This window comes from Trichoplax adhaerens, genomic scaffold (assembly GCF_000150275.1).
Source record: "Trichoplax adhaerens TRIADscaffold_6 genomic scaffold, whole genome shotgun sequence".
In the NCBI taxonomy this organism is placed as follows: domain Eukaryota; kingdom Metazoa; phylum Placozoa; class Uniplacotomia; order Trichoplacea; family Trichoplacidae; genus Trichoplax; species Trichoplax adhaerens.
In genome coordinates this window covers 1,184,177-1,256,265 of record NW_002060948.1, presented here as the reverse complement: position 1 = coordinate 1,256,265, position 72,089 = coordinate 1,184,177, and the positions used below count along the sequence as shown (strand labels likewise).

The 72,089-nt window shown below is 33.2% G+C and overlaps 12 protein-coding genes across 12 annotated transcripts in view; 6 read left to right on the top strand and 6 right to left on the bottom strand.

The window, feature by feature from the left end:
• Positions 1-3,716: 3,716 nt before the first annotated feature.
• On the top strand, positions 3,717-5,851 carry TRIADDRAFT_26227 (uncharacterized protein; the record flags this gene model as incomplete). Its single annotated transcript, XM_002113572.1, has 11 exons — positions 3,717-3,852; positions 3,941-4,089; positions 4,202-4,258; positions 4,348-4,416; positions 4,529-4,658; positions 4,741-4,800; positions 4,890-4,945; positions 5,107-5,183; positions 5,270-5,321; positions 5,421-5,488; positions 5,557-5,851. Coding segments are annotated over 11 exons (1,149 nt in total), but the record flags the coding sequence as incomplete, so codon positions are not given.
• Positions 5,852-8,713: 2,862 nt separating this feature from the next.
• On the bottom strand, positions 8,714-10,883 carry TRIADDRAFT_27232 (uncharacterized protein; the record flags this gene model as incomplete). Its single annotated transcript, XM_002113214.1, has 7 exons — positions 8,714-9,079; positions 9,188-9,259; positions 9,340-9,441; positions 9,738-9,887; positions 9,987-10,114; positions 10,327-10,467; positions 10,811-10,883. 7 exons carry the CDS (start codon positions 10,881-10,883, stop codon positions 8,714-8,716), a joined length of 1,032 nt encoding a protein of 343 aa, XP_002113250.1.
• Positions 10,884-20,152: 9,269 nt separating this feature from the next.
• TRIADDRAFT_57205 (uncharacterized protein) lies at positions 20,153-21,709 on the bottom strand (the record flags this gene model as incomplete). Its single annotated transcript, XM_002113213.1, has 2 exons — positions 20,153-20,254; positions 20,942-21,709. 2 exons carry the CDS (start codon positions 21,707-21,709, stop codon positions 20,153-20,155), a joined length of 870 nt encoding a protein of 289 aa, XP_002113249.1.
• A 3,231-nt stretch (positions 21,710-24,940) lies between these two features.
• TRIADDRAFT_57204 (uncharacterized protein) lies at positions 24,941-27,884 on the top strand (the record flags this gene model as incomplete). Its single annotated transcript, XM_002113571.1, has 8 exons — positions 24,941-25,006; positions 25,719-25,841; positions 26,448-26,517; positions 26,622-26,677; positions 26,827-26,935; positions 27,107-27,172; positions 27,342-27,539; positions 27,616-27,884. 8 exons carry the CDS (start codon positions 24,941-24,943, stop codon positions 27,882-27,884), a joined length of 957 nt encoding a protein of 318 aa, XP_002113607.1.
• Positions 27,885-28,612: 728 nt separating this feature from the next.
• TRIADDRAFT_57203 (uncharacterized protein) lies at positions 28,613-32,827 on the bottom strand (the record flags this gene model as incomplete). The annotated part of the gene is made up of 10 exons (XM_002113212.1): positions 28,613-28,696; positions 28,776-28,837; positions 28,916-29,087; positions 29,213-29,562; positions 29,740-29,845; positions 30,125-30,184; positions 30,283-30,378; positions 31,160-31,220; positions 31,449-31,582; positions 32,690-32,827. 10 exons carry the CDS (start codon positions 32,825-32,827, stop codon positions 28,613-28,615), a joined length of 1,263 nt encoding a protein of 420 aa, XP_002113248.1.
• Positions 32,828-33,460: 633 nt separating this feature from the next.
• TRIADDRAFT_27302 (uncharacterized protein) lies at positions 33,461-35,611 on the top strand (the record flags this gene model as incomplete). The annotated part of the gene is made up of 6 exons (XM_002113570.1): positions 33,461-33,597; positions 34,348-34,429; positions 34,606-34,737; positions 34,957-35,120; positions 35,215-35,393; positions 35,487-35,611. 6 exons carry the CDS (start codon positions 33,461-33,463, stop codon positions 35,609-35,611), a joined length of 819 nt encoding a protein of 272 aa, XP_002113606.1.
• A 399-nt stretch (positions 35,612-36,010) lies between these two features.
• On the top strand, positions 36,011-36,601 carry TRIADDRAFT_57201 (uncharacterized protein; the record flags this gene model as incomplete). Its single annotated transcript, XM_002113569.1, has 1 exon — positions 36,011-36,601. The coding sequence occupies one exon, from the start codon at positions 36,011-36,013 to the stop codon at positions 36,599-36,601; it is 591 nt and encodes a 196-aa protein (XP_002113605.1).
• Positions 36,602-39,530: 2,929 nt separating this feature from the next.
• On the bottom strand, positions 39,531-43,930 carry TRIADDRAFT_57200 (uncharacterized protein; the record flags this gene model as incomplete). The annotated part of the gene is made up of 5 exons (XM_002113211.1): positions 39,531-39,644; positions 39,758-39,912; positions 40,063-40,171; positions 40,606-40,694; positions 43,264-43,930. The coding sequence occupies 5 exons, from the start codon at positions 43,928-43,930 to the stop codon at positions 39,531-39,533; spliced, it is 1,134 nt and encodes a 377-aa protein (XP_002113247.1).
• Positions 43,931-55,372: 11,442 nt separating this feature from the next.
• On the top strand, positions 55,373-58,296 carry TRIADDRAFT_26675 (uncharacterized protein; the record flags this gene model as incomplete). The annotated part of the gene is made up of 12 exons (XM_002113568.1): positions 55,373-55,442; positions 55,842-55,913; positions 56,100-56,225; positions 56,349-56,434; positions 56,528-56,668; positions 56,831-56,912; positions 56,989-57,082; positions 57,207-57,348; positions 57,477-57,584; positions 57,675-57,740; positions 57,817-57,903; positions 58,024-58,296. Coding segments are annotated over 12 exons (1,347 nt in total), but the record flags the coding sequence as incomplete, so codon positions are not given.
• Positions 58,297-59,074: 778 nt separating this feature from the next.
• On the bottom strand, positions 59,075-65,603 carry TRIADDRAFT_36098 (uncharacterized protein; the record flags this gene model as incomplete). The annotated part of the gene is made up of 25 exons (XM_002113210.1): positions 59,075-59,401; positions 59,513-59,563; positions 59,681-59,729; positions 59,837-59,918; positions 60,021-60,120; positions 60,267-60,365; positions 60,497-60,567; positions 60,658-60,746; positions 60,853-60,885; positions 60,980-61,049; positions 61,218-61,315; positions 61,403-61,473; positions 61,627-61,735; positions 61,809-61,871; positions 62,106-62,156; positions 62,238-62,270; positions 62,364-62,455; positions 62,529-62,585; positions 62,824-62,890; positions 62,959-63,020; positions 63,149-63,277; positions 63,633-63,692; positions 63,827-63,920; positions 64,151-64,281; positions 65,472-65,603. The coding sequence occupies 25 exons, from the start codon at positions 65,601-65,603 to the stop codon at positions 59,249-59,251; spliced, it is 2,046 nt and encodes a 681-aa protein (XP_002113246.1). The 3' UTR covers positions 59,075-59,248.
• A 1,768-nt stretch (positions 65,604-67,371) lies between these two features.
• On the top strand, positions 67,372-70,706 carry TRIADDRAFT_57197 (uncharacterized protein; the record flags this gene model as incomplete). The annotated part of the gene is made up of 11 exons (XM_002113567.1): positions 67,372-67,474; positions 68,019-68,147; positions 68,847-68,911; positions 69,278-69,423; positions 69,504-69,559; positions 69,667-69,806; positions 69,910-69,958; positions 70,070-70,133; positions 70,206-70,287; positions 70,508-70,543; positions 70,611-70,706. The coding sequence occupies 11 exons, from the start codon at positions 67,372-67,374 to the stop codon at positions 70,704-70,706; spliced, it is 966 nt and encodes a 321-aa protein (XP_002113603.1).
• Positions 70,707-71,070: 364 nt separating this feature from the next.
• TRIADDRAFT_27010 (uncharacterized protein) overlaps positions 71,071-72,089 on the bottom strand; it is a gene marked incomplete at both ends in the record, with an annotated part of 1,260 nt that continues 241 nt past the window's right edge. Inside the window, 5 exons of the mRNA XM_002113209.1 lie at positions 71,071-71,273; positions 71,380-71,453; positions 71,586-71,692; positions 71,774-71,877; positions 72,045-72,089. The exon at positions 72,045-72,089 is cut by the window's right edge and continues 73 nt beyond it. Coding sequence (XP_002113245.1) covers positions 71,071-71,273; positions 71,380-71,453; positions 71,586-71,692; positions 71,774-71,877; positions 72,045-72,089 — 533 coding nt within the window. The remainder of the gene's footprint in view (positions 71,274-71,379; positions 71,454-71,585; positions 71,693-71,773; positions 71,878-72,044) is intronic.

The following is a 72,089-nucleotide window of genomic DNA, read 5'->3' as shown; positions in this document are numbered from 1 at the left end:
CTGAATTTGCAGTGGTTATTGCAAAATTGAAAGTAGTCAAAGGTAAATGACTAATTTAGAACTAGTTACTGTTTTTCTATGCATTCTAGTTGAAGCTATGAATACAAGTATTTTACTTTAGTGTGGTCTTTGAAGAATCGATGCTTACTTGCTTAGTATAAAGTAGAGGTACTGTAGTGAAAACTTGACTCAACAATTGGATTGGACGATAATTAATCGCTGACTAGCTAGCTATACTTTCGAGCCAATATAAGTAGAATAACTGAAAGATGGAATGTATTTTTCCTTTCAAGGCTACATTATCACAAGTGATAGAAATAGTAAACGGATAATAGTACTATAGTGAAAAGGCGATGTCTGACTGCGGCCTCTTTGGCTAAGTTGACTATTGTAGTCTCTTGTAACTTCTTGATCACCTAGGATTGCTATTTTAATGTTATGATTTTTCTCTTTATTTCTTGCTGTTACAGTAGAAAGATTGATCATCTATCTTCCTTGTCAAAGACTGCATGCCATTGATCGATTAGTGTGCAGTAAATACCTTGGTGTTGGTGTCGATCAGTGATGGCATCATCGGAGAATCAACGTAAGTCATCTATCTCTACCCTTGGAAAAGTAAATTGTACGATTGCTCTAGAAAGCTAGAAAGTCGTGTGCCACTTTAGGCGTAGAAATGGACTTATAATTATAATTACGGTATAATTCATTAAGGGTGTGTGTATAGTAGATGGATCTCTATCGATTTTTGCCCTTTTTTATCCTACCAAGAAACTTTCTTTGAGTTTTATCAAGATCGATAGTCATGGTTATTAGTAATCCATTTGCCCTGAAGGCCTTCAAACTTTCTCTTACAGTATTATTGAAACATTGAAATAAAGAATAAAGGTTTATATACGCAATACCCACTTCAAGATTGCTAATAGAATGAGCTATCATACCTTATTAAAGTCATTACTGATTTATGAGCTACATAATCTGCAAGGATATATAGCGTCAATACTATGCCAATTCGTATATCCTGTTGTTTGTAACCGTATTGATCAATTTTATACATCATGTGTATTCTAACAGTTATCATGACTGGAATTGTAATAGGACAAAGTAGTGTTCGGTTACTTAATTTAAAGAATTTCTATCTGTTGATATACGATAGATTGATCCTTTTATGTTGGTTCTGTAGCATCCATAAATTTGCATAATAGATGAGTGTAGTTAGTACATCATCTGCCTTTTGAGTGATGATTTGATAGTATCAGAAGTTTGAAATGCTTTGACTTCTGGATTTTCTTATATCTAGTGCCGTATTAGAAATGCATTGCAATTGTAATTAAGAGATGGGTGAATAGTCCAAAGTGTATATTTATACAAGAACAGTAAAGGAAGCATGATCTGGATGTATAATATACTGTATGTATGTTTATGTTAGTAGATTGATTCACTGGTATGAAACAGATCAGTATAAGTTTGAAATAGCTTATTTGTTTAAAGTAAACGAGCACCTTTTCCAGGGATCAAACGAGGACTCTTAGCATTTTAGGTATACATTCTATTGTTGATTCAGCACTGCAGTGCTTCAAGATCTCCTTTTTACGTATTTGTCAAAACTGTCTTGCAAGTATACCTACTTATGACAAGTATGATATCGCATCACCTATGAAATATGAGAAATGATAACAAGTTTTATCTTACTCACAATGCAAGACGAAAGGAAACATGAAGTAGGGAATCGTCAACATAATTTTACATCCGGTAATAGAAATGTGGAACATTTGACTGCATTGACTAGAAGCAATACTTATCCATGCAAGCTTCTGACATACATACCCACTAGATTGATCAAACTTAGGACTTTACTAGTGCAGTATACAGTACTGTAATTTCGATACTTTAATATTACCGAATCGTTAATTTTTCAATTCTTTCAGCGATTGCAGAAGCTACCAGTTATCACCAGGATGATGCTGAGAGCGTGATTGAAAAGAGTCCAGAGACAACGTCTACAACAGAGACTGAAGGTTATGAAGGAGATCAATCAGCTGAAGATAGTGAGGTATGCTATATGGTATACACATGTCGCGTATAATATTGTTAAAACTGCTGGATTCTCATCCCTTCGATTTAATATCTTAATGACTGATACTTGATATTGTACTGCTATGCCTTTATAAGTCTCATCATAACATATACTATAGTCTATCCGGATTTTTATATAAATTATATTATATTCTCTTGATTTCAGTATAAATTGTTAACTGAAGTAGTGATTATAAATGGACTATATATACTGTAAATCGGTATTGCAAGTAGCTTCAACAAAACCTGTGTTACGCCTACTACTATAATCTACAAATCTACACAAACTATGTAGTAAGACAGACTGATAACGTTAAAGTAGTTATGCTTCCTACAAGTTCAGTATATAATCACTTCTTGTATTTAACCGTTTATCTTAGAAAAAGTAATAACAATAGTGTTAACTGTAAATATCAGGTTTTATTTATCCCTTATCTCTAGACTTTATATAGTTTATCGAATATTCAATTCGTACAAAGATATGTAATAATTGAGGTATAATATCTTTTCAACCGTGTTAAATTACCATAGTATTAGTAATATTTTATTTCCATTTACGAAGTAATGCAAGGAAACAGTAAATATCGATTTTAAACATAATTATCCTACCAATCTACAATTTACTTCTATGATGAAATTAAATCGATCACCCTTATTACATTGCGTCGCAATTACATCAGGCCATATTAGAACCATGCAAGAAAATGCCACGCTTACAAGTAGCATTACAACCGAGATATCAATCAGACACAGAATCAGACTTCGATTCCAATGACGATTATTGTAGTTATTATCCAAAATTGGATTTAGTTTCTGAAAGTTACAGACATTATCACAATCCGACTGGCTCACGTCATAACGCCTTGTTTTATCCAAATCGAACTGCTCCTTATCCTCCATATCATCACCACTATGACAACCGTTATGAAAATTATGAAGACAGCAATCATCATGAAAATGATTTCCGTAATAACTCAGTTTATTCTCCATATCAACGACGAGTTGATGATTTGCCTAATTGGTGTACGGTGTCTGCCTTGCTTCAATATCTTGCAAGCGTAAGTGTTCTTGGCAGGTTTCGACAAGCCATCGAAAAATAGTTTGAACTAACAATATTAGAATAGAGTATAGCAGAAATAGATTTACATGTTTTATTTATTCGTACATCACCTCAGATTTGCATATGTACATTTCGATAGCTGAGTGCTGCTACAGCCATTTATTTATCTATTAAAATAGTTCAATATCATTCATTGTTGATATTTACTTTCACATCACGTTTAATTTCAGATAGAAATTAGTTAGAATTATGTTTATTATGACGAGCACCGGCAGAGCAGTACAGTACTCAACGTTCTGATGCTATCACTACCTTCCATCAATAGCTATCTTGAATAACTAAAGACACACCATTTTATTTTTTATTGCTGACATTATGTCTTATAGGACTACAATGATAAATCTAAAGATCCGGAATTTTCTTCAGAAGGGTGTAAGTAACTTTATAGAAATACACAAGTTAAATATGTCAAAAAATTAGTGATGATTATGATAATATTTATTCGTCCACACTTCAATACTGTACTAATTGTAACTGTTAGAACCACTATCAGGAGATAATATGTGAAAATTTGTAAATAGATTTGGAAAATGTAAGAAGTCTACTGCAACGTTTCAACATTTTTGTTGGTGAGAATGACTCTGAGGCTGAACAACCACAGCAATTGTTGAGTGAAGTTACCTTTGAAGGAATAGTAAAGTATATGCTTTCCGATAAATGTGAGAAAGAATAAATATTAAGTTAAACATATTTACCAAACGGATCTAAAAAATTAATGCGTCATTTACCATTCGTGGTAATTATTAGGTAAAAATATTATTGTCATGGCTGGCGCTGGCATTTCTACGTCAGCGGGCATCCCTGATTTTAGAACTCCCGGAACTGGGTTATATGACAATTTACAAAAGTATGATCTGCCGGATCCAGAAAGCATTTTTAGATTAAGTTATTTCAGAGTAAGAGCAATCATTTGATTTATATTTAATTCTGTCTCGATAATATATATACGGTATGTTTATTAAATAAGAGTGATTATAATAAAGTTTTAATTGTCTTACAACGGTATAGGAGAATCCTTCTCCATTTTATTCCTTAGCGAAAGAATTATATCCCGGCCGTTATAAGGTATCACTGAAATTTTTAATTAAAACGTTGCTGATCGCTATGCTGCTAACGTAAATCTACTATTCGAAATTGATGATAAACTCTTATAGCCCACGTTGAGCCACTATTTTATTAAACTGTTGCATGATAAAGGATTGCTCCTCCGTCACTTTACTCAGGTATAGGAATTTAAGAATAGATTAGTATCATTTCTCAGTAATTGTAATAGTAAACACGGTCTAGAACTGTTCGTAAATCTAGCTAAATTTCTTCTATTTGCTGTCATATCAGAATATCGATACTCTAGAACATTTAGCTAACGTACCTAAAGAAAAACTTATCGAAGCGCATGGCTCTTTCTCGGCTGCCCATTGCATTAATCACGATTGTCAAAAAGAATACTCTTCTGATTGGGTTAAAGGTAATAGCATTTCATATTGTAGATCGATATTAAAACCTTTGATGTCGTTTAAAATAAATCATTTGTGTTATATTTATTCAAGAACGTGTCCTTCAAGATATAATTCCGCTGTGCTCCAATTGCAATTCTCCTGTTAAACCGGGTAACAATCTGTTAATGCATTTCGGTTCGTTGGTGATACAAAACTTAAAATTACGGAATCGTTAATTCAGTTTATGATTATAATTATAGATATAGTGTTTTTTGGTGAATCCCTTCCTACTAAATTTTTCGTTGCTACGCATGAGGTATACGCTAAGTTCACAGTATCCTATACCTTATTTTACTAATTATACGGCAATGCTGTAAATAGGCTAGTTAGACTTTCTTAATTATGACAAGATTGATACGATAATCTTTTGTGAATTATAAGATGATTAACGACCATGTATTCAACAATGTTACTTAGGATTTCCCACAATGTGATTTATTAATCATAATGGGAACTTCTCTAAAGGTGCAACCATTTGCTTCATTAATTGAAAGGTAGTTACGAAATTTATCGAGGTTCTTACTTTATACGATTAAATGGATCTTATTTTACGAACAGGCCTTATTTTACATTCTATTAGAGTACCTGATGCCACCCCTCGTCTTTTAATTAATTTGGAAAAATGTGGAACGGTAAAGCTGATTTACTATTGCAAAACTTTTAGCACATATGCTTACTACGGTGTATATATGACATAATGCTTATATTTTGTAACTTAAAATTATTTGTAGCGACCTAAATTATTTGGAGCGTTAGGCATAAATGAAGGATTAAGCTTTGATTGTGAGAGTAACTACAGGTAATGTATATCGCTTTTACAAATATGAAGTGTCGCATCTACTTAGAAAGCTGGCTATTTCTTTACAGGGACGTTTTTTGGCAAGGAACTTGTGATGATGGGTGTTTTACACTTGCTGAAGCTCTTGGATGGAAAGAGGAATTATTACAATTGAAAGAAAGAGGCCATAAAATTTTGATAGAGAAATATCCTCAAATGGTGACTAAAGAAGCAAAAGTTTCACTGATTTCTAGTGCGCCTGAGCAACATTCTCAAGCTGTAGAAAGCAAATCAAATGCTGATGGAAACAAAGAATCTACAGAAGATGAAGGAAGCCAAAATTTCGATGCAATTGCTGTTACCCAGGAACATCAAATTAATTAAACGGTATTGAATATTTATTGCCTTGTTCATTCAAAATGGATACGAACTACCAAAGTGAATGTTCAGCTAAAGGATTTAGTTACGCATTTACTAATAAATTAATCGTGTAAATGAAAATCGAAATATTCTTACGAATTGCTATAACTTAAACCTGTAACTGAATCCAAGTTGATTAATAACTACTCTTACTGCGTTGAAAGATACTAGTATGAACAGACGTTATTATGAGTAGATAGGAGTACATTTAACCATTGTATACATTTGTAAAAAATTTCATAACCTACTCAAAGACGATCAAGTTTTGATGTAAAGACTAAAAATCGCATCTAAGAAATATAACAGAAGCTGATTTTGCCTTGGCGTGTTAATTGTAGCAGATTACGTTCGGCCATTAAACTTTTATTAACGTCATTTTTTGAAAAATATTTCTTGTTATTTAAAATATACACTTCCAATGAAAAATTTCTTTTTAGTTAGAATGTCTTTTATACGATATGGCCCGTGTACTCTTTATTAAAATGGACAAATATTCTATATGTATTCATATTACAATTATTTGCGTAATTAGATTTGGAAACAAATTTAAAATACATGCATAGAGTGGTAACGAATCTACTTCAATCAATGACTTTTTACCTTAACGTTTCAAACGATTCTATTTGCTCTAAAAGTATCAACACCACTCAGATCTATTTTAAAGATCACCGAATTATTAATGCAAACGCTGACATAAAAATATTGCAATGATTTGTCAGATGACTTCAGAAGTTATTCTCATACTAGAATTTAATGAACAATTAGGTAATACTGTATTGAGGATTTGATAAACATTAGAATTGCAGCTAAACAAATCTTATTGCTATCTCCTTATGCAATTTATAGTGCGCAGTACTTTGCGTATCATGTTCCGTGTAAAAATGTAAATTTATCTTACAATACACCAGGGTTTTCATTCTGTAAGTAAAGCAATTTTGTAAGCACAAACGTCTGTCCATTCCTGTAGCAGTTCATACGTCCCGATAGCACTGCTTAGTACCATCAATGGCATGTCTGATTCCTATCTTTTGAGTTAAATTAGAAAAATCTCTTTTTGCTTGATATTGCCCTGGTCCAGAGTTATCCTCCCAATTATTTGCCTAGATAATTCATACTCTCGTTTACTGTACTTGCATTCGTACAGTCTAGTTACTATACTTTTTTCCTTCGATATTAGTATTATTTACTGTCGGTGAATAATTTGTTATCAAAAGTACATTTTATCATTTAGTTTTATGGTCTTCAAATTAAGACTTTTAATCTATATTGTTTAAGGCCTACATACTGTACTGTACATGATAACAATTTTATGTTACCTTTAACAAATAAAAAGTTCTTTTCTACTATCGCATGATCAAGTTAGCTTTCATACTCCAACTCCACTTAAAAACACTCAACAGACGTATTCAACCTGAGAAAGAATCAACTGAAAATTTTTTATTTGCAATGTTAACAACTCATTAATACTGTAAAATAGTACCTTTGGTTTTGAATCTTTATCCAGTGTAGATATATTACATTATGTGTTTCATCAATCCTGTAGTATGTTGCTACATCACGTCACAACTAATGTTATTTTAACGAGTACTTAATTGCTTGTTAAGGTTATTTCCTTTCGTAGATAACAAAGTTAGTAAAATAATCAATTTTTGATGCTGGAATCACTACTTTAACTTGCACATTTAAATATCTAAAAAACTACAGCGTTCGAATTTAACCATATGTAAGGTAGTACACTTGGTTCGTGAGAAAGTCTACCATTAGTAATCGCATGTGTATCATAAAATACTGTAATATGATTCTATATATATTTTCTACAAACGTGTACTAATGTTGCTCAATGACTAGTAATCCAACAGAAAAACGGAAATGCAAGTAACCTTTGAAAAGGTATTAAGGTTATGCAAACAAATTTGTCATATTGATTGTTTGCAATTTTGATTGGCATACGTATAAATAATCGTTTGTACTACCGTCTTAAATTTAACCAAATATTGTCGTAAACAATGATTATCTTTAACATACACATATAATAGAATTGTTATATACAGAACATCATTATCTATCTATCTATTCAGAATGTTCCCGTAATTATACCTTCGAGAGTTATTCAATTTTGATCCGCAAACTGTCCAGCTAAATAATCAGGAGTAACGTTGAAAAATCGTAATAATTGTTAGCAACTCGGCTAACCCATACAGCTGTTATCATGCGCTTTATCAAGTATCATTTGTGTAGTAAACCACTAAGACATATTGTATAAGTATTGATATTTAAACGATAACACCATGGAGTTAGACAAACACAATTAATTTCATAGACAAATTACATATATGGTGATATATGTAAGTGCAGCAGCAGATTAAATTACTACCGCATGAAATTGAATACTTTAACCAAGTGTTGTACTCCTTTCATTATCCATCATTACGGAATCATCGTAAGTAATTACATGCATTAAGAAAAATTAGTCTATTTAAGTTGGTGATCACAAAAGTAAACTTATTCGAAGATGATCGATCGTTACATTCATTAGGTGACGAAATAAGTGCTTTCATATTGATCAATCTCTTGTGCCTGTAATTTACATACAACATCACAGAATATCAGAGTGATCCTTTAAGTTGTCTTCAAATAAGTTCTATGGTGGCGGAGTGCGACCGTGTTGTTAAATGCAATTGAGGGGTCAAATCTGGTGCGGATAATAATCAAACTGGCAAGATTTAAATTTAACTTGTAGTTTCCGCCAAATGGCTCAATCCAATATAATAATTCGATAATGGAATGGCCTCATTCATTTGAAATAGATAAAAAGCTTTTAGGGTACTACCTCTCTTCATGACTTGTAAGGTTAATCTCCTTCTGAGTGAAATCGTCACTTAATTCGGATTTACCATTTGGTACATCCTTCGTACTAGCCGGTACATCCGTCGAATCATTACTACCGACGCCGTTGCCATCCTTACAGTCCTCAGATATGTTCTCGATTTGTCCATTGTAAATATCTGACCAAATATCAATTAGATTATCAAGACCCCATAAATAGCCATCTTCTTGATTGCCTTCAATCCAAGGTATTCGATGATCTAGGTACTTTCCATCGGATAAACGTGTTGTTTTACCAAAGTCGATCATCCAAACGCTTGCGTTATCATTTTTGTCATGTACGAATAATAAAGAGCTACCAATCAGCTACAATAAATCAAGATAAATATATATATATATATCCTTAATAACCTCATTTCTCATTTAACAATCAGACATCATTATTATTTTCGAAATAATTATTAAAAAACTAACTTCGTGGCATTTGAAGAAAGGTGACATTTCCAAAGTAGCTCGTATGGCTTTCAAGCGACGTATATATTTACCCTACATCATTTAACATTACAACACAGCTATAATCTCTTTAATTATGACGTCCATTTAACTTCAATCAATCTATGACTTACTACTACAATTTTGTTATTGTTCACAAATTTATCAAATGTTACGGCAACTTCTGGTTTATAGCGAGTTGTCTTAAAATCTTTATCCGGAGCACCTTCCCCGATCTACTCACGTAATTAAAAAATCAAGCCATTTTTAGATTTAAATCTGAATTTATAAGATTATTTAAGAATAATTTAAGAAAAATTAGTAAAGATAAACTAGTATTGATGTACAATAAATTGATAATCTCACCGAATACATATAAAACATATGTACAATAGTACAGTCGATAAAATTAAAAAAGGATTGTAAATCACATTGCTAACTTGTATACAAATTTTTATTGTAGTGTAATAAGTAAAATAATTTGATCGGAAGTGAAAAGAGTAAAACGATAGTACCAATATACTGTACACACCTTAATGCCTTCAATCCTAAAGCCTAACGATGCAGTGGAACTAGCATTTTCTCGCCACTGCATGTATCGTGGTTTAGTGATAGCTTTTAATTTGCTTTCCTCAGGTGTTGGTTCATTTGGATCAACTTCAATCATTTTTTGATACATATCCTAATTAGAATAAACGAAAAAATAGAGTCATTACTTAATAGAAGCATAACTGAAGTAATTACTAAACAATTCTAAAACAGTGACAAATATTAGAATTACTCGTCTCAGTTTCGGTTTTGTCCTAGCTTTTTGTAACTCCTCTTCTAAATACGTCCGAACTCCCATTTTTAAATCCATAACGCTTGGAGTGTCAAAATCTCCTAATAAATCTTGCATTTGAATAAAACCTTTATTTGTAAATCGATTTATTAAGGAAATTATTAAAAAATGTTCTCAATAAAGATATTCACATCAATAGCTATTAACGGTAATTTCAATAACTAAGTAGGCCAATAAGTTGCCAACATATCTCGTAAACATATACTGCATTGGAATAATATTGTTTATAGGGATTTGATCATTCCTAGAAATAAAGTTAATTAATATATGACAAAGATACGTTCATCATTACGAATAACTTCTTTTTGAAATTCAGGCACGTAGGGACGCAAAATATCTCTCATCAAGAGTGATAAAGCTTCCTTTTCTTTGGGGGCGTATTTCTTCAAGATTGTACCCGCTTCACCAGCCTTAAAATTCCCTATTCAATAACATTACGTAAAACAATAGTAGTAATTAATTAATATTAGCGCACCCACGAACGTAAATTAATTTTATTTGATCGTTTATCAACGAAAGATTCTACGGTAGTAATTGATCTATTAACCATTACCACTGTGATAGATTAAGAAAGTATCGCAGCAAGACAAGTAATTATCTATTATTAAATCTTCTTGAATTACAGCTATATGTATTGTAGTAGTATCGATAATCTAAAGATTGTTGCACGATGAGATACTGATGGTTTTATTATTCTGTTGACAAAAGTTTTGATGCTATGATTGCAGGTCCTGCAGATCTTACACAGGATATTCTAAACTGACCTTGATGACCAGCAAGTTGAACCCATGGATATTTCCTTTTAAATGCTTGTACAAATGGCGACCAGTGAATCATATTTCGTATTTTTGTCCAAGAACTAGGCTATTGTAAAAATATCACCAAAAAACAACAAATCATTCAAAATTAGAATTTTATTACTCTTTTACACTGATAACGCCTTAATAAAGAATTATTTATGAGCTGTTCTTGCTATAGATTGATAAGTCGTTTTAACCGATAAAAGTGCACCAAGACGATTCTAGGCAAAGCTATAGTTCAAATAAGATACTGTAGTTGGGCCCGGATTCTTACAGAATATTACAGTATTTTATGAATTTGATATTAAGGTACAAAAGAAAAAATTTATACTTTCACAAGTCAAGACATCTGTAAGGGAATCTTAAAGTAATAGCCAGTAAGCAGTAAGAGATAATGACAGCAACTGATTACGCTCTTAAACAATGGTTGACAGTAAAAAAGGTACAGACTATTTGTTTTTCGTAATTTTAATGTAAATTAATTTAATCAAAGGCATAAAATTGACAGGTTCCAATAACGCTATAAAACATTGTCAGCATTAAATACAGTAAATACAGTTGAAAAACTAGTACTTATATCGGAGGATAAATCGTACAATTTACAGTCTAATAATCAATGATTCATCGATGATGCAGTATTGACGAAGATAATTTACCAATTGACGTTACCACTTGTGATACATTAATTAATTGACATGGTGAAGAGACTCTAGCAAAGCCGTAATTACAGTGATAACTCAATTAATTAGCCAAGCCATATGATATAAAAAACTGACGTAGTAGATTATGTCTAGAAATGCTAACAGTTATCATTATCATCAACTAGAATAGACTGTAATGTCGTGACTAGTAAGTTCAGGCTTTTAATTAAAAACAAAATACAGCGTCTCAGAAATCGTTCATCATAGCCTCCTACGGCGCCGATGCCCCCCCCTCCTCCCCTCCTCCCATACAGAGATACTGTGGTTAAACGTCTGATTTATCTTCTATGTTTATGATCGAATTGGTCGATCACTCGAGCTAAACTTAACTTGCAAGTAAAATAATCGAAATTTTCCGCGATAAACGATACAAGAACAATGCATTCAATAGTGTGACTTACTTACGTCTAAATGAACGATTTTATACAAGATTGTGTTCTATTCCTTTTGTGTCAATTTGCTTATTTATTATATAGTCAACTCGTTAGCGCGTCAATACAGCACCATATGATATCATTTTTTTCATGGGTTTCATCATGTCAGTTTACGAATATTGGTAGCTAGGACAAATATCAACCAATACAATCGATAGGAAGCGCTGAATAGTGAATAATTTAACGTAGCATTTTTTTCTCTATATTGATACAAAATGATAACTTGAAACTAATTTCATTTGGTCATTAAATACCTCTTCTGAAGAAAAAGAATCAGACGTAACACAGTATTTGTAAATAACGTGCTGCTATATTCTGCTTCCAATCTTCTTGTAAACGTCGAGTAGTATAGTACAGTACTATCAAAATAATAATAGGGGTCTACCAATAAGTTAATACAAGACAATATTTGAGCGACTACAAAATAACCAATCTACAAAAAGCACACGATTGAACATAATTATAACCCAAAATCAGTGATCGCTACAGGTGATCTAATCGCTGTTGCAAGGCTTCTGATTTAAAATCAAGAGTACAATGCTACATGAAACTATTGTAGCTTAAATACTGTACTGTACATATACCGAAGCAAATCAATAATATATCATGGAACGATCCCCCATGCCGCTCGCAGTACAGTCCAGTATAATCTCGGTGATCTATATAGTAAAAGCAGACAAAACGGTACCTATTGTAGTATAATTCACAGGGCTGGCTTCAAAAATACTAGAAGTCAGTACGTTATGATATACAGTATATCCCTTACTACAGTACAGTTAAAAAATAAAACGTAGCCGTTTGGATAGGGAAATTCTAATAGTTAAAAATGTTGGCAATATCCATTATCATCCACTATTACGTAATAGTAAGTATCAGAAAGGTAACGTTTATAATACAGTCATTGTCGCAGATCTTGATGTCGATGATATGATAGTATCGTCCTAGACCGGCAAAATAATTACTAATTATACAGTATAGACTCGAATATCTTAATCATCACGTCTACGTTATGACGCCATCGCATTCCTTTCTAGACAGCACTCAAGGCGTTCAGTATTTATTTTTAGCGTTTTTAACCTTCATGTTATAAACATCGTCGTCTTTCCAGACAATGGCCGCTCATCATACAGCAACATGGCACCGACTGATAGAATAGTAGGCTATTGGCATTTCGTTAAGCTTTCCATATTTTTTTCGCTAGGTTCAATAATGATTATTATTATGAATACAGGACAACAGCATGAAACTGTCCCACCGTATGATGGGAGTCGAAATAAATCTAAAGAAACTTGTTTCTATATGCACAGCATGGGTGCCACCGGACAGACAATGTAGTATATGCATTATTATGAAACAGTATTCCGCCTACTGTAGTATCATTCTACACAACAGTTGTATCCAGAATGTCAAGGCTGCGCTGTCAAATACGGCACAGCTGGCGTTTACATAGTCATCCATGGATAAAAATGGATACAGGTATACACATCGTACATGATATCTATAGGTTCGATAGCTTAAATTACAGTATAGGAATATCTCACATGTATTTTTGTCACATCCAAACTAAATCAAAGATAAAGGGTCATCTCTGTGGTATATTATGTGTTATGCTAAGCTTGTAAATTTAACCTTTACTCTAATGATACGCGTATTCGAGAACTCAAATAGGTGCAGTTCTATTTTGCTTCGGTCTAACAAATCAACAAATAAACGTTTACTATGTAACATGTCATAATAATCGTCTGACTAATGATGTATAATTAGAACTATAGTCAATTTTAAAAATGAAAATTTTTATATAAAAATTAAGCCTTCGAGAATATGACAGACTAAGTGCAGTATATTAATCAATCTAGGCCAATTAGCACTGCAATTTGCTGTCAGCAATACAGTATTTAACAATTGCATCCACTATAGAATGCAATAATTACTGATACATTGTTTGAACTAAAGGCTCTCTAGTGTGAACCAATAACGGGTCTCTCTCTGCTGCTGGTATTAAAATTAGTGAGTTAAATGCCTTGACCTAAATTTTAATTCAATATACCGTAGAAATTATATAGACATTGAAGTCTCATAGGGGTAATCATGGCCTACCAGTCTCTAGTGTAATTTGTGTTACACATTGTTCAAATAAGTCAATTGTAAATTTAGTTAACTCACTATTCGTTCATAATTCAACTACCCCATGCTCACCCTGCGCGGCACGAAATGCAGCACAATTTCAATACAACAAATAGCACCGTATATGTATTAGAAAGCCGCAGACAATCGTCATATTGATTAAGTACGAGTCTAAAACAACACAAAAACTCAGCAGCGAAATAATGACCTAAATTTAACGACGTGCTATTAGTAATAATATCACTTTATAGCATTGTATCGATTGAACTAACATGCCGAGTAGATATGCACATACTGTATGAGATGATCAAAAAGTAACTGCTGTTCAATTTAACAATTTCCGATCAGATAGATAACAGGATCATCTATATCTGCTCTATCTAATAGGGAGTGTCCATTTGGATTCTAATAAAGTCGCCGGCAGTACTCGTGCATAACAGGCCAAAGCAATTCAATTACTGTGTGATTTGTAGTTCGTAAGTCATGATAGAACAATAAGACTTTAAAGCTCGATGAATCATACAAATCATAAAAATATTACTGTTAATTGCTAAACGTTGCAAGAAGTCGAATGATAAACCCTTAAAACCACTACTAGAACATGGCCCACACTCAATCTAGCAAAACAGATGCGATAACTAAAGTACTTGTAAATTGAAAACGTAAACGCTAATAGCAGTTTCACAATATTTATACATTTACCAAATTAGGAACTTGCAAAAGAAAAATTACAGTGCTATCGTGTGATTCAAATTGACAGACTATAAAACCTCTTACAGATTCTGAATGAGTACCATAGAAGTAGAAGTAGAATAATTGTAACCCATAGTTTGATAAAAGATCCCTTAACGAGATAGTGAGTATGTAAATACAAACTATCCGCATCTACGAAGTAGGGTATAATTTGGTCGATATTATACAAGCATGAACCTTGTTGACTATAGGCTAGTCAAGCCTTCTCGCTCAACACGTTCACACATGTGTAAAATACATACGAATAAAATAATTTTATGAAAATTACTGATAGATAGACCATATAAGGAGATAATTAGAATAGAGTAGTACTGTACAATATTAATGGTATAATTCTGGGTTTAAAGAAAAAAGTAACGTTGTACTGTATAACCATTCCTAAAGAGCTAATGTAAAAACCGATCGAAAATCATAAGCACTTGCCTTTACTGTATAACCATTCACAAAGGGCTAATGTAAAAACCGATCGAAAATCATAGGCACTTGCCCGTACTGCATAACCAACCATTCACAAAGGGCTAATGTAAAAACCGACCGAAAATTATAGGCACTTGCATGTTTAGAAGAGGCGTACAATATCAACTGCACTACAAAAAAATTAAGCGGTCAGATAATAATAGGTCCTTTGGAGAATACATAGAGTCAATTATAAGATTTTTTTCCGCAAGCATGTTGGTATTTGCAGCACGAATAAAAATATAGATGAAATGTACAGTACCCTTATATTACATATTCTTCAATACTTAATTTCAATATTGACGTAGTTGAACATATACCTACATGTATATGTATATAATGTATTATAGTAGAATAATTTATCGATTCAACCGATGACCTTTTGGCACTCAAGAAAGAAGAATGTTCAGGACTTTTAGCATTCTACTGTTCTGTACGCTTTGATCTACTGTACCAATATTGTATTAGCAAAAGCTCAACTTTCTGGAAACTGTGATGTCAATGGAATGGCGACAACAGTTGAGGATAAATGAAATCTACTCCTGTAAGTCGATATAATATCGAGACTGAAGAGTAGTAGACAAGTCGCTAACTCTTTTTTGATCTTGCATATAAAAATTAATTAAAACCTCAATTCTAACTTCATTCTAATCAAAAGGAAGGGTAATGCCCACTCGTCTACGGTTAGAATTTAACCGTTACTAATTAATCAAACAAGCTACTTAAATATATTCTCACAGATGAATTTTGTGAAAGATTTCTTTCTACTTGTAGATAATTACACACAAATAGCGTCTTCAAAAAAAAAATAAAACCACTTAAAAGACATTGTAATGATATAGTGTAAAACAGTAAGTCATTAAAGAAGTATTGTTCTTGGAAAAATTACAAGTCATGATAACAACATGGGTCGTCTAGTATAGTGTTTCTACAGCAAATTCAAAGAAAAAAGATGGCTTGTAAAGCGAAAAATAGATCATGAATATAATTTGATCGCGACGGCTTTCATTCAAAGTCTTGTAAATGAGACGTTTTATCGAAGAGTTGACAAACAACACCATTTACTACAATCGACGTTGTCATTGGGCAAATTCGAACTCTTCAAGTATTACCAAAGAAGCCATCTTAAGACCTTGAAAGTTAGCAATCTATTGGTAAAAGCATATACGTACTGCTAACTTTAAGCAATATAAAATAATGTATGTCTTCTAGAGGTAGTGTCAGCTAGTAATCAATACTACCATGCTAAAAATGCATCAGGATACGTATCGTTTCCCTCTTATGTTGAGACTGTTGGTTAGAACAGTAAGACTCTTTACGAATACTACCGATTGGTAGGCAAAGCTTCAATGATGGTCAATGATAGTTGCCGATTACAGTGATTACTATCATGATCATGGATAACCTTAATAAGTGCTAAGTTGACGATGAACTAGTTTGGTGATTACCAAACTAACGTAACTTTGAGGCATCAACTTGGATCAGCTGATAGAAATTCGTAATAAATGGAAACTTTTTATTTTATGCGGGGGGGGGGGGGGGGAGCGATCATACTGAATCAAAATCCCATTGGAAATGATATAGAGTACTTACGATTTGTCAACGTTTACGATTTCTTACGTGATTGATTGATAAATGTGGAAAGAATTGAATGGAATTGGCGTTTCCAGTCAGTTTTGAAGTGAATGATGCTATCAATATTTCTACAGTGCACTAAGAATAGCTAGCAGTAAGGTAGTATAGTGTTGTAAAATGCATCCTACTACCACGATATCTCCATCGATGATGATCGATGTTTTTGTCTTTGTACTAAACGTACAACAGAGTCGAAGGTGGACGACACAACTGGATGTTATGGGCTAGTAGGGTAAATAAGTGTGAGAAATCTTGTAGCATAGAGAATTGGAGATGGTGTAGTAAGCCATAGGTAGGCAGCCTAGTCTGTATACTCGTCTCGATTCTATTCTATACACCTCAATTCATTTCCATATTGACAGTTATACTAGAGTCTTGCAGCGATATTGTTAACAGTATCACTATGTTGATTGTCAAAATAGATAGTACAATATCACCCATAGTACTGTATTGTTCGAAGCAATCTCCTTCATCAATTATCTAATGCGACCAGTTAGTACAAGTTGGTGAATTAATGTCATGTACGATGGTAAAGTACTTTTGAAGTCAATACTGGTTGGTTGCAAACCCTCAACTTCATCAAGTTGAATGGCGTCAACATTCTATTCTGTATGGTATAATAGTAATACACAGAAAAATTGGGGCAAGCCAAATGAAATTAGCATTAACTTCCCAACTTGGAGACAAGTTGCAAGTTGAAAAAGAAGTACAATACTAAGTACAGTAGGTTACAGTACTGTCCTCTGTTGTACTGTACGCATGTCACTGTAAGCCTATTGTGCAAGACAGTACCACGTGATCTATTCCATTCGATAGTTTGCTTTGTACAATACCGTACCATGTGATCCCTTCCATTCGGCAGTACAATACTAAGTACAGTACTGTCTGCACGTCACTGTAAGCCTATTGTATACTACTGTACCACGTGATCCATTCCATTCGATAGTTTGACCGAAAATACAGTACATTGTTCTACGTACAGTACAGTACACTAATATTATACAGTACTGTAGACTGTACACTGTACAGGATGTACTGTCGGGAGTACCGCCATTTCAAAACATCTACTTTTTAACACCATGATTCTATTTTACTCTACGTTTCAGTTGCAAATTTAGCGCTATTACCTGCTCAACTCAATTCTAATGAGACTTTCATGTATAGCAAGATCCGTAACTGTTATGATTGATTGATTGGTATTTTGGAGACGTTTTACCCATCGTTTTTCACTATTCATAGCGAATGTCAGTTTGTATCAGGTTACTTACACTACTGTGCAGTACAGAACAGTAGTGTCTTGTGTACTATACCAAACCTTCTCCGGTCTACAGTACAGTACATTACAGTACAGAACCCCTTTCTACAGTACTGTACACAGTAAAGTCTTCGCTAATTAGCAGCCATTCTCTTCTCTTATTCAATGGATAGGATATAGAGTATGGCCAGAGACTCCTAGTCCCTGCTATGTTATTATGAATTATTATCTATATATAACAGTAAAATATAATTTTTAAAATGGATGGCTTCGACACGAAAAATTGGGGTCCATTTAAAACCGTAGTTGCTCCTACTAAAACATTCAATTGCCATCAACATAGCATAGCGGCATACCTACTGTACTGTACTGTAGAAGTGATCTAGTCATCCATCAGTCAATACTAATAAAAATAAATATTGCGATGTGCAAATCACAATTTCAGAGATATATGGGTAGGACCTTACTATCGTGCCCAGTACGATAAACAAGGTTTGTTTGTAAGAGTTGGAAACGTGGAGAGCACTGATTACTGTACAGTTGGGTAAGAACATGCTTGAAAATCGCGTTCTGAGTAGAATAATACATATTGTCAAGCGCTGCTCATGTACTAAATTCTCGTAGTCCAACATTAGGTAGACTTTACATCATTTTAAAAGTATGCAAGAGCATAGAATGATAAATACATAAACATGGATATGTGCAATTTTTGCCTACAAAACTAAATTGGAAGTGTACAGGATTGTGCAATACAACTACAGTATTTTAGACTAGACGGTCTATCGTACCAGTAAGCAATTTTGAATGTATCGTACGCTACTGTACAAAGCTAAATACAAAAACATCAACTCCAAACACTACTGGGAGTGTTGAAGCAATTAATAATTCATAATTACATCATAATATTCTACCAGTGCTAACAAAAACGATCAAAAATGTCAAGCAAATATAGCGGATAGGTCGATTAATAAAAACGGAATTAATAATAACAGTAAAACATGCTATAGTCTAAGATAACACCATGTCATTAAAAAGCGATGACCATTGTAAAGCCTAATTGCGAGTCAAAGAAAGACCTGTAAGCGCGTAGGAATCGTAAATACAGTAGCACTTTTATACTACCTTTACAGTATGCGTATCAATAAATCAGTCGGTCAATGGTATCGTTCTTTCAAGCCAGAAATCGACCGTAATTGATGGTATTGACAGTACTGCTAAGGAACGATACTTAGGCTTATCGCCATGTAATAGCAATCGCTGTACAACCGTTGTATAGGAAAGCAATAAAAACCTTTGGATTGATAGACACCGATCATACTGCGATAATTCTAATTACGCTATTGCTTCATTACCATATTATTTTATGTACCATTGGACTGCATCGTAAATTGTATATATTCAATTCAATGACCTAGAGACGCGCTCTGTATGAACATTTGTACTTTATCACTCAGCAATTATCGATAATGAAATAATACTGTTACAGCAATTGGATTGACATTGAAATATCAATTATTGTTGTACTCATTTCCCATAGACTACTGTAAGAAGGGCTTCTTCCTACAGTAGTACAGCAGTTCATGGTCACAGTAAATACATTTACGTTTGCCTTGACTTTATGGTACTAATTATAATTCGCTATACTGTCGAGTAGCTGCTAATGTTGCAATAGATCAAATTCCAAGGAGTAAAGTGTTATCAGATTATACACTGTTTTGTGCCTTTGCAAAGTACAAGCCACAAATCGTGATCGGCATTGCTTTATAAATTAGTGCTGACTGCAGGTCATTTTCAATTTGTACAAGACTGAGCTTTATAGTACATATCCAGCAAACACTTCTTAGATTTATTTTTTACCTTGGAAAATTTGGTATCATTGTTAAGCGATAAATCGACATTTTCCAGTCGATTGTTATCGAAGTAGACATCGTAGTGGCGCACTACAAATCTACATGCATACTCTACGTAGTTTGTTATACCCAAAAACCCTATAGGATTCTTTAATTTTAAATGGTGAATTAAACGCCTTGATTGCTGCATACCGCTTGGACTGGATAGAATAGTAAATAAAATAAAATAAATATAATAAAATAAAAAAATTGATCTTATCGCTGGTGATGGTCTTTCCAATTTATCCCAAACAGAGTACCTAAGTTGTGGCAAACAACTGCGCGATCGACCGACGTCGCATTCGTCGTTTACTTGGACAATGTGCAACATCGTGACGTACAATTCTACAAGATATTGTATATGCAATATGGCCAGTAGATAATAGTATCTTGTCGAAAAATAATTAACGCCAAAAAATTCTCTGCTAAATTATTTGAAAAAGTTCTGCTTGGATTGATGCCTCTCTTGTTAGCAATACTGGCTGATTAAACCATTGGGGAAGATCGTCGTGTAGCATTTTGATTGATCGACATCAAAATCACTGTATATTTTTGTATTAGAACTCCAAATTTAAAAACTATTTACAAAGCTCGCTTGTTAAATGCACAGTACTAATTATATAATGAAATAATAATTTGCAAGTGTACTGAAAATGAGAGACTCCGTTGGGGTACGTTCTATACAATCTAGTGCAACGGCCTGCATTATTACCCGCATCAATACTGTCGTCAATTTTTACTGTGGTCTTTTATACAGTCATACACCAAAAGATAATTTGTAATGTAATTATGAGGCTAAAGAATTTGTTTTTGATTGAATCTCGAGCTGTTCAAGAATTTGAACATACCTTTTTTGGCTTACGTTGTTCTTCATAATCGTCCGATAAATCGTCATCTGAAGTTTCACTATGAGGCGTGCTTAAATGCCGCGGAGGAGTTAGAGAATCGACACTGATACTACGTGGTTTTCTAGACTGCCTAGACGACTTGCTGGTCTTTTTTAGGATATTCTCGAGCGAAACGGATGACCGGTTATCGCTTGAATCACCATTAGTGATGTGAGAAGCATTTGTTAGCGACGGCAAGGAAGTAGCGCCAGCTCTCATCGAATGATGATCTTCACGAACCATTTTCATGGTCTGATTGTCGCTAAGACTGTCTTCCTGTATTCTGTCGATATTCTGTTTATTTAATGCAACGTTTGCAGTAGCTAATTCGTCGGAATGACTATCTGAGTTACTACAGCTATTTGGTGTCGAGTTATTTGTTATATCGTTGGAAATAGTTTTGTTCGCAGTTTTGTTATCGTCGTAAGAGCTGTATAAAATTTGCGGGCAGCTAATAATTTTCTTTAAATTTCTTTCTTCTGACAACGGAGTTCTTCTTTGATTGACGGAGTCATCCGTTGACTCTGTAGCGTTGTCTCCAGATTGTGATTTGTGATCAGTTGAAGTATTCAAGTTTTCTTGAGAAATTGTATTTAACTGCGCTAGCTGTTCGCTGTTCTTGGTTGCCACTGTTGGATCAATAATAGCGTCATGCACGCTATTATCATCATCAATCAACTTGTCCATATGTTGTTGATTGAGGTTGCCAGTAATTATAGTCCTACTCATACTTAACTGTTTGTACACGAGTGACCAACCAAAAAGGGTTCCACCCTCCAACAAAGTCAATTATTGGAGCCAGCACGTCTTCGTCAATCACACTAGGGGACTATAAGACTAGTACCGTACTTCCAGTTTCTGTCTTTCTTGGCGCTTGGTGTAGACTTGTACAACAACAGGTCTTCTAGGGAGGGATTAAGTTATTAATGCAAGCAAAGACTTACTGCCTTGAGTTTTATGATGGAAAATTCTGAAAGTAGTTAATTTAGCAACAAATTAGTCGTCTTTCTACGTCTAGCAATGCTAATGAATGGCCGATGACCGACGCCAACCAATGCGTTCGACATTCACAGTGTTGTCAAGCTTGACGACTTTTACAATGTCGGTACGTACTCAGTAGCGTACACTCCACGCCGACAGTGCGTATTCTCCACACTACAGTATACAGTCTTGTAAGCGAGACAGTAGGCAAGATACACCACAGCCTAGTATAATACAGTATGTAGCAAGTGTGTTATGAGAACGACCAAGGTTGAGCCACCACGATACGGTACAACCACAACAATTTCCAGTTGATATTCCGTAGATTCAGTGGCAAAGAATAGAAAGATAAACCCAATGCTGTAAAATAAACCTTTCTAATTCCCAGAATGTGAACAATCGAGCTATAAGCTAACAATAATTAAGGCATTAATTGAGATCACCGTGTACCATATGGAAATGAATAAATCAAATCATTTGCCATCAGGGCTTGTTGAAAGTAGGCATCACACAAAATCAGTAACCAACTCGCGTCTTAGGCGTAGCGTTGTGTACTTGTACTTAATTAGTATTGTACTATTTTTACGTCATGATTTGCAAAAGCGCAGTGGCCAAAAAAATGAGATCTTAATCGTATTCTACGAGTCAATAGTTTCTGCAGTTGTTCTTTCGGTCGAATTTCGGCGATGTGCGGCGAAAGGCAAGAAAATTTGCAACGAATGGAAACGCACTTCCAGTAACTTAGGCTATAATAATGTGGCTGTCAGCGGGGAACACTGTACATAAAGTACAGTACTACAACACTCGTATGAAAACGTTCCAATTTAGGCTTGGTTGTTTTACAGAGCAGCAAGTACAGTGCGTTGTTCTATTCTAATAAGCGTACAGTGTTTATTATTTTATATACAGTATACAGTACTGTACTGTACTGTATATTTTATAGATTTTATTTTTTTTTTCTTATTTATTTATTTCCCCCCCCCCCCCTCTCTGTACAGTACAATTCGAGACGGTTTAGGAAAAGCGTACAGTACTTTTTCTTCTACCGAGCGTGTAGTGTACTGTACAGTACAGTACTGTACTGTACCAGGGACTTGGAAGACTTTAATAGTACTGTACAGTACTGTATTAGTCTTTAGATAGTCCCTAACACCACTGTACAGTGTACAGTACAGTAATACAGTACTACAGTATACTGTACAGTGTACACTGGACTTGTATCTTGCCCCCAAAATCTATTTTACGCGTCGATCTCATCTGACCCTCAGCCATGCCAATTTCGATGGACGTAACAGTACTGTACAATAATGTACTTTTACATACTTATAAATGCTTCATTGCAATTGCTACTTACATGCAAAGCTGTTGTACAGTAAATCAATTTCGATAGAAATACTATATCAAAAAATGAGGACCTGCAAGCATTTACAACCCGTCTACATTGGCGTGAGCTTTCAATATTACAAACGCGATATTCAATGGCGTCTTAAGTACTGTGACAATACGATATCCAAGCGTCATAGTGACGACAGTTTGTAGTAAAAGACTAGCAGTGTTTGAAGCGATTGGTACACTGTACAGTACCGTACTGAACTTCATTGTCCTACCCCGTTTATTCTATAGTTTTCAACTGATTACGCATCAAAAAATCGTGACACAATACATAATAGGGCTCTGATAAACAAATATCAATGCACAAAGGTTGAGTTTTTCTTAATTAATCCTATTGTTGGCTTTTATTATCACATTATTAGAGATTCGATAGGACAGTACGTGGGCGCAGAATAATGCAATGCTATGTGGTACAGTACCTCTTCACGCACCTTGGCGGTCAAGTGAACCTTTTTTGCAGAACTGTGACGTAACTCAGTGTACACGTACAAATAAGTACAATACAATATTGTTACTATTGTAGCTGACTGTACTGTACTGTACTGTACAATACAATGTTGCTATCAAGAATCAATTTCTCACTTCATAGTACATACAGTGCATTGTAGCAGACTATACACTGTAGACTGTAGACTGTACTGTACGTACACTCTACGAGTCGTGTACACTGTACAGTAAAGTACTACTGTATACTGTACAATGTTCCTATCAGTATTGAGCTGACTATACTGTATACAGTACCATGTTGTTGTCAAGAATCAATTTCTCACTTCACAGTACAGTACAGTACTGAATGTACAATGTACAGTGCATTATATCAGGCTATACTGTACTGTACACTGTACACTCTACAAGTCGTCTACAATACGATACTGTACACTGTACAATGTTCCTATCAGTATTGAGATGACTATACTGTAGTAGCATGTTGCTATCAAGAATCAATTTCTCAATTCACAGTGCAGTACAGTCTACAGTGTATAGTGCATTGTAGCAGGTTATATTGTACACTGTACACTCTACAAGTCGTGTACAGTACTGTACTCTACACCGTACAGTACAATGTTCCTATCAGTATTGAGCTGACTATACTGTAGTAGCATGTTGCTATCAAGAATCAATTTCTCACTTCATAGTACAGTACAGTGTACAGTTTACAGTGCATTATAGCTGGTTGTACTGTACACTGTACACTCTACAAGTCGTGTACAGTACGACACTGTACACTGTACAAGGGTCCTATCAGTATTGAGCTGACTATACTGTAGTAGCATGTTGCTATCAAGAATCAATTTCTCACTTCACAGTACAGTACAGTACTGTGTGTACAGTGTACAGTGCATTGTAACACGCTATACTGTACACTGTACACTCTACAAGTCGTGTACAGTATAGTACTGGACACTGTACCATGTTCCTATTAAGACTCAATTTCTCATAGTACAGTACTGAGTGTACACTGTTTCCAAATTTTACAAGACACAGTATCGGTTGCGCTACCGAAAAGCGAGTAGTAACCTGGATGGATTGCTTGGCCATCACCAAGCTTCAATGTCATTCATTTGGTTCAAATTAATGGATGAAAACATGGCTGAAATAGAATTATTACGGCAAGACTGCAAAAAAATAATAAGTCAACAACTCGATCGTTGGGTTAGTAGGATACTATGAGGCTATGGATACATGGAGCTATAGGGTGTATTAAATCAAGTTAGGTTGCATTTTCCTTCCCTCTGCGCGACGATGATTACATTTTGCTTTGACAACGTTCAAATTGCTTCATCATTTTGCAAGCAGGATCAAACTAAAATAGCATTCGTACATTATAGACTGTACACATTATCACAACTTTAACACAATACCCATAAAATGGATGATTGCAGGCATTTTTAGACATCATACCAAACAAAGTAGGAGTTGGTCATTGTGGTAAATTGTACAGCAGTTTCCTCTTTTCTAATGACGCCACTAAGCAACTTAGTCAGAAATCAATAGTACAAGGTAGTTCAACAAAATCATAATACTTTATTATTTAGACATACCTACAAACAGTCTAATCAATACGGCCCTTAGAACTCATACATGATAATAATATTTAAAATGATTACCTGTGCTCATTCATGGTTAGTTATTGCCTATGGAACATCAAGATTTGTCCTCAAATTTAGTAGATACGGGATTACGTTTCCTATTTTCTTTCTATCATAGCCTAGTTAAAATGACTTCTTTCTTATGCCTATAAATATTTGTGTATTCATGTATCCGTATAATAAACTGATTGTAAATGCTTTAGCAATGTGTATATAAATTTATGATTGCATTTATTAATTTATGCATCGTAATTATTCTTTACACTTTACCTTAGACTGCAAATCAATTCAGCGATACCTCTACCTGTCCTGACACCAGTGCCTCTACAAGCTGCAGTCCGCAAACTGAGAAGCGAAATTTAGCTAAAGAAATAAAGAATTTAATACTATCTCTACAGGTTAGTTCGTTAGTTATAGAGCAAATTATTCATAGTTTATGCATTTACATGCCGTAATCCAGATATGGAAACGACTTGTAAGTAATGATCTAAAGATTCCATTGCAGTTTGAAAGATTGAAATAATAATTCGTTCAATAATTTTAACTATTCTAGTTCTAGAACTACTGTACTCATACAATGCCGTGCATACAACTAAATAGCTATTACTAGTGTAAGTTGTAGCTGGGACTACTCGAAAAAAGTCCCTAGTTGTAATTACTTAAAAATATTGAATGCACGTATTGACAAACTCCTGCAACAGAGGATGATGAACTGGGTGCCACTAACTGCTTGCTATAAATCTACTACTGTGCAATGCTGTAAGAGTACATCTACGCAAAATGTGTGTCACAAGTAGCACTTTGCTAGTACTAAAGTAATAAGCACGTTTCCAATGCTTGGAATACTACCAGTAGCAGACCAGATTGATGATAAAGTCTCTATTTTGAAGATTTAAGCAATGTTGATTTTAAATCGTATCTGATACAGTAGTAAAAAGGCACCTTCAACGACATAATTTTCGAAATAAAATTTAATACTTATACCTATGCATTTATGTAATCAGGAAGTCCATCAAAAATTGACTGATAATCATAATCAAGACCAAGGCGAAAGTTCAATTAAAAAATCAGCAAGTAAATATCCTTTCACATACATGTATAACACTCATTATAATATTATGCTCCTTAAACTGCCTAAAAGTAATCACAATGATATTTGTCCTACAATGTAATTGAAGGTAAAACGCCAAAACTCGATCCCTCCATTGTACAGATTATCGCCGACAAAAGTGAGGTACTGAAAAAATTACTAGAATACGTAGAACATTGATATAGAACCGAAGAATTACTGCTTGTCCATTTTACTATTCTTACAATTATCGAGGGTGTACATTAGAATCAAATTATAATATAAATGAATTGTTTATTGTTTATTACATTCAGATCGGTCGCCGTATAAATGCTTTTATTGAAAGAAAGAAGCTTGATGCTAATATTACCAACAAAAGAGAGTTTTATCCCATCAGTGATAATAGTAATGTCCTTATTGAAGGTAAAGCTTTCGCTTTTAGAAATTGGACTAGTTTAAATGTGTGACTTTTTACTAACAATTCCCATCTAAAAGGATGACAACTCACCGTATAGAATACGAGTATTTAAACTGTACGTAATTATTCATATTACATGCGTGCCTTGTTAACATCAATAAGCACTCTTTCTTTAGAAGGAAAATCTGCTCGAACTCATGCAATGTTTGTTAAAAGGAACCAACAAAGTAGTCATGTGAAAGGTAAGGATAAGATCCTCTAAGCTTGATTCGGTAATTCGATAATAACTAAATACTTTGGCATGGATGATAACTCCTGATAATATTCGTGCTGTGAAATAAGTATAAAAATTAAAAGAATTCACCTCTAATATACCCTCAAATATTCCATCAAATCATGTTACGATGCAAGTAACAAGAGTTTCCTATGATGATACGGATACCATGCGAAAAAGAAAATCTACAGACCCTCATGTGGACCAGTGTAGTAAAGAAAATAATGCAGATTCCAGAGCTGAGAATCCAGCCCACCCTATAACACGTTCTAATCTACCAGTTGGGATAGAAGAGAGACTTATGAATATGGAAAACTACCTTGGCATTAAACCAGGTTTTAAATTCATGGTTCAAACATCACACCCAAATTTTAGGAAATCTCATTCATGCTCTTAATGTACTCTCAATAGATTATCCGGTACCTGGTGATATTTACAAACGCTTAAAGCACCTTGAAGATAGAATTTTATTCTTAGAATCAGTATCACCTGAATACTTGGCTGAAGATAATTTCTTAACTGTAAATAAAGTTAAGAAGCAGGAAGAATCTAATATCTCTACTAACTTATACGACGCGGGTATATCAAACCTTTCAGCTGATTTAGTTATAGATCATACAACTCTTGTTAATATCGAAGAAAACATCTCTTCGTTAAAGAAATTCTTAACAAAGTCATGAAAATTCAATTACAAAGGTAGACCTCAATAATGACAAATACAATTGCCCCTAAAAGTCTTGCTATTCTTGCATCATAATAGTATCTAATATGGCTGATCCCATCAATCCCATGTATAGCATCGAAATGCTTTGTAGCATTATATTCAATTACTTCGATTTGGAATGGCTACAATTACTAATGAATGTACTGTACGACTTGCAATATAAATGCTGCAAAGTATTAAAATTTTATTTGCAGAATGGCGTATTTTCCATTACGTAATATTATTTTTTAAATAGTAGTGCATTAATGTATACATACAGTCTCAATAAACTTATTTATTACGTGCTAATAATTTTTTTAATGCGCTAAAATTCGCAATCATTACCTGATCAAGCAATCAATGAATTATTATTACAGTGGGGTGAATAGTAGCTGATGCATACATTACTTCAAGCTATACAAACTGTTACACATTGCCTCTGTTATAATAAAATAGTTCGTAATTAATTAATTAATTCATTACTGATAAGATTAGATCTTTAATATATAAATTTATTATTCTCTGAATAATTACGCTACGTTGCCGTAGTCTAATGCGCAATTTTGATATATGTAAATTCCTTCTAAACATTGACGTCCTCACTCATGCATACTATGCTCTTTTAAATATTGATTTTCCTCGACAAAAGATGATGCTCGTGTAATATCGATAAAGGTTAATCACACCACAAAAAGTCTATCACAATCATCTAAGAAGGGTCGTTCGCAATTTTTTTCGTTTTTCTTCCTGCATGTTGAAAAAATCCTGAATATCACCTGGTTCAACAACCTACAACAGTCAAACCAGGATATTAATATCACTTTAACCAGGAATACATTAGATACCAAGCACTATCATAAAAGTCTACCTTATTCTTCGATGCGAGATCTTTCAAAAATTCTGTTAAGTTATTCTTAAAATCGTTGATTCCTAGTGTGCAGACAAAGAGTACATCAGTCGTTATAAACATAAACCTTACAGACACTGATCAAATCCAAAGCGTCTCACCGTAAGCCAGGTGACATTTCTGATCATATGACAAATTGTCTATTCGAGTATCCAGTTCATTTATACCAGCATGTCGCTGACATTCGTATTTAGCTTTGCTGCGCTCTTCGTACACATGGATACTATCTTCAGGATCCAGTAGAAATTCTACAGCATGTGACTTATATAGACACTAATTCAACAAAATGGAAGCAAAGGTAAATACGAATTGCTGTGTATGAACAATGTCATTAAGCAGCTACTGCTATATTATAAAATAAAAATTACAGTAAGTAAATATTTGATCACTTATCTAACCTTACAATCTCCACATGTGCACAACTCTGATCGCCAGTTATCGCGGAAGTACATCACTGAAATGTCACATTTAATATCTTTATATTTTTCTTGCAATCGTTTCAGCTTGCAAGTATCTATGGCATCTTTCTTTACGTTTGAATCAGTACAAAGATCATCACTTGCTTTTCTTTTCCTTGCAATTGCGCCATCATTATTAATTAAATCAATGGTCGCACCTTCTTTTTCCTCAGCACAGGAAATTGAAGTATTACTAACGCTAAGCTTAGGTTCATCCTTATCAACTGACTTATTTGACGTAACCAAATCAGTCGGCAAACTTTCCACATCTACCTTACTATCATAAGTAACTATTGAAGAAGAAGAAACGAAAAAGGCGGACAATGTAGTAATGGCATACCATAGAAGATAGCATTATTACCGAATACGTGCAACGACATCATCCTAACCAAACAACCATTACTCACAAATATACAACTTTTTCTGGAATAGGTCATAATTACAGTACATCCTTAATCAATATTTACCGTCTACTATTGGGGAATAAATGGATAAAAATGAATGCTTGCGGACACATGAGTCGCAGGTCATCTCTGTGAATCGGTCATTGTCTGGTAGACATTTTCCTAAATGCTTTATTATTAAAAATTATAATTTAGTATTCTGAAATTAAATTCAATGTACACGTTCAATTTTAAAGAGGCAAGCGTTATTAATAATTACTACAGCCTAATCAAGCTTCATTTCACGTCCAAGAAATAAACACGAGATATTTCACAGTAAGAGATATAGAATTACTGACTATCAGGCTAATGTAAGCATACTCAAGTATGAAATGACACGCACATGTTACTCGGATCTATGATTTAACCATCATTTATAGTGCTATTATTGGTTATGAACGTAATTTACCGTCGCATGGAACCAATCCTCACAAATATTGCACTGTATCATTTGATCCTGATTTTCTTCCTAAATAAGAAATAAGTTCAGTGAGAACATTAACACTTACTGATAAATACATTTCTACGCAATGAATGATAAATTTCATTAAGACTGCTGAATCTTACCGGACATTCCTCATCTGGGTAAGGTCTGTTGCAAACGCAATATAAGCCTTTATAGTTCTGATTGTAAGTATTTTTAAGGTTCAATTTATCTTTTTTCTATAAAGAAACGTTAAGTATAGCATTGCTCAGTCCAAAACTAATTATAATTGAGCAAATAAGTGCAATGTTATATTAGATTGCACGCTTGACAGCGAGTTTACGGTCAAAGATTCTCACAAGAACTCAATATTGCTGATAAAACTTATTAATAATCTCGGTGCTCTGTATTCTTTGTCAAGGAAACATAGTGTAGATATTTCCTATTTCTATCAGTAGCTTTCAGTACGATGGTTTTAAAATGGCAAACAAAGTAAAATATTGTATTTTGATTCAGCTAGGTCTCAGCTACTTTTCGATAAACTAAGCAAGTACTGTATAAAGGCCTCAATCTTATCGTATATTCTAAAAGGATACTTTACTATCCTTTACAATATAGCAATACTTTAACGAGCTTGATAGAATTCTCTTTACCACATGACAATAACTTTCTCCAGCAAGATTGTTACAGGGTAATAAAGCTTACAGTGATACAATTAATAATAAAATACGGCATTTACATCATTACCAACAGTCAATTAGTGTAGCGAACCCATTCAATATGTGAGGCTGGTAAGACCATACATTTTCATGTAAGATTACAACATAAAGGATACTAATTGTTGATTGTATTTTAAAATGCGCTATAAGGTGACTGTATGCATGGTGTATACTCATCGAGATATGGATTTTGCTGTATGATTAATTATACAAATACGAACCAGCTATACACATCAAGGGAGAGAAATATTTTTCGGGCTGTTAATTATAATCGCTATCGATACAGTAGTATCTTGCTTACTTGATCTAGTGTGCACTGAGTACTTGAAAAGAGATCGTTTCCACAGTCACATCGAAAATTTCTATATACAATTACAAATAGGTTAAGAGATCGAATTAATCAACCATTTAAATTTCTCTTTCACTATGACAAGAACAACAGTTAACAGGTAGTTGACAGTAGTCTATACGCATGCATGGCTAACAGGTGCTGTATAATTTAGCTCGTTTCTAACATAAAGAGTAAAGTATTGATTCCTATGGTACACTTGCATAAATATTGTAAATTAAATACAAGTTGTATTACTGACCTTTTGGTATACAATTCGTAAAGGATATGACCATCATGGCAATGAATGCTGCAAGCATAGCAAACTCCTGCCAGAATACCTTTATTCGCAGTACAGGTATAGCAAGCATATAGTGGCTGACGTTTCACATAGCCCTACGTTGATAGAATAGTTGAAAAAATTGCAGGTGTTGGAAGTACGTTAGTAAAATGAATTTATAAGCCACGTCAAAATATGGCTGATCTGTAATTAGCTAACACTATAGATATAACATAAATAATAATATTCAACTCGATGGTTGCATTACCATTTACTACAGTGCAGTACAGTACAGTACTTACTCGTATGCACAGTATTTCGGAGATACAGTAAAGTAAAATGATATAACGTCGAATGCTGTACGCTGTATAAAAAGGACTGATCAAGAACGTATACCATGTATAGAGTTTGTAGTGTATAACATATCTATGTGTAATCGAAATATGATAAATCCAATAAGCTACAAGATGGAAAGAATAGTTTGTAGTGTATAACATATCTATGTGTAATCGAAATATGATAAAATCCAATCTGCTACAAAATGGAAAGAATAGTTAGTTTGTCATGTATAACATATCTACAGTGTGTCTAATCGAAAGATGATCAAATCCAATAAGCTACAACATGGAAAGAATAGTTTGTAGTGTATAACATATCTATGTGTAATCGAAATATGATCATATCCAATAAGCTATAACATGGAAAGAATAGTTAGTTTGTAGTATATAACAACATATCTATGTCTAATCGAAATATGATAAAATCCAATAAGCTACAAAATGGAAAAGAATAGTTAGTTTGTAGTGTATAACATATCTACAGTATATCTAATGGAAAGATGATAAAATCCAATAGAATCTATGAAAATTCTCCATGTATAATTCATAATAGGTCGACTGGCTAAAAGACTAACTAAACAGTAGACAACGGCTATCCAAAACTGCTACAAATGGAAAGAATAGTTTGTTGTGTATAACATATCTATATGTCTAATCGAAAGATGATAAAATCCAACATGCTACAAAATGGAAAAAATAGTTTGTAGTGTATAACATATCTATATGTCTAATCGAAAGATGATAAAATCCAATAGAATTCATAAAAATTCTCCAGGTTTAATTCATAATAGGTCGACTGGCTAAAAGAATACTGTAGACTACAGCTATGCAAACGAATACCATACAATCTGTCTCTACGTATTCTATGCAATAACGTACATTTACCTTGGAATATGTGCAGTTATTGTCGTCAACATCACCTAATACGGCTGCAGTCTCTTCCTCTAAAATTTCTTCCGCTTGGATAGCTTCACGGATTGAAATAACCCCTTCATCGTCGCTCATTTCAGCCTTTGCCGCCATTTTTAGATCAACACAGAAAGAATATGGAAACGAAGGATACTTGGGTTGTTTTGATCGAAAGGTATCATGCACCACTATGCAAGCCATACACAGCCAAGTAGAGAAGTCACATGCCAATGAGTTGCATAGTGGTATTATAGAATCCAGCGAGAGACAGTCACTAGACTTGTTTTTCAGGTATAGTTATCGACAGTCAATACTTACGACATACTGTATCTGTATAGATAGTATACTATATGGTACAGTATACTGAGTACAGTATGGCATTTTTTTTACACTGACTTTGTACTATACAGTAAACGATTGACACAATCCTGAAGAGTATTTATACAAGGCACCAAGGCATACTTGGGACACTCTATAGTACATACTACAACACTGTAGCATGTCATGCGTAGAGAGATCTTCTGGCTGGTCTGGACCTTTACAGTACATACATACAGTACGGAGACTGTAGCTCGTAGTACAATGTACTGTGGCGATCTGGCGGAACGGTACTAACTGCAACAGGATTAGCGTCCTGGGTTCAGTCTGTCGTACTGCGTTGAAAGAAAAGAAATGGCTTTACCTTCTACTTTTTTTAGCAAGTCGTCAAGAGTTAGAATGTAAAAGAAACAAATTGAAATAATCGTCATGTCGTCTTGGTACTTTTGTAGCAATGAAATTGTTAATAGCCCATCAAGGAGTGATGGTATCGAAATAACTGCTGAATGTCGCTACAGACGTGAAGGTGCCCGATTCATCATGGATGTTGGCAACAGGATGAACTTGTATCCTTGACAATGACAGCCTAAATTATCCACTTGTCCATGAGAAGAGATTCTAATAAGTTTTCTATTCTAGCCTTAGTATTACAAAACAATCTAAACTGGATAACTGCATGTTATACATTAACCACAAAATAGATCTTATCGCGATTATATGACGTAGTCTACAAGTCTATAATGTACACTGTGTTCCTACTACTGTATTGGCAATCATTTTGTATCAACGTGAAGAAAAATACTGGATCATGCATCCAGCATATTTGGATACTTTCTGTCAACATCAAAATCCAAAAGCATCCAGTAGAGTACAATACAGTCAGTGATCGTAATCGCTGGAGAGAAATTATTTGTAGTTATAGATAGTATTAGACTTGAGAAAAATACCCAAGTACTTCTCTATTTATAGTATGCGAGTATGGCTGATAGTTGGAACGGCTAGAAGAATTATGCTAAAGTGGCCAATAGATACCGGCAACCTATTGCCTTGCTATTATATTATCATTCCGAGGATTGACCGTAACAATCAAGCAATAGCGTAATAAATCGTGTCTTCTGCGTACTGTAGAATCGTCATAGCTTAATGTTAATAGATGGAATTCATCTAATATCAAATAGGATTCTAGGCCCTGTCGAGTCTGTGATAATTGATAGTGGTGAACGCATATGTGCTTCATTCAGTACCTAATGTCATGTAATTTCAAATGAAGATTGAAAAATATAGCTTCCTTAATTCCTCACTAACTCAAATTGTAGGCGATACGAAACAGTAGCTACTGGAATCGTATTTTATCATCGATTTTATATGATGCATTCTTTCAAGACAATCAATAGATTAGTAAGTCTCTAATGCTTTCATGCAACCAAAGTTTTATCTTGCACAGTAATAAGAAGAAACTATTACTGCTGCTAACTCAATCATGCCATTATTAAATCAATGCTGAAATATTTCTCGCTGTTTGAATTCAACAAAATTATTTTTATTTCTAATCTTTTCTTATAATTGATTTACAGATTGGCGCTGCGGCATGCCTATATTTAGCAGGTAAAGCGGAGGAAACTCCTAAGAAATGCAGGGACTTAGTCAAAGCTGTACGGACTATATTATCTGAACGCCAAATGGAAGCATTTGGTGATGATCCAAAGGTTGTAATTTTCTTCATTAAACCTCGTCAATCACCAACAATTAATCAATAAGAGAATTATAGTCAGCAATTAAACTAACTGAATCATTTATTAAAATTTAACCAAGAAAAAATACCTTATACTCATATACTGTACGTTGTAAAATATTGCCACGATGATGACGATGACGCCTGATCAAATAAGATTGTTCTATTTTACTTAATTTTTTTATTTATTTAGGAGGAGATTATCAGCCATGAAAGATTACTTTTACAAACCATTAAATTTGACTTATGTGTTCAACACCCCTATAAATATATTGTTAAATTTGCCAAAAATTTAAAAGATGATCGAGCACAAATTGAAAAGGTAGTCCAAATGGCATGGAATTTTGTAAATGACAGGTAAAAATATCTATTGTGGTATGTTTCGCTTGGAATAAATGCGATCAATGGCTAACCACCAATATTTCATCATTATCTGTCTACAATTCATCAGTCTCAGTACCACGTTATGCTTGCAATGGAAACCTCAGGTAGTTGCGGTGTCGTTGTTACATTTAGCAGCAAAATTATCCAAATATAACCTTAGTGCCGCCCCGGACGGCCCACATTACGATCATTCAAAATCGTGGTGGCAACATTTTCTACCAGAAATTAACAGTGACGTTTTGGAAGGTAATTCTAAACCCTTAATTGCGATAGCTTTATTGTATTGCATTTGATTGTGCTCAAGGTATGATCTTTATATATCTTTTCTATTACTGCAAGATATCTGTCTGCAAATGCTGGATTTTTACGATAAAACCGACGTCGGTGCATCCAACTATAATATGATTTCTCCTCCTAAAATAACAATGAAGGTACCTCAATCCATTCCGTACAGAACTTTATAAATTTTTCTATTCAATACTATATTATCTCTAACTACCAATTCATTTTAGGACTGGGAAAATGCACGAAGACTAAAATGTACGACATCACTAATTGCATGATTGTCATTAGCGGATAAAGTCATTTCTAGGTTAATCTATTTAACGTAAATAAAAAGTTACTAACTATATCTACCTTTATGATAACATCAGCATCATATAATAGCACTGCTCCAAAAATACAAGAACCTTCTAAGCCGCCAATACAGAATAACTCTTCAATAATAAATAACCCATCAATAGGTATACAGCAGACAAACTGTATTGTACTGACATATATAGTACAGTAGTATAATATCAGAACATTAATACTAATAAATGCTATTTTATAATTGATAACGTTGATTATTAGGATCAACTGTGATGCATACGCCAACACGCCAGCCCATAGTTACGACAGGATCATCCGGCCAAGTCCGTCAAGTACCAACTTCAACATCAGTATCATCACTTCAATCAAATCAAACTGCAGCATCGATGGCACCAATCCTATTTGACAATACTCAAAGTATTCGAGCTCCCCCACCTGCTGGAGTTGTTTCTGCTGTACCGCCGCCACTTCCTATGATGATACCGTCAAGTAATCCTCCCCTGCCTAGCGTGATGCCAAACACTGCTTCGACTGTTGGTCCAATACCTGTTATGCCTCCTGATGCTGCAGCTAGATTAGGAATGTTAAATCAATCTGTCATTCAGCCCCCCCTGCCACTTCCTATGACAATGTTAGTCCCTCCAATCAATAATCTTACTGAGGTACAACCAGGTATTGGAGTAATGAGCGCCAATCCCACTAACTCAATGCAAAATTGGGGCAACATCGCCGCAATACCGCAATTTCCACAACAGCCAGGCACTGGAACTAATTTACCTGTTAATCATTCATTTCAGCCACCACCGATGAACTCTAACATGAGACCTAGTAATTCTGGTTCTTTTCAAAACTGGATGGGTTAATTAATACGTTTTAGGATTTTTTTTTTAAATTTGGTAACCGATTAGTATTCGTTGATGAGTATTTATGTATACGAAATTCTATCGTGATCTATCAAAGTTGGAATACTAAAATATTGACGGAGAATTTAATGTACGGTCTGTTTAAAAGTCCCTTGTCAAGAAATACTACGATATAAGACAAAGATGCACAACAGTACTATTGGCTAGTAAAAGTATATCATTTATTTAAGATAAAGTTTGTTGCATAATTGAAATTTCATTTGTTACATGTTGTACAGATTGCAATAAAAGATTATCTAAATAAATCTAATTCGAACCAAAATGTTTAAATATATTGATATTAAGTCTACAATGAGAACTATGCATTGACACAGCTATATTAGACTACTTTAATGTTGGAAATGTGATGAAAAATGTATAGTTGATTCACGTTTTCATTATATCACTCTTTCTATATTTTTAATCATTAAATTCCCTTACGCAATAGTACATCAATGTTTTTGACCCGCCCAATTTCAAACTGAGACATGGTCTACCAAAATATACATTTTACTCTACGAAATTGCAATCTAGATATAATCATAGATAATAAGAGAAGGTACTTCAGCAGAAATAACGTTGTAGCATGGAAATCGTAAGCTATCATTATAAAAAATATCGGAAATATAAAAACTGAATTACGTGAAGCACCCAAAATGTCGATCACGAGCATAAAATAAAATATAATATAATTAGCGACACAGTAGAATCATACTAGAACTCTATGATCACTAGACATACCCACATATACCGTCGATAAAATGAAATCCAATGGAAAAAATTGACTCTTGTTTTAATGATTGACGTAGTATGCATAACGATAGTTAACAATGAAATTTCATATTTAACAAGTATAGTACATGTATTAGTTAAATGTGTTTCAATATCATTAGATACATTAATACTATACTGTACAGTAATCACTATGTAATCAAATGAAGCTAAGAGTGGCTTAATGCAATCGAAGTAAACTAAATTGTAATATATAAATACAGTATGAATCTAGTAATGAAATTTCTCATAAGAAATTCATTATATATAGTTCGACTTTTACCACAATCAAGATGAAAGCAAGCGAAAGTAAATAAGATTCAATATAGTACAACGAAATTAAGAACAAATTCCTTGCCCGTGAATATGCTATGAAATTGTCAGACTAATTTACAAAGCTGTTATGTAGCACCAAGTTGTTAAACATACTTTAAAACAATTGCACCAACATAATAAGAATTTTCCTCAAATGGAATCGTCCAAACTGAAACTAACCACTGTACTTCATGCTTTAACAGACAGAATCTCTATTATTATGTAATATTGTCAATAGTAGTTAATAAATGCGGTATTAGTTTCACGAGATAATATTCAAAGGAACAATTTGTATAATTGTACATAGTACTAAATACGCGTATATATATGCTTATATGCTTGTTAATACATAAGAATGCAATACATCCAAATACCAGATTCAGCAAGCATTCATATGCAAGGCAAAACAATTCAGCTCTATCAGTTGACAATATGGGCGATTACTCAGCATATCTTCATATGCGTAGAACCTTCCTCTACTCGTGATACTACGCATATTTGTTGACTTTACTGAGTATACTATTTCAGAATACTCATTGCTGTGCTACCAATTTAATAGAGTTTACCAACTTTACTTGCGGATATCTGAGCATCAGTGTACTATAGCTATATGTACGATAGTCCTACAGTGAGATATTATGTTCCTAATTTTTGTATTTTTTAAATTCTACCTTGGCAAGCTTGGTTCAGTCAGTAAAACGTATTAACACATTGAAAGTAATATTGTTAGACAACTTGAGTAAATAAGTATGCGGATAGTATTATGATTTACTTGATTAGTTAAGAATAGCAACAATAATATAAAAAAGATTTGCACTTCTACGGTGATAAAGTTAAGTAGAGAATGAATCATGAATAAGCCGGTTCCTTCGATGGTGAACCAGACTGTTATATGAACAGTTTTAATAATAAAAAATGACTTTTAGTTCTTTAGTAGTATAGATTAATTCTATGCTGTACGTACATACATACATACATGCATACACATATACATACATACATATATACAAACATACATATGCACATATATAGCGTATAAATAATAAGAAACAGTCTAGGCAAGTACGAAATATATTACAGGTGGTATACCACTAATCTTAGAAAACAACACTGATTCTAATCATGGATATGAGAATGGTATCAAATTTAATATTACTTTCCATATCTGTAATGATTACTGGTATGATACAATAGAGCTTATTCAAAACATGGCGAGATTTTTTTACCATACCAATAAAAGAATAAATCACCTACTATTATTACATATTATTGGTTTAAGATGAATAAAATAGCAGATTTATAAGTTATAGTTAACAAATACCTATGCTAATCATAAAATATTAAGCAAGATACTAGATAAGGAAACTGAACATTATTTATTTAAGTCAGCCACCGTAATGCGGTCTATCACAATTATTTTTTTATTTCCTATAAACGAATTATAATTTATTTATCCTTGAATAAAAATATGGACGACGCTTGACACGGGTTACAGCCTTGAAATTATTTTTTGATTGTTCTATAATTAATCGATCTATTCATAGTAAATAGAGAAGCAAATCAATTAAATACGTAGTTTTTCTATTCATCAGGTTGTTTCTTGTGATGTGATTGGAAATACTTTAACTGAAATAATTTATGTTAGTGAAACTGAGTTCTTGTAGTAGTCATCATACCGTATTGTATAGTAAAAATCTCATTAATGCTAAGATCTATTCCTTAATTAATCTGAATTTAATATAAAACCTAAATAGCCCACCTTGTTAAGCGTTTGCTAGAAAATCTAATTCAATTCGATTAAGTCCTACAGATCAGTACCATAGTTACCATTATTATTGGCATAGTAAGAGCTAGCTTGAGTATTTATACTGGTTCCATTTACAATTGTCGGCTTAGGCAGCATTCTAGGTATAACATTCTGCAATAAAATATACCATAGAAGTTATAATACTTTAATTTATGATTTATAATTAGAATGATAAAGCATCACTTATATGAATTTATACAGAGTTTCATTTTAATATCATTTACCATTCTTGCCACCACCGGTGTAGGAATATTCTCGATACTTGAATTATTCGAAGCCAAATTGGGTGACGGTGTCAAGCTTCGACTGTTTAAATATCCTTCATTCGAGCCTAGGGACGTTGACTTTCTTAAAATTCCTGATCTAGGTGCACTTTCAACTGCGTAAGTGGAATCGATAAGTTAATATCCTTTCGAGTTTAATTTATAGTGCAGAAGGACGATCTAATGATAATTGAGTTGAGCTTATTGCATCAACTGCAGATTTAAGTAAAATTTTACGCCGTATCTGATAAAAATAACGTTACTACCATTGCTAAAAGATTTTCGTAACCGCGGTGGTGGTAGCGGGTTAGCGAATACATCATCGGCTCCATTTTTAACATTACTTGTTCTAATTCTTGGCAATTCATCATCCTTCTTAATGAGATTAAAAAATAACAGCAATGATAGAATAATATCAATAAAATTTCATATACGTGAATATGGTTACCGAAATATTCAATGATCATTAAAATAATCACAGCCGTAACTACGTTGCTTTAGGCGTTGTGAATGATAGACTTACTGTCAACTTGAAAGAAACTTTTTTCCTTCTTCGGCTATTGGTAGACTGCTTTTAAGGTAAAATTTAGCCAAAGAGAAAATAAAGATATAAAAATAAGCTAATTAGTACAATTCATTAAATTGCAAGATAAAGTTTTGAATACAAATGTCTGTAATATATAGTAAAACTAATAAGCTTACTATGTTACGAATCAATTGAAAGTATTTATATAAACTTAATGACAGACTACATCTGTTTTACCTTTACATAATAATGAAAATATCTATTATTAGAAATAAAAGATTACCTCGGTTCTTACTGATTCTGCATCATCATCGTCGTGTTTCAAGCTAGATATCCGATGTTTCAGTTCGTTCATGAAATCTGGACTATAACCTATCAACAGTTATAAAATTATTTATCACTTATGGTGCTTTATAAAACCATATTATACAACAATTTTATAAATCCTCGGAAAAATAATGTAATTTAAACTAATTCAGAGTTTAAGTTGCATCTAAAACTTGCAGTCGACGATCTATAGTATTATTTTATTCTACGACCTATTTTTACATTATTGTGATATAATCTATTAACGAAGCAAATGTTTTTAAGCTAAATTGTATTATTTGTAGTTCGCTATTTGGAGGTATAAGATTTAAATTATTGCTCACTAAGGCAGTTAAAAGTATTATAATATAATTCTTTTATACACCTTAATAAGAGGGCAATGATTGCACTATTGGACTTAATTTTAACACCCTATTAGTAATTTATTATTCTAATTTTACGATGCAAATATAATTATGGGGCGCTCGTGAATAAATGTTGATCCAGAAAGCTTACTTTTATCATATGTCGAAATGCGGTATGTAGAATATGTATAGTAATTGTTAATTCCAATAACATGGTATACAATAATACAACCATGTTTCCACTATGTAGTATTTCAGTAATATCGGACTGAATTTATCACTCCACTCACTTTTGATTATCCCAACTACGAAATATAGATATAATTCCTATTTCAAAGGAATAGTCATGACTAGGTACCGGCTCTTTAGATGATTTTTACTATCAGCAGAAATTTACAAAATACAAACTCTACAATTTTATTCGATTGCTTCATTTCGCATCTCCAAAATTTGAATATGATTTATATGAAGTATTAAAAATTAAATGATTAAGTATTAGATCCTTTACGTATCTCAATAATGTTAGTAAATTGTAAATTGCCTATCGAATGGTCGAAGTTAAGGATCTTCATTACAATCAGGCTTAGAATATCTAGAGAATATTCTTAGATAAAAATCTACGATATATCGATGCGTTTTTTTAAATATAAAGCTACTCTTATCAATCACATGAATAATTTTAAACGGTTTGAAGTTTCTTAAAGATGAAAAAATACAGGACAAATAGATTTCGATAACAAATAGCTGGCTAAAATAGGAATAAATTGCATGCACTAGTGCAACAAGTTTTTTTACTAGAAAAGCAACTAGTATTCTCTCTCCATCTATTGTCAACTATCTCACTAGTTATAATACTAATGGAGGTTGATTTTGATTAAGAAAATTTTAAAGTTCATTTTATAGATTGTATGACTCTAAGGCTTACGACTCTTGTAGTGTTCATTATTATATACGATCGTCTATGCTGAATGCTGTAATTAATGAAAAGGAACCAGAAACATTAATCTTTATGAATCCGCTATTAGCGTCGCCTACCAGCATTTAGTATATTCTTGAATAATTTAAACACTAACCCATTATGACATAGTCCCATGAAATTAAGATTTTTCCTTAAGATCATTGTTAAATAATAGCGTAAAGTTGAATATTTTTTATGATATTGCTTAACTACGACAAACGACTGAACGAAAACTGAAGTAAGTGCTAAACAAGGTTTTTAGAACAATCCTTTCTGGCATCGATCCAAGGCAACCTAGTTCGCTGCCATGTGGCTATTGATGTTTTGTTAAATTAACTATTGATCTTGCAATATTGATGAATTCAATATCAATATCGCTAGCCATTCTTCGGTTTAGATCAAAGCTATTAACTTAAAATTAAACAATATATGTTCATGACGATTAACAAGCCTTTTCGTCGGTACTCGGACATCAATAAGGCAAAGCGGTACGCCGGTAGCGGGTTATATGGACAGTAGACTTTCTGCCTTTAATCGCATATATAAAAACCTCCTGTTTAACCTAATTCTATTGCTATAATTTTGATCTTATATCTAATTTATTATAGTAGCAGTGGGAGTAAGTGAAAACTATGCTAATTTTTTTAATAATGACCATGTGATTAACAGTGATGATTTTTCTTTCATTCTATCCTATTTCGCATGTGAACAGCGTTAATAATGATCATCGTATCAATCAGTATATCAAATCAATCATACCACATGATCATCTCTTCTATGAATGCGAATAGTTTGAAATAAGTAGTCTAAGGACTAATTTTCCTATACTATTATTGTCAAAAGCACCCTAATATAATAATTTAGTAAAATTTGAGTCAAGAGGAATATATTTTTATGATTATTAAATTTTACTGTGTTATCGAAATGATGGAAAGATTTATGTTTTAATAACAGCTGCAAAGTTAGGGCAGAAATCGTGGAATTATAGTTTAGCCTCTACAGAATTATATAGTGGTAAATCTATACTATAAAAATGGATTGATTTGTTCTAGACTAGCAGACGAGTAGTTATTAATAGAACCGTTCATTCCTATTTAATGTCAATATAAATTGCATACAGTAGTGGGAATATTTACAAGAACTGGATAGTGCCGAAATAGCAGGTTTCTTTTGTTACATGATTTCGGCTTGTCATCAAATAAGATATACTTACAGAATTGGCTCAATTTTATTGAATATAATGGTATAAATATTGATCAAAAATGGCTAAAAATCTGATTGAAAGATTAAAATAGTAAAGGAATAAACTTACCGGCATGATTTGTTGTTGGTACACTAGCGGTTTGATCATATGAATCATTTGATTCTTGTGACGAAGATGATGAAGAAGATGAGGGAGGAGGAGGATCAAGATGGGACACTTGGATTGAGCTCGATGGCGTCGGCAATGGATAATTGATATGAGATGGACTATGGTTGTCTTGACTAGGATGGCGCTTAGGAATTGATGTTAAATCTAATGAATTAGCTAAATCAAGACTTGCTTGAGATAAAGGAGGATAGCTGGATAAGTTAGATTGATGACGATTATCTAAGTAGGTACATATTTCTTTTAGTATTCGATTTTCATTGATGAGCTCGTCAATCTTATCTTCCTGGCTAGCCAAGCGGTTGGCATATTGCTCACTATCTTGCTGATTGGATTGTGAATTAGAATGATGATTTTGTTGATGGCCATTTTCTTCCGGTTGGGCATTCAATAAACTTAACAATTCCTCATTTTCATCCTGTAATCTTTCATTGGTTTGTCGCAATCGTTGAATTTCTTGTAATTGCTGAGAACATTTAAGATCCATATCTTGCATTAAATTTGAATGATCCATCATGAGACCCATCTTCTCCGATTCGCTACGTCGAAGACGTTCTTTAACACGTAGATATTCACTACGTGGTATAACATCTTCTCTTTCTCCAGGCATGATGGCGCCGCTACACTAATGACAATCATGCAATAGTTTTATTTAGAATCTCAAATTAATCAAACGGCGATAGTTAAAATTTTTTAAATTCATCGACAAGAGTTGAAAATAATCTCCTTTTCATAGCATAGAACTCTATTAATAAATGGTAAACTAATTATTCCAAGATAGAGCTTGTTATTAAGGGGGGATAAAAAAATCACAGCTAAATTATTCTTTTATCCTACGTTTTGTCTATTAATATACACCTGAAATAATTAATATAGAATTTTAAATGCTACCAGTAACTGGTGATGATTTAAATGGACTTGATGATTGGATCAATGAGCGTTATAATATGATAAATCAATAAAGGTTATTGGATAAATATTTAAATTAACTGGTGGTAGTAATTTAAATTTATCTTTTGATGAAATACAATAGGGTTTGAATATTATCGATTAAGACAAAAACTAATTTAAATTGGGTAGTAGAGTTTTAAATATAATGTAACCTGGTAGTTACTCTATCGATTGAGTAACTCGGAAAGTATCAATAGTCTTGAAAGCCTTGGTTGGATCAAATTATCAGACATAAGTCTGGAAAGAAAAAGCTTTGACCTGACTGATGATAGCAAGATATCGAAACCAATGTAGTTTTGACCAGATGGGTGATATTAACATTGGACATTATCCGATCCTAGTAAGGTATCAATAACCTTGAAAGATTTGACGGGATGGATATAGCTGATGATAGCAAAGGTATTCAATGATCTAAGAAGATCTGACTAGTAAGATAATGGATGTCTGTATATTTAATCATCAAGAAGATCTGACTGGATAAGATGGTGGATGTGTGGGTAGAAAACTGCAAATGCAGAACACTAGTGTCTGATATTGATTATTAATAGCGTTCTATAGAAATAGACCTGACAGGATAAAATAGTGTCAAAATAGAAAGAGTTTGGTCAGAATTGGTAGGTAGCAATCGCTTTAGAAAATTTAATGGTTAGAATGTTTTCAAGAAATAAATAGACCTAAATGGACAAAGATGATGTCAAAATAGAAAGTGATTAACTGACAATAGCAAATATTAATCGCATGAAAGTTTTAATCGTTAGAACGGTATCGGGATGGAAAGGGAATTTGACGTTAACTGATGATTTCAAGGTACTAAAAACCAAATAGATTTAATTGGATAAATTATATCAAGACAGAAAGAGAATTTGCAATGACTGATGCTTTAAAGGTGTCAAAAACCCAAATAGATTTCATTGGAAAAATGATGTCAAATAGAAAAGGGATTCGATATTATCAGATAAAAATAAGGTAGCAATCGCAATAGGAAATTTAATAATTAGAATGCTATTAGAATGGAAAGAAAATTTGCACATTGACTCGTGATAGGAATGTATTGAAAACCTAAATAGATTGAACTAAATAGAAAATAATGTCAAAATAGGATAGAATAGAGCAATGACTGGTAATAGAAAGTTATGACCCAAGTAGACTTAATTAAATAAAATGATATCAGGATAGGAAAGGATTTGATATTAAACCGATGGGGAAAAGACTTTGTCCACTTCAGTAGGTCGGATTGGATGAAATAATGACAGCAAGAGAAAGGGATTTAATGTTAATTGATGAAAGTAAGGTACTGATTTCTTCTGCGATCAATTCTTCTTAACCACTAGAATAATTGACAGAAAAATTTTATATTGTGGCTGTCCTATATCCGTGCATTGAGGGTTGCTAATCGATTTAATTACTAAGACGTTACTATATATAAAATTAATGTCAACTTATTAGTAAGTTAATTATTCATCCCCTTCCATTGTATAGATTATGAGACGAAATGGAAAACCTAATGGAATCCATCACACAACTCGATACTAATGGAGACTGTCTGATAAGTTATTCCTTATAGAATAAAATCATTATAGTATTAATTACTTGCTCAGATTGTTCCTTATTAATATATTTTGCTAGAAAATATCTTAGCAATGCAAAACACTTCTCATTTAGCCAATTCCTTATTAACTATTTGTATTGATTAAGCTTATAACGTGAATTCTCTTAAATTCGCTTGGTAAGATTGATCAGCATAATCTCAATAAAGCAAAGGATAAATACAATGTTAGTAAAGTAAATCGTTTTTCATTAGCTAATTTTAGCGACGCCATTACGTACATTGGACTCTCTACGAAATGAACAAAGTCTTTTCTTAACTTAACATAAAATGCCTAGCTTGGTACTCGAATCTTTATTTTTACTGGCCATCACAGCTGATTGAATAGAAAGAACTAACAGCAATGCGACCCTTATAACTTGCTCTTAATAATCACTTCATTATCAACCGTATGAAAATTAATCTAATCTTATTACTAACGCCACGGAGTGTGAAATAATTTCTACAGAAAAGATGTTATGGACTAGATGGAAAAAACAATTGCATAATCGTTATGGGCACTAGACTTTTAAGTTAATTATTGAAGCTCTTCTAGAAATAGAAAGAATGGTAACGACTAATGAAATTATCACATTTGATAAAACCCCGAAGATTACACAGGAAGAGAAAAGAGAACCATAATACATAAATTGACAATGATTCTTCTAGAAAGTAAACGACTGACCGGTTACAATATTGGATTATAAATAAAATTCAAAAATTCAATAGCAATGAATGGCTTAAGAAGAGAAGGAATAAAGTTTACAAGTAAATATCCAATGCTTTACTACGGCCTGTAAGTGGAAATAACTGATAAAGACAAAGTCCTATCATTTACTACTCTATTGAATGAATAGAATGGCCATACTTATATATTGTAAAAAATAAATCAAGATATTTCTGTGATAAATGTAACGAAGATTAGGAAAATCAAAAATGAATCAAAACAAGATTACACCGCATGCAATCTTTTGTAAGACAGTAAACCTAATAATAGTGTTCGAAAATGATTGAAGCTGCTTAAATAATAAAGTATCCACAATATCCATTAGATTTATTGCAAGATGATTATATTCACGGTATGAATAAATGGTTAACAACGACATTGTTGAAGGTAGAATGAATGATACTTGTAGCAACAATGATGAGTTAAAATTAAGAGTTAAAGCGAGAACGATAGAAGATTATAGCAAATAGTAGAGTGTCCATGCAAATTAGGATACTCGAACTCTGGAAATATGTCATTATAACTAGGCTATATATCCATTATTAGAATAGAAAGGAATTTAAATTAAGGTAGGCACGAAATCTTCTATGAACATTTACTCTTGCTATTACAATCTTCTTTAGATTTATGCTGTAAATCATATACGAAATGTAATCAAAAAGGTAAAATGAGACTGGTAAAAGAGATCGAACATGGATTATCAGAAATTGATCTTCACTTGAATTTTATACTTACTACGAAGTATTATAGCATAAACTGCAATGGTTAAGAGTAGTAAAGTGAATTTGAACAGAGATACTACTAATAGAAAGATGCTAGTTACTGAAAGAGATGACAAAAGATAGCCATAATTGATCATTATCCTCTAGTTTATCATCATTAAAAGGTATTAGCACCTTCTCTCAATCAAGAAATGAAAAGAGAAGATCACGATAAGATACTCCTAAAAATAATAAAAGATAAAATCTAAAAAGAGAATCAGGTAATTAAGCGCTATCAGTATACTATTTATCGGTTCTGAAACTTTCACAACTAATTTAAGACTTTTTGATTAAAGAAAGACTTTGATTGTCAGTAAAAAATTGATGTTGATGAAGTCGTTATGAACTATAAACATTTTTGTCATAAGGTCCATGAACGATATATCGATAGTAAAAATTGATCTAGACACTTGAAAAGAAATTATATTTTAATGATCGGAAATGAATCTAATTAATACTTGCAATTTTTCTATGGTGTAATTAGATAGAGTTCTTAAGTAAAGATAGAAAAAATCTCTACTGTAGAGATTATCATAAAAATGCTTTAAGCACAGTCTTTGTTGTCGTCAGTTATAATTGATGAGCTCGAACTTGATAAAAGTAAAAAAGTATTTGAAATCCAGGCAAATGAACATTAAGGTCTAAGGATAGATGGAAAATTCTGAAATATGGCCTGGAAATAGAATGAATAGCTGCTAAAAAAGGTCTAAAGAAACGATCTTCCCAGGGATAGTTTCCTTTTTCTATATGTATTATACGCATATATATTAACAGTACTATAGTCGACTTTAAAGAGTAGAATAGAAAAATCACAACATTGGCAGATCTAGGTGATAATGAGCATACGAATAATAAAGTTATAATGATTAGCGATAGAAAATGGAAGGAACTGCTAAGAAATAATGGCGGAAAGAATGAAAAAAATTGAGTAAAGCGAAGAAGAGATGAAATAACTTTATTAGAGACTAAAAAACGGTGATGATCAGAGATTATGTAATAGGATATGGCAAAGGCGACTTGAATCGTGATATTATTTCAATATATTGAACAAGTTGCATGAAGATCATCGACTTACTAGTAATTCTGCACTAGAATTTTTACTTTCTAGAAAGAGTTAGTCAGAATTATTCGTTTTGACAGTATAGTGAAAACTAAATCTATCAACAGATTTCAAGTGACTAGCAATTTAGTAGGATCATACATGTCCGTCAATTCTCATCTGAAAATAAAAAGTTAATGGTGAATAAATAATACCCGGATATAGAAACTTTGAGATATGATTTATGCACAGTAGAGCATCGATGATCGATGAAAAAGTCAATGCAAATAAAAGAAATGCCGGTCACAATTTGAGAAATGATTGATAGACAGTTAAACAACAAGAATATTTTATAAATAAAGGATTTTTCAATTTTACTAGCCGGTTATGATTTAATTTACCATAGAAGGAATAGAAACACAAAGTAAAATTAATCATGCTCATAGAAGAAAGTCATTAATTGGATATAACTGCAGTTAATGTTCATTTTTCGAATTTATTCGTTCCTGACATGATTAATCATGGGAAATGGCAGGAAAATAAAAATAAATCGCTACCATTTTGTAGAAAAATTTACAAATCAGGTAGCAATAGAGCTTATAAAAATAGATTAAGAAGGAAATGTAGCGGCTAGTGTTCGATCGTGAATATACTTAATAGGACAGGGACAAAGAAATCGTATTAGTGCTTGATGATATATAGAAAAGCTTGATACGAAAGGTCTAAGGGGGCAATATAAACTTGCTTGATTTCATGGAAAATAGAGCTTAAATAGGATTGAAGATTTTAGATTAATGTAGGAAAATTGTTGTAAAATTATCCTCTATTTTATGAGTATGATTCATTTATACAAAAGATTTCTTGTGATCATCATATCTTTAGGCCTGTCGATCGAAATCAATTTTGGGTATGTAAGTCAAGCATTGGCGTGAGGAGCCATCACAATTGGTAGAAAGAAATTGATTTACAAAGCTATAGGACAGTAAGTAAAATGGATAACTATTAAGGCACCATGTTGCAGTTAGAAATTGGCGAAGAAAGTGCTGCCGATAATGAATATCTTGATTTGTATGTAAGTCAGAGCAATCATGAATAAAATCCATAATACAGGTAAAACTAATGTCATGAAGAAGAAGCCTTAGACGAAAGACGATGTAAAGAAAATGAATCTCTTTGGAATGGGGTTCTATATAAAAGTTGCTATCAATCTTTTACGAATGCCTTGTAATTAATGATATCATGAAGAATTTTATATTGCTAAGGAGGAAAAGCGCTTATATCGATGATGGTATTTATATGCTGTATTGCAATGAAATTAAATTGAGAGTAGATATCCGTCACGACTTATTTTGATTAAGAGTTATATTAACGAGGAAAGCTTTCTATTTGAAATTAGTCAATCATCATCTTGATGATATTGTGATGGACTTTAATTTCCGCAATCCATTCGTGTTAAAGATACTTCGCATAAAAGCGTAATGGTCAATTTTTTTGTAAGCGTCTTTCCACAAGAAACAGTTACAAGTAAATTTTTATGGTCGATTAAAGTACAACAATGTTGAAAGAAAGAAGTTGTCATTCATGATTTTAATTCTGTTACTAACGATTACTTGTGTATGTCTATGTCGCTTTCTTATTCGATAACCAATCGTATCTAAAGCACGTTAGCATTTTTTGCGATCCTTTTACCGATTTCAACATTATTAATCCTTTGATATTGAAATGTATACAGCAGTAACATACCCGAATATAGTATAGGCAATTAGCAATTAATCGATCTAGTTAATGATGTTGATAAGATTGGTTACCTTGATTGAGTGTCGATTCTGTTAATAAAACATTGCAATGAGATACTTCTCAGGTAGAGAAAATTATTTATTAATGTAGTATGGAGATGGATAGCCTATAGAAGCAATTAAATTCACAGTCAGTGCCATTTTATCTTTGATTGGACTCATTAAGTTGAATAATAACAATTATTACTGTTCAATCGTTATCACTAAGTTCGATTAATTGCTGGATAACATTAAAATAATCGAAATTCAATACAAATAAAGAAGAAATTGTTCAAACTAGATCCAGTAAAGTTTGATAGATATTGATCTACTGTACGTGTAAAAGAGAGAGAAAATTTAAAAGAAAAACAGTAACAGGAAGTTAAGTTGATAGTGGAAATAATCATCTTCCTGCTGAATTAATCAATCATTATAGAGAGAAAAAAGACGAAGGTTTCCACACATTATCAACAATATCGACAATAAAATTGAAAATAGTTGATGTCATTTACCAACAATTTTGGATCTTGATTGGATAATTTGGATTGAATGTCTGTAATTTTATCCACAAGTTATCACGATTGCCTCTACATTGGCCAATTGAGCATCATCATCATAGGAGAAGAAGTGCAAAAAAATATTATAGTGAAGATAGGAGAAAAAGTTCAACTACAGTCTATGAGTTTAATTTGATAGTGTGGCGCTTATTGTCTTCTTTTTACACATTCTATAAAAGTATGGACTACATTGATGCCTTAATGACAAATAAAACGTCATGGTCATGATAATATCATATTGTCATTCTCATTAGCTATAGTAAGACATTTAAAGTAGATAGTTATCGAGTTCCAATCTTGCAAATTAATTCCTTATTGTCTGTATTCTAATCATGGCTTCTATTTCAATGGTCACGTCATCGATTGTTGATGATCCTGGTTATTATCCATTAGAATAATTTATAATACGCGTATACTTGCTTACGCCATACTGTTTACACTGCATGATATCAAAATTGCATTTCAATGCTATTTTCGAGCGTTTATTAACCTCTGTCTTTGATGAAATATTGATCCAGCTTAATGTTCATATCTAATTACCATAACTGATCCAGTTATTTCTATTCTAGGTATATGCAATAAAATGGCTACCACACAATTTGCCAACAAGATGACTCCAATTTTTATGCTCCCTAAATAGAAGAGAATTAAAATTGTATTCTGTTGTTGTTATTGAGCATGCGGTCATTTTTATATTCCACTGTTGGAAAGAATGCGGGAGGTTAAGCAGAACTTTATCAAAAATAATCCATTGATTGCCTATTAATTACACCACGCCGGAAGACAATAACTCATGCAAATATCCTCAAGGTGACAACGAAGAAAATACATTCATCCGATGGAGTTTCAATTAATTTGATCACTGATTGTTTTGATGATAGAAGAAGAATGGCTAGCCTATAGTTGATCTACCTAGTCAACAATTGAGGATAAAGTCAATCCATACATTTTACTTTACTTTCCGACTATGATTAATTTCAATCGTGTTGACGATGAGAAGAATGAATATGTAAACCCATAGCTATTTTGAATATCATCAACACTTTAAGAGATAGCTATTGTACTGGATCCTACAAGATGTTAATTTTACGGATCGCTAGGATAGATCAGATTGTATTCTAATAATAACTACCATTCCTATTATTTCTTTATACTATGCAAAACAAATGGAATCGATATAGAAAACTATTTTTATTGCTTATGAAAGAGGATCAACTAGTTATAAATAAGTAGAATGTTTGAATCGACCATAGCCAATCGATTGTTGCTATACACGTACACCATTAGCAATTCTAATTTTGACCTGTCTTATTTCTACCGTTATTAAAAGTAATTGTTCCTTAGGCTCTATATTTTAATCAATTCAATAGCTATCTCATGATATGCAAAAATTCGTCGTGGCAACGTATTGCGTTATATCAACATTTGCCTGCTTCAAGCACTCATGAAGAATAGATTGCATAGTCAATGTGTTTACACCACTTCAGATCCCAATATCCTCCTATCGCGTTGGTAATTACCCTACTGTACTATATATGCGGTGTATGCTGTAGTGCGTTCTTATTTGCAGTTTTGATATATTGTAGATCATAATGTAGTTTAGAAGGTTAATTTAGTATCGTAGTTATCCACTGCTATCGTTTTCTTTCCATTTTAATATACTGTACAGATACACAGTTATACTCATAAGTAGGCTTGTAGTTATGGATAGACAAGTGGTTGAATTTTTGAACTGTCTACTGTCGATTCGATATTCATAGCAAGTATGGATACCCTTTCTCCCTCATAGCGAGTATTCTGTCCGTCGGAGACTGGCTTAGAGTCAATAATTCTGTAGTAAGATTGTTGTTGTAATATACTGGTAAAGAGAGAGAGGAGAAAGTTGGCAAGGTGACAAGAAAGCCTTGCAATACATAGCTAGCTAATATTATAAAGCACTCTAGAGTGACAAAAAAGCCTTGCCATATTCGTAGATGGTGAGTAAAGCAACCCATTTTAGCAGAGCTAACTCTCGCTGTGATTTACTGTGTGCAATTGGATACTTTCTAATCTATTAATAGTGATTAAATGAATAAAATTGTGACGAGCGATGGAGCAGTGATTGGGCAGTGAGTAGTTGTGTCATGAAATTATACTAACTGTTGTTAACTGTAGAGAGAAATTGGTAAAGAGGATGACGAAAAAGCCTTGCAATAGATTGCTACCTTACTACTGTCCTGTATTAGCTTAGTAAAGCTCTCCCACTTTGGCAGTGCCTCTGGTGAATAATCTACATTGTAATCTATTTGTCTCGTAGTAATCTACTCTTTAGCTGAAAAAATTGAGTAGTCTTCATCCTTCACAGCTGCAACGTTACAGTCCCTTAATTGTGAATTACAGCATTTGTATATTCCTGAATTCATTGGTGAGTCCGTGATAAGGGATAGAAGAGAAGCTTTTCTTCTTCTATCTTTGCTTGAGGATGTGTAAAACAGATGTCGTGGCAAAAATCTCCCACCATCTCAATGACAACCTGTTCGATGCGCAGCGCACGCAGAGATGAGATCATTTTGTTGTTACTGTATTGTACTGTACTCACTATACGATACAGTACAGTACCAAGGACGGCTCGAGTTTCCCTGTTCAAATATTGCGTCACAAACTTTTGAACGTTGCATCATGGAGTACAGTACTAAGTACTGTCCCATGTGGAAAATTAGAGGCTGTAGCGTACTGTACTGTGCAGGTAAGAAGATTTTTTTCCACTGTGCATTGTGCAGTACAGTACTGTACCGTAATACTGTACGCACGTACCGTACAGTAATGTAGGGTAACTTAAGTGACATGACATTCAGTATCGTACTGCACCGTACATTAGTGTAGTGCAAATTAAGTGACATGACATTCAGTACCGTACTGTACAATACTGTACAGTATGTCGTACCGTACAGTACAGTACGATGTCATCATCCACTGCTCTTACTGTACACTGTACACTGTGCTGTAGATACTGTATAAACAGTGCATACGCTTCCAGTTCGACTATCATACATTCAGCATATCGCAAGAGCACGTTGCCCGGTACAACGATTGGAATATTCATTCTTTAAGGTAGAGTAATCTTGCTAATATTCATCTTAATGATTAAATAGTAAATTGTTCAGCTCTTTCTGCGTAAGTTTTACGTAGTACTTTTATGGTATCTATTCCACCCTTGACCTGGAGTAGTGATGAATATCTTAATATCTATAATAGTTCTCTTCATTGTATTGGAAAGCGCCGCCTTTGAAAACTCGGTTACAGCACTCGTAACATGACAAACAACGACAGGCATCACTAATGCGATCGAGGACACTCGATCGCATCTCTCTCTCTCTCTTCAGCAATCCTTGCTATACATCAAATCGCATAGAAAACTAGTTGCGCCCTATTCTTTAATTGATCCACATTTTCTTACAGTTGCAGTGGTAGTTATACACTGTACGCTATTGAAGTAGATTGCATTGCTAATTTTATCCTACTCTGTATGTAATCACTGTTACATTGGTGTCTTATTAGGATATCACCAGCCTTGGACGGCTTTCCCTCCCAGGAAATGCTATAAAAGTTGATAATATTAAAAGGAGAAAAAAGAATTCAATGATATCATAAAACGTCTATTTGCAATCATTTTTCCGTATGCAGTGACCTGAAATTCGAAGCCTAAGCAGACATCACTACATTGAGTTTTTCATATCTTTTGAATTAGACCATTAATTCCACATGATACTCGTTTTATATTAGAAAAGGAGACATTATTCGCTACATTATTTATTGAATCAATTGGATATACGACGTACGTAAAATGTCGCGATTATCGGAAATTAGTGGCTTACTACAAGGTTTCCGTGTGATAGCCAAATCGGCTCAACAAGAATCTGCCCAACGTTTCATGCAAGAATGGGAGTTTTCTAGTCTTCGTTCTTCCATAAGTCAGCTATATCATGGCCTTAAAGGCTCGAAATTATCACCCAAATATGGATATTCTGATAGAGGAGGCGATCAGCTTTCACCGGATTTAAATTCGACAAATACTTCATCAAGCGATAATCTAACTGCATCTGGACATGCCAAAGGCGAAATGCTAAAGTCCAGCAAGACTTCTGATCAAGTCGTATCGGATCATTTAACTATGCCATCCACTGCTTCTACACCAATAACTAATAACATCAATTTAGATCATTCTAATCAAAGTAATAGTAATGTTCAGCGGATGGCCTCACCATTGAATACTAACCCAACCAATGATACGTTTACATCGATGTCATCAATAACGCAAGATCGGCCAAGTACAACAGCAGATGCTTCTAGTGTTACATCACAGAGCAAAAGTTCAGGCTTTGCAATCAATTTTGAAAATACAGACAAAATATTAGAAAATACTATGAATAAAACTCAGGAATTTTCTAAAATAGACGACGAAAATCAAATCAATAAATCAGTACCGGAACAAATGGTAATCATACAAAATGATATAAAACAGATTAACCTGCGATAATGAACTATAATATAGGAGTAGTAGAATTTTCTACGCTTTAGATCATTTAAAAATGTACTGTATATTATTGCCTCTCTTAGTACATTTGGATTCTGTCAATCTATCTCTGCCTGCAGTTTCTTAATAGTATTTACTATTATACAGCTATCGGAAAGTGCAAAAGAAAAAGCCGTGCCTTCGACAAAAATTGGCCGTTTGTGGAAGTATAGCGGTAATATCAAATTAACATTGACTTAATAGCTTTTAAACTTATGCTACTCAACTTAGATCATAAGGTTTTAACTGACTGCATTCTTTGTGTATGGGAGATTAGCAGTTTTATAACTGTTGTGACTCTCTCGTAAAGGGCTGAATGCAATATTAATTTTGCCACTAAACACTGATGTATAGAATATCGTGCTAAGACACGATGATATTCCATGCGTATATCAAATATTGGCATACATTATAGTTACTAGCTTACTGAAACGTAATATATATTAGATACTAAATTAGTTAATTACAGACCATAGATTGAGACGTTACACAATTATACTGTAAGCCTCATTTTATGCCATGGTTTCATAATAGCAACTGATGAATATTGCTACCATTTTATCTGTTACTTCAGGCTTAGCCGCCAGTTTAGGTATCGGCGCTATAACTGAAGCAACAAAGAAAGCCTTAGGTGTCAAAAGGACACGTAAGTGATTGATATTTTACAATTTTATACTATATTGAACTCTACTTTATTTTTATTAAAGCTACACAGCAAGTATGTCTTACAACTTTACATTATAGTGTACTAGTAACTCATATTATCCGTTCATGGATACTTCAATTATAATTATTTATGTAATATATTTGCTGTAAATTTCACCTTTAGCAGAATCAGATGCGAATGGTCTTGGCGGTAGTGTATTTTTAAGCGAAGCCAATGTTGAGAAAATTATCAATACTCTATGCAATTTACGTGGAGCTGCTCTTAAACTTGGTCAAATGCTAAGTATTCAAGGTTGGCTGTGCTTATAAAAATTGCAGCTGTAATTTCTTTAAATGTTATTATTTACTGCTCTACGCTTTTCCAAACAATTATCCCGAACTTTAAGGATTTAAATGTTTTTATTTTGTTGTTTAGATAACTCTCTAATTTCTCCGGAATTGCAACGTATTTTTGAGCGTGTCAGACAAAGTGCCGATTTTATGCCTCGATACCAAATGGAAGTAAGACATCACAGTAATTGAAAAATTGAGATAGATAGCAATTGCGATTTCTTATCTAACATTGAAAATTTTTTTTTGCTGCCGTACGTGAAGGCTGTGTTACGGGAAGAGCTTGGGAATGACTGGAAAAGTAATCTTGCGGAATTTAATCCTAAACCTGTTGCAGCTGCATCAATTGGCCAAGTACATCGTGCTGTTCTAAAGGATGGTCGTGTCGTTGCTATTAAAATTCAGGTAAATTACTGTTCAAAGGTAGAATTAATATAAGTGAATATTCATATGATACCCATCGTGATATACAATCGTTACCGATGTCATCAACATTAGTATTAGGAAATTTTTAAAAGAGCTACTGACTCTAATTTATCATGTATAATATTATGTGATTGACACTAGTATCCTGGCGTTGCGAATAGTATCAATAGCGACCTTGATACACTAATGACCATTCTTAATATGTGGAAATTGCTGCCTGAAGGTATACTAATAATTGTGGATTATGGTAAAAAATATTAGTACCCTCTTCCAACATCTATTTTGTGAAAATTTTATAGGTATGTATGCGGAGAATGCTGTCACAGTTGCTAAAAGAGAATTGGCATGGGAAGTCGATTACGAAAGAGAGGCCGAATGCCAACAAAAAATGAAGTAAAGTTTTCACTGATGATACAAACTTGTTGTCATCCAATTTACTGTATTCATTTGATGACTTTAAAATGTGTTATAGAATCGTGGATTTCTGTATATTTTTAATTATCATCCTATTATTTAGGAAATTACTTAAGGATGATGAGAGGTTTTATATCCCGGAAATAATTCCTGAATTAACCGCCAAAAGAGTCTTAACGTGTGAATTCATTCGAGGAATGCCGTTAGATAAAACGTTCGATTTGGATCAAGAGACTCGTAATAGGGTATGATAAACTACAATATGCTCATTATTGTAAAGTAGTGATTAAATTTCTTAACTTGCACATTCAATTGCAATGCTTCCATTTTAGATTAATTTCTTCTGTATGTTATTATTATTATTTTACCGTAGATAAGCTTAAATATTCTAGATTTATGCCTTCGAGAAGTTTTTGAATTACGATATATGCAAACTGATCCAAATTGGTCAAATTTTTTTTACGATCCGCTCAGTGGAAAAGTAAGATTATTTCTGCTGTAATTCTCGCGTTACTCAGTACTTTTACTTTATCGTTTAATTTAAATTATCGCATCCATCCCATTACTATAGGTTATATTGCTAGACTTTGGTGCCACTCGTGGATACGACAAAGCTTTTGTTGACGAGTACTTCAAAGTATGTATTATTTTTATTCGATATATAGTATTATAAAATATAATCACGGTGCTATTTGTTAATTCTTGCCTTGTAGATTATCAATGCTGCTTCTAAAAAGGACAGAAAGACTATCGAGCAAGCATCGAAGAAGTTAGGTTTTCTTACTGGTTATGAATCAAAGGTAAAAATTTGCTATAAATTTAGCCTATTTTCAAAATTCGATTTGTATTATACTGCGAATAATTAAAATGAATTTATCACTTCTGTAAAGGTAACATTATATGTAACTTTGTGTCTCTAGGTAATGACTGAAGCCCATATCGAAGCTGTAGTAGCACTTGGTGAACCTTTTTCTTTTAGTGAACCGTACAATTTCCGAGATCAAACTTTAACATATAAAATAAGAAGCCTTGTTCCTATTATGTTACAACATCGATTAACACCACCACCAGAGGAAAGTTATTCCTTACATCGAAAAATGTCAGGCGTATTTTTACTATGTACAAAATTAGGAGCAATTGTTCCATGTAAGCCGATATTTGATAGAACTTTCACAACTTACAAATTTGGCTAATATAATTGGTATTCATTCGTTAGAATGATATCGAAATAGCTACATATTATGTATTGCATTATTGAGACTATTGAATTACTATTTATTACGATTTGCTATAAAGCTACTGAATGCAGAAACGATATTGTGTATATTAAAATTTTGCAACCGGCATGCTCCTAGTAACATTCCAAAATCTGATTTTATAGGCTAATAAATTTGTATATCTTTTTATTATAATGGTCAGCTATGCTTTAACTATGAGATGCAGTATATATGAAATATACTATTATGGTTGTGCCACTTTAATATATTTTTATTTCAGAATAGCAAATAGCTAATAAATTTAAATTTTATTTTATACGTGTAGTACCGATCATAATTATTAGGCAAGTTATACGTTATATTGTTAACTAATGAACGTTATTTAACTGTAGCATCCAGCATAAACAACCTTATGCAATATGGTTGTATGCGGAATAATAAATGCCATTAAAGGATGTATTCCTCACTGAAAGTTTATTACAAACGAGAGATTATTGCTAGTTGCATTACACTACACGTACAACTTGGATAAATATTTTTAATACTGTGAATAATTAATTTCTAAGTTCACTCGAAAACTTACATATTGGAGTATATAATATGTAATTGTAACTGTAAATTTCTAAACATTACAATATTGCGAAAGAGATTCTACCAGAATCTGGCGTTTCGGCTACATATTATTATAAGCATATTTGTGATTGTTATGCACTCATCTGTTGCTGCTTAATCATGACTACTATGATTATGATTACTTATCTCGAACCATCTGCGTAACTTTGAGATAACATCGAGTAGCTCAGTTACAATGATAGGTGTTATAAAATAGTATGTCAGGCGTAATTTTTAAAGCTGTGGATGCTAAAGCGTTCAAATTTCTGGTGATATCAAACTCAATGCTATAGTGATGCAAATAGGATGATGAATTCTAGCCGTTGTGCCACTTTTCTAAAGCTGACTCTATTACTGAGTGATCTTTGACATGGTATGGAACAGTTACCTCCAAATTATGAATATCTTTCATAGCAAGTTTTATAGTTGCTTCAGCATTGGAGTTACCTGTCCAGCTTCGTCTGGAAATCTAATAAAATTAAAGAATTAAGTATACATACACTTGAAATTATTACTATACAATGATGTATGCAGTCCTTTCATCGTAAAGGATTTATCGTTCATTCGAATTTTAATTTACCCCATTTAAGACATCCCACATAAGCATAGATGCAGCGTGCTCATCAGCTTCCTAATTGAATTTATGATAATTATTGTATTGTAGTAAGTTAATGAACATAACTAATTTCGAAGTCGGGTAGGCAATACATAAGCTAATATTTTAAACTGATATCGACACAATACTAACGGGAGTTCCATCTAAGACAATACCAAATCCACCATTAATAACTTCTCCCCTACGTCAAGATTCAAAGGTGATGACGAGTTAGAAACGTTACAGAGAAACTAATGTATTGGCAATAAAAATCACGAAATTATACACTTTATACAGTGAAACTCATACCAGCCGACACCTCCGCCATTGTGAATTGATACCCAAGTCGCTCCTCGAAAAGAATCTCCAATAACGTTTTGTATTGCCATATCTGATAACGATTAAAAATAATATCCAATTCTCAATTCACGCAATTGATGAACTAACCAAAGTTCATATAGCTAAAGCATTTAACTCGTATATACTTAATTACCAGCACAAAAGCAAGAACCATCGTAAACATTTGAAGTTTCACGGAAAGGACTGTCCGTACCGCTGACATCGTGATGGTCTCTGGTAATAACTACCGGAGCCTATGGCAATAAATAATAACCGTCTGGATATGAGTAAGAACATATCAAACAGTCTACGAGAACAGAAATAATTATATATTGAGTATTAACCAGTGCTCCATACAATCCTATTGTAAATTATTGTATCGATTCTACAAACAGAGTACCTCGATTTTTCCAGTTTTAACAGCGTCATTGAAAGCTAATGCTATAGCGCGTCGTCCTTTCAGATCGGAATATAATATACGAGCTTGCGAGCCTACAACCTATGTAGATACCTTCATTACTATGCTAATCATTCTCAAGTATTGTTATTAGTTTTAGGGAGCTTACGATGATACAAATGCATCATCTAGGTACGACTTATTATTTAAGGCTGATCAATGTTTTGAAGTACCATTTTATGCTTTGCAGCTTCCGTAATCCATTTGATATTATCTTCATATTGTTCCTGAATATTTTCTGGAACTAAGAGAAGCATTATTATATTAATATTTACGATGCTTTTAATAACCATTGACGTCTAATATATAAAAATTGATACTCTATAAAATGAACCTCCTTCCCCAATTGCATTAAGTAATACAGTCTTTGCAATTTCGTCAGTTTTCTCTAAATCCACAGGATTCCCTGAAGTGCACACCCACCTTTATTATATGAAATATAGGTCATATAGTCTTAGAATGTGTACGGTATCAAATCAACACAAAATTAGAAAATCAAGGAGATTTAATTTCATACAAATAACATTACCTAAATGGGCCAAAGCCAAGAGAAAATATATCTCTGTAGGTATAAAGAAAGAATAGCGAGAAAGAAATATTACTTTTTATAATAACAAGGGCTCAACCAAAACTTAGTTTCGATATTTTGCAATTACCCCATTATGTCTTGAATGTAAGTTGGGTATTTATATTTGCCTTCGGAGAATTCTTTAAATACATCAGCACCTTGTGATATAGCAAATCAAAATCAATAATAAAGTAACATTAATACTTTATAACATTCGCAAGATATTTTCATATATAGCATAGTTAGGTGGCAATAAATACAACGCAATAAAATTCTTCTGGTTAATAATAAACAGAGTAAGTATACATCCGATAAAGGAAAATTACCTGCACGTCCAGCTTCAAGTAGGAAGGCATTTCCATAATCCCAGAAATACATACCTTGAGCAGATAATTTATTTATTGCTGCAATTTGACGACGTAAACTAATAAAAGAAAGTATTATATATTTAAGAGTATAAAATAGCGAATTAAAGTACAGGTACAAGCGCTATATAGATATCAAAAATAACCTTTCTTGCACCATAGTCTTAAATCTGTCGGGTTTCTCTACCATAACTTTCTGTGCTTCTTCGAAAGTTAACTGTATCAAAAATATACGATATATGTAGAAAATTCTTTACTGCGTAATCATGACAATAACGTATTTCTTGCATCCCTTTGATCCATACTGAAACGAATAAGTAGATATGTAGATTGCGATTGCCGTAGTAAGTTTAAGTTATATCTGGACTACCTGTACTGGGTAATAACCACCGTTAAATGGGCAATGTAAAGATGTTTGATCTGATCCAAAATCGACTAATAATTCTCCAGTTTTTTCATACTCTTCCGCAAGTCCCTCCCTGTATTGGAGAGGCGATAGATAAATTAACAAACATTGGATACGTGATGATATGTGTGAAAAATAAACCTTACCATAGAGTCACAACATTTCCATGGAAACCTATGCTAACAGCTTCTCCCTTTTTTTTGTACTCCCTGAATAGTATTAATAGTTATATAGAGGAGAATAGCAGTAAGTATAAATAAAAGCTGATATGAACATCAAATCAATTATAGCTAATAGTCAGCTACAGTAATGAGTATCTGCTTATATCTTAAAGAAACAAATTAGTTTGAAGAAGTGATTAAATGATATAAATCTGTAGATGATTAATTGAAGAAATATAGTTACTATATTACTAAACATGATTTTAGGGTTAATTTGCTTACCTTATTCGTGCTATGCAATCTTCCAAGGACGTGCAAACGGTAGTCACCCATCTAACAAATGATAATTATGAGTGTACTCAAAGAGTGGATAGATTAGGTTTACATTGTTATAAAGATATACGCTGTATTTACCCCTGTTTATGCCTCTTCTCTAAAGCATCTTTGCTGACCTAACATAATCACATTAAACGAATATTCTATCGCTAAACAATTACTTTTGTGAAATACCAACGAAATTTTCTAAGCTGAATTCATTACAATACCTCCGCTACAACACCAATACAACCACAGATTACGGCAGCTTTGGGTTGAGCGCCACTCATACCTCCCAGGCCTGAAGTGACGAAAACCTTACAACAACAGCATACTATGAGTTCATTTTATCGTGTATGGTTGTATACTTTAATGATAAATATAAAATACCTTTCCACTCATAACAGATGTGCCAGTTCGACGTCGAGCAACATTCATAATAGTAATCTAATTTCAATTTAAATCATAATCAATCAATGGTGCTATCTGTATAATTAAATATATATAATATTTATTATATCTTTCAAATAGCATCATTACTCAGCCTTCTACCGATATGAATGAATAGAAACTGTGAAAGTTTTTTATTTGGCTTAGTCCAATTGATCAAATTAAGAAGCGTATAGGTCGGCAAAATAATATAGCACTATAGTTTTTAGTTTTATCCTATATAATGCGTCTTTACCGTTGTACCATGAACTATTCCCTGTGGTCCAATGTAAGAATAACTTCCTGCAGTCATTTGTCCATACCTGAAATGTAGTAGGAAATTTTTTATCAGCATTCTACCTATAAATTAAAATACGAACTGTACACTTACATTGAAACACCTAACGCGAACATCCGTTCATAGTCCGAACGAGAAGAGTAATTAGGAATAACCTAGATACAAAAGATAGATTGATAAATCTGGATGTAACGACGATATGAAGAAGGTTCACAGGGATAGGCGTAAATTATACAATTATATAACTTTAGTAAAGAACATGATAGGCCATGGATAAATTTACCAAGCCATTCGAAATAACAAGTCTTGGAGAATCCGGAAAGGCTGGATAGAGTCCTTGTGGATGACCAGAATTCATAACCAGCATTTGATCTTCATTCATTTCCGCCAAATAGTACATCAATATCCAAAACTTTACCATTTGCGGTAAATGAAAAGCTAATAGTTAGTACATTAATGTAATCATGTTAAATGTACGTACAACACTAAACAATGTAATATAACGCTCATACACAAATTAGCGATGAAAAAAATATCTAGAAATAATAAAATGTTTCATACGACTGGTATTTTGTAAAATTTTATCACCAATTTTTAGCATTATTACGCCTGGGAATGACATTAGACAACAAGTACCAGATCACTGGGTATAAGCACTAGCATCATCGTTATGTTGGCTTATTTATTTTTTGTAGCTCTTCTCATATTATAAGATTTAACTTGTAAATAAGTAAAAACTGTATACTTTTGATAGCATCTCATCGTACCTGTGCCCAATTTGACAGAACTTGACCATTGCCCCCGTACGTTACTAATTCGTGCGGAAACTACAAATAAAATGAGAGGGAGGCTAAAGGAATACCATACATTATCATTTTATAATTATAGTAATGTATAAAATATAACGATTAATTATTGTATGATCCTGTAGATATCAAAAAAGTTTGTTGAACATTCTTACTTGAGCTACTTCGGGATCCAAGTTATTCATAATCATATGCATGATTGCAGCAGCCTGTTTCGTGTTGGTTGGATATTCATGAATCGGATAGGCTCTGTTATTTACAATTATAATGAGATGGTATTTTATAAATACTTATTTCAGAACTAGATGCCATCTAAATAAGATAGGAATGGGAATCGAGTTTACATAATTCTATCAGAATTGTAATTAAGATAGCAGAACGCGATCTCATTAGCTAGCGTTCCTAGTTATACTCAATTACTATATTACAGAAAGGACTGAACGTGCATCATCATTTTCAATCTAATGTATTTATCTTACTTCATTGGAATAGCCGGACGAAATCGATACATATAAATATGGCCGTATGTCTTTAGTTCATAGGCAAATTCAGGAGCCAACTCAGGATGGTATTCGATTGGGAAATAACGAAGGGCATTTTTCAATGCAAGCTGTAAGATAAAATGGCAGTAATATCGTTATCGTTATATACGTATGAACACTAGTATACATTCTATAGATGCATACAATTAACAATTTCACACCTGTGTGCAGCGAACGATTACTATTATGTGCTTGTAATTAATTGATTTATATCAGTTATATTTATTAAGAATTGATCAGTGGGTCAACTTTGGCTACTATACTACACTATAGCAAAATATTACGTTTCAATAGTAAAAAGCAAAGTTAATATTGTGTTTAAGCTCTTATTTTTCAGCATAATCATGGTTATCCTCTTTTATGCTATAGTCCTGCAGTGATCTATTTTAGGTTCTGATTACTGATGTTTCTTTCGGAGTAGAATTTGTACTAGCAAAAATTAGCCTTGCTGACAATCAACAAACTTTAGCATTTTGTGTATCAATAAACTTTAGCATTTTATGTATCAACAAACTTTAGCATTTTGTGTATCGATAAACTTTAGCATTTTATGTATCGATAAACTTTAGCATTTTGTGTATCAACAAACTTTAGCATTTTGTGTATCAACAAACTTTAGCATTTTATGTATGTGTAACATATACACAGTAGTTTAGTTACTTCAAGAGTAATACCGTACCAAGGCGTTTTAAGATATTACAGTTGTTTTTGCTCTAAGTCATCATTACTATACGTTAATATAGGCTTGGATATCATCATTATCAATATGAAAGGCAATATAGAAACTGCTCATGGAAAGTTGTTTAGCCATTTTTAATTACGAATCCTTACCATCATACCGTACAGTGAACATTATAACACTTTACCTTCCTATAAAAGGCAATTTTATTGATTATGATTATAGTACAGTAGTACAATAAAATAAAATAAATATACTACATGTACTGATGTACATAAGCGTATACGGATCCATGTCAACGCCTCTCATAATTAGAGCAAGCGATCATCTAGGCTTCGATTGCTAGCTATTGAACTACTGCATCGGCAGCTCTAATCGACAGACCTTGAATAAAATGGTATCATCCCATTGCACAGGAAAGTCATTGATTTCGGTGTACACTATATAGTACATTCAATATCATCATGTATGGATACTACCATCGTATTTTATTCAATTTAGCTAAGCTGTAGAGTGTCGAGTCAAGTGATGGTCTTACACTGCCATTACAAGTCCTTTAGATACAGATTGAAATTATACCTTTTCTTCCTCAAAAGTCAAGTTAGTTTTACGAACTGGCGCATGTGGAACACTGGTATCGCGTTCTTGTGGAGGTGGTGGTGGCAATGGATCAACAGGCAATCCGGAGCAAATTTCTTTCAAAGTCGCCATGATAGACCAATGTTGTCGCTGTTAAGCAAGCAAGGAGAGATCACGGAATGACTAACGCGGAGGTCTTTAGGTGGTCCAACACGCTCGAGGGTGTACAGTACAGTATACCGTACAGTACAGTCATGCTACTACAGTGTACAGTACGTGCTAAAGCGCTATCGTACACAGTATAGTACTGTGAGTACATACAGTACTGTACTGTACTGTACAGAGTTCCTAAGTTGAGCAACACTCGGTAGTCATCACGTCATCATCACCAGCCTAGATCTTTTCTCCACATCTTGACTACTATACTGTACAGTACAGTATGTCCACTTGTGCAGCCATTGGACTACGAGGAATTACCAGTAATCACCTGTTTAAGGTCCAGACTAAGATGAACTGGCAGTGATAATGTAAAGTAAAAAAGAACAGAAATAAAAATAACTTCTATCCTACTCAATCTACTGACATCCTTTTGACGCAACACAAATAATATTACACTAGTGACGTCGCAAAATGGAAAAATTAGACTAATCGACATATTCGATTTCGATTTATCTTGCACGTGAATGTGGGCAAATTGTTAGCGTAATAAAGTAATTTTAGTCTTGATGATTGAATCGAGGACGAGGGGCAATCATCGTAAAATAGAATTTTCGAATACAAAAATTTGTATGGCAACAGCTTTTACTGATACAGTACAGTCGACGATAATGTCCTTTTTTTTGTACAAAAACATCGACCTCAAAGTACAAGTTGCCATCGAGTTGTACTACAATAGACCGTATAAAAGAAGATGAGATTTCTGCTCAACATTGATATAGGTAAATGCATAAAGCAGTAATCGTTTGAAAATACATGATCAGATTAAATGACTACATAACGAGTATTCTAGTGCAGTGCAACCAAATGATGCCACTAGAATGCCCCGATCATTAAAAAATACGTTGCGAAGATTGTTTAGAGTCCAGCAGTTGTAGATATCACTAGACTTTCCACGATCAAAATATACATTTGCGTGTTTACTTTATTTTTGTCTTTCTATTCTTGTAAATGAACAATCATTAGAGGCAGATTGGGGGATAGGTCCTATTCGGACTGATTGCTCGTTCGTAATCTACAGTGTACAGTACCGCAGGACTATGGTACACAATATATTGTACTGTAAGCAAGAAGTGAACCTGGTACGCGTGCGTAGTCGCGTCAAAACCTTTCAAATTGAATATCCCACAATTTTAACTTTGCTCGTTATAACCGACAAGTAGAAAAGAGGCAAAGCCAACAGCCAATTTAGGTTGGTTAGGATCGGTGAGAGAGTTAAGGCCATTTGAACATTGCAGGATTGAAATTTTGACCCATTTTCCATATTTTAATCCATTGATTCCATAGTGAAAGTTCGATTGGAGTACTTGCCTTTCGTATTTTTACCACAGTCAGCTACACATTAAGATAAGATAGCATCTGGATAAACAACTATTTATTTATTTACTGCAAAATTGCACTCGACTGTCCTGGAATTGAACATTCGTTCGCTGATCCATACACACCCAAGCACAACAAAAAGCGACAAGAAGAAGATAGATTCAAAACGCTGATTCAACTATTATCGATATAAATCGTCGAAAAATAGACCAATTATTGTCTTGGTAGGAGTAACTGCTGTTATTGCAATTTTAGTTGCATTGTCATTTGCTATTACTTATCTATCGGTGCTAAATTGTCAATTCTATTTCTTACTTTATTGGAAAGTAGAGCAATCATAATAATACATATTAAAAGAAGAGCAATGGATGAAGAGAGTATATTCTCATTAGAAGAAATTAAAAAGCAACTCAAATCGTTTGGATACAATCAGATACCAAAGAATAAATTGGATAAATTTGCTGAAGGTAATTACTAACTTACGTACTATACGTACATACAGTATATTAAGAGAAGATGTTACTGTTTGTCATATATCTTTTTTAATCGAGTGTTGTAATTTGTGCTATCGTAGTCCGGTTGCAGATGTGCATGATCCTATCACTTAGTTAGACTGGTAGTAAAAGCATGATCATGTATCCTTTATTTCTACAAATAGTTTGTTACCATTTCATTTTAATACACTATTCGTATTGAATCGCTGATGTAACTCCATGCCAAAATCAATGAAAAAGTGACTTGATTAATCGCACCATTACTAGCTAAGGAAACGTTCCAATAAGTATGCAATTTTAAATTTCTTCCGATAGACTCTAGTTAAGGCTAAATCATTATTCCATCGATAAATTCACATTATATGTACAGTACTAGTTTTAGCCTACGCCAATATAACTTTAAGGTTAGTTGGGTTGACAATAGCGACAGTAGTCTTTGTATCTTTCAGGATAATTATATTGACTGTATTATTTATTTCCATATTTACGTATCCTCACTCTTTGAAATATGCTATAGACTTGAATACTTTGGCGAAACATGAAAGACAGAGAAATAGTTTGCTTAGCAGTAGCAGCACTATGACAACACCTTCTATCGATCCGCATGACTATATTCTTGATGGTGGTGATCGCGATTATTACGACGGTAAGATGGAGCTTTGTAAAGACCTTATGATACTGATTAATACGTATACGTATACTCGTATACTGTAGAATGGCATTTATAGCATCAGTAGATACATAAAATAGTGCTGTATACCATACTTATCATGTAATCATTTCAGTTGTTTTTTGATGTCGATATACAGTATCATACTGAAGCAGGATAGGCCTCAGATACCTTATATTTTTGTACATATACTTTACATTGAACATTTAGTTATTCCACTATGTTACGCTACTTCTTACGCCTTTCTGTCTACTAGTAATTAACCATTTGTGCATTGTACATAAATATATAACCGAAATACATACCTGTATTGCCCTTATGCACAGTAAGAGACTTTGTATTAAACTTTAGACTGCGAATAGAAATTATTGTTATCATCAATTGTAATTATGTGCCCGGTATTTTTAACCTCTAAGTAAGAGCACAATATTAGCTACACTATTATGTTAACTCACATGCCGTCGAATGTGTGATAAGGTTACTCACTACATACTCAGTAAAGAATCTTTCTGACCCATACAAATTTACGGTAATTTCGTAAAATCCTTTAAGAGAATAATCGGTATACTATGCTGTAGGGTATATAGACGGCACAATTTATATAGACTATGTAATTGAGCCCGGTATTAAAACATTTCACTTTACTATTGCAAATATCGCTTTTTCCTCATCTAGATTACGATACAAGGCCTCAACTTTCTGAAATTACCGAAGAAGTTTCCGTACCCAAACGAAAATCGGTAATTCATAACTCGTTATCCACTTTTTATACTGTATAAATATGGAAAAATTGCAAAATCTGTAATTCTATCATCTGCCTTATATGAGTATGTGTAGGTGATGGATAACGTTAAACAATTTGAAAGTTGTAGTAATAAAGTACTTAAATTTGTATAATTTAATATAATTAGTTCTAGCCCCAATATATATCTTCTTAGTGATCTTCAATTCACTCACTTGCAATGGAGTAACAAAATGTTTTACGTGTTCGATACTATAATTTCGTATTATTTAGCATCTCCTCATTTTCAGAGGATAATTGTAAGCGGCATAAAACTTTTGTCAAGATTCAGCATTGATAGTAATGATACTGTTCTTGATATTAGATAAACATTATTGGCGACAAGGAAAATTTCTCTTACTATAAGGAATCAGCTGATAATAATAGAGGAAATATCAATCGCTATATCAGTAAAGCATCAGCGATTGCACCTTCTGCAGGAAAACCAATACTAAAACGAAAAGTTTTAAGGTATTTCTATGAATAACATTAATGCATGCGTACACTAATGCAGGAATAAAATTTTACGTAACTAAAATATCATTGTTTAGAAAATACAATGGAGAATCGCGCGTATTTGATGAATCAGGAACTGAAAGCGAAGCTGGTAAATATAATATTGCTTACAATATACTTATTTTGATAAAGATGTATAGCCAAATGAATTGTTTTTTACCAAATGCTAGCAATAACAATTGGATTAAATTATTGCAGGTTCAATAATTACAGATGAGCGTGACGGTGCAAAATCTGCCTATACAGATAGATTCAGAATTAGCAATTCAGCAGAAAACTTAAATCGTGATAGAAGATCAGTTTCGCCAAACGAAGCTGCTAAATTTTCTAGCGATGAGGTTTGTAGTTACTCCCGATATACTGTAATCTCTACGGATGGATTTGTTGATGATGATAAGATATTACAAAAAAATCATGTAAATAGATATTGACTTTTTTCAGCAGACCTGGACAGACTATCCTCAATCTTCTGTGAAAGTTCTACCTTCCTGTAAGTTATAAAATACAAATTTTAATGCAGTTATATAAATTATACGTAAGCATGATTGTTTTACTATATACAGTGTCTCTAAGTTTTTCACTTTATTGTTAATTAATTCAGTTATTCGTCCATCTTCAACGCATCCTCACACTCGAAACCTGAAAAAAACTGACCCTGTTGCAACGTAATAATAAGCATTTACTAATTATTTAATAAGTAATTCCCAGTAAAGTTATAATTTCCATTGCTTATTCAGGTATCATCGGTATGCAAATGAATGGAGATCAAGAGGAGTACCGGGAGAAAAAAATCACAAAGTCCTTCGATGGCAAATTAGGGTAAGGAATATTAATTACTACTATAAATTAAATTCAAACCTTGGGAACAGGGATATATGATCAGTAAACAGATATTTAAATTAAAATCCTACTGTATACCTTTTCAAAATCAGATTCTATTATGTACATAATTTATGTTTTAAGTATTTTTTAATTTTACAATACATCGTTCTGCGTCTAATGATTGTCCTTTGTATAATCTCATTTATAACTGGTATAGGAACAACTTATACAACAATATGATCCTCCTAAATCGGTGAGTACTACAATTATAATGAGCGGCATCTTTGTGCCAAGCTGACTTTTTAATAATTTTATTCTAGAGGCCACATCAATGCCATGCTCCAAATGATTACATTGTACCGACTGATAAGAAACGGAAGGCACTTAGATGGGAAATTCGAGCGGGAATGGCTTAGCTACCTTCCATCAATTGTACTTTGGCTTTATAAAAAAATATATGTAGTGTTGATATGGAATTAGCAGTATGATTATCATGTACTATACGAGCTGTTGGCTACCGACAATTAATGATATAATTGAAGCCCAGTCCATAATCTTTTATTGTACATATACATTATATATCAGACACAATACAATTAATTCTTAAGTACTTAGACCTGTTTAGCAGACGATATAATTTGATAAGGTAATATTTGTATAAAATCGAAGCAATGCAGAATTTATAAAATAGACTGTTTGAAATCAATGACTCTTCTACAATTATACTAATAAATAAATTTAGCAAAGAAATCGTTTTTAAAAAAGTCCGTTTCTTCGGTATTATGATTCTTTAAATTCCTCTGATTCTTCCAGTTGTAGTTGATCATTACTTTCCGGTATGGATTCTAATGATGTCATTTTAAAATCATATTTATCCCAAGCGGGTTCAGCTATATCTTTTACAAGTCGTTCTTGCAATATCTTCAATGCAGGAAGGGATAGAACTAGTGCATGTCTTTTCAGCATCATATGTACATTAAGCGCTAAATATAATTGAATGGCATAAAAAAGAGTTGAAGTATCAATTAACAACTAGATCAGTCGGAAGAGGAGATTTAAACACATTTGGGTAATGATTCTGATTCTAACCGTAGCTAGGTAGGACATCGCACTTTTGAATATTTCTTGCAGCTAGTCTAAGATTTTCATCTACATATGTATTACTAGGAGTAATATCACAGGGTAAGTAACTCATTTAATTATGCTAGCTTAAATTTTGACGTCATTCATACAGTATAATCCTAATCAATAATACAAAACGAAATTATCACTACAAATGTGTATGTTCTACCTACCCATCTACAAGAAGTGCGCTATACCAATTTCTTTGATCGAGTAAGTCCTTTAAGTTTTGTGTTTTGTGGGTCTCCAAACCAAATGAGTCAACGATATACAAATCACCCTATAAAGAACGATGTCATCATATTATTGATAAAATCATTGATTATATTATACTATGTAAAATTCATGATATATCACATACTTGAGCAAATTTGACCGACAACGCAACACGTATTGCCATAGATCTAACTTTACGAGGAAAGGTGAAATCATAACTGCGAGGGCGAGGTCCATGAACAGTGCCACCTAAAGAAATTACGATTCCTGTTTAAAGACTGCATGAATATAATACCGTAATTGCATAGTGAATACTATGCAACACTACGCTTTGATTAAATTCTAAGTTTAGTGGATAACTAAAGTATCATCAGGTAGTGTCAATAAAATTTTCGCTAAAACAAAATTCTTAATACCTCCTCTGAAATGTGGAGCTCTGATACTTCCTTGTCTAGCTCTTC